The 66,993-nt window shown below is 41.7% G+C and overlaps 2 protein-coding genes across 3 annotated transcripts; both read left to right on the top strand.

The window, feature by feature from the left end:
• Positions 1 to 16,361: 16,361 nt before the first annotated feature.
• nipal3 (NIPA like domain containing 3) lies at positions 16,362 to 23,059 on the top strand. The gene is made up of 11 exons (XM_071528102.1): positions 16,362 to 16,737; positions 17,163 to 17,231; positions 17,591 to 17,762; positions 17,949 to 18,008; positions 18,339 to 18,484; positions 19,222 to 19,318; positions 19,600 to 19,735; positions 20,019 to 20,107; positions 20,378 to 20,441; positions 20,603 to 20,697; positions 21,268 to 23,059. Exons 1-11 carry the CDS (start codon positions 16,696 to 16,698, stop codon positions 21,456 to 21,458), a joined length of 1,161 nt encoding a protein of 386 aa, XP_071384203.1. The 5' UTR covers positions 16,362 to 16,695; the 3' UTR covers positions 21,459 to 23,059.
• Positions 23,060 to 26,402: 3,343 nt separating this feature from the next.
• rcan3 (regulator of calcineurin 3) lies at positions 26,403 to 60,328 on the top strand. 2 transcript variants are annotated; one of them, XM_071528119.1, is made up of 4 exons: positions 26,403 to 26,612; positions 56,519 to 56,692; positions 58,070 to 58,241; positions 60,174 to 60,328. In XM_071528119.1, exons 1-4 carry the CDS (start codon positions 26,403 to 26,405, stop codon positions 60,326 to 60,328), a joined length of 711 nt encoding a protein of 236 aa, XP_071384220.1. The 2 variants fall into 2 exon arrangements, with proteins under 2 accessions (XP_071384220.1, XP_071384221.1); XM_071528120.1 differs by lacking the exon at positions 26,403 to 26,612 and adding an exon at positions 39,237 to 39,323.
• Positions 60,329 to 66,993: the final 6,665 nt, after the last annotated feature.

Below are 66,993 nucleotides of genomic sequence, written 5' to 3'. Positions count from 1 at the left end.
ACCCAAGGTGAATTTCTGTCCTTGCCCTCCTTGTATTTTGGGGCAGAGTGTGACAGAGAGAAGCCAAGTGGGCTTGTCCACGATGCCTCTCATCCACTTTCAGCACTTCTTTGAGGGTGTGAACGACCTCCCTCTCCCTCTAGTCTCTTTCTCTCTCTCGCTCGTTCTTATACTCTCTCTCTGGCTTCCTATCTGTCACTCATTGGTGTTGTGAAATTAACACATCAAAATATTAGCTCTTCTATCCTGCCTTCAGTCTCTCTCTCTCTCTCTGTCACTCTCTCTCTGTCTCTCTTTCACTGCACTTCAAAAACATGAACAATATTGAAAGCAGTGATGCACACATAAAGTCCAACCTTTGTCCTTCAAGCTACACTAGATGCAGGTGTTGAAAATGATATTTTTCAACACCTGAACTGAGAGACATTTTGCCATATTGTTCTGAGCGAAGGGACATTACCGGTGGATTAAATTAAACTTGTCTGCCATCAAAGGAGGAAAACATTTCTGGGGCTTTTGTGGTACCTTTGAGTACTTTGGGCTGAGATACCAGTCGATAAAACACTAGAAGAGGCAGGAAGATGTGTTGCTAAGAGTGCACACTGCTCACATATATAACCCATATATATATACATATATATATATATATATATATATATGTATATATGTATATATGTATATTATCAAATGGCGTAATATAGCTGTAATCAGCAGAGTAGCAACTAAAACTATGGGGAAAGAGGCAGAAATTTGGTACCAAGAGATTTTGATACACACACTTGGTCACATATGACCAAGAAAATGGATATACATGAATTGCTCACCATTTTTGAATAGCATTTTATAAAAATAAAACACTCCAAAATGTTCCATGAAGTGTGAGCATCAACTGATAAATGTTGTACTGATGTGTTCAAAAATTTCTAAATGTATAGGTTTAGCCTGATCAAGACCCTGCAAGGCCTTGGACAATGTTTAGCAACTATAGTAAAATGTCTGCACTTGTAGTGTGTATTTAATTATTGTATAAATATGTACAATGTTTCTATTCTCTCTACTTCATAATGTTCAACAAATCAATATGAGAGTGCTAATATGAATCATTCTAGTTGTGTTTTGAACACATCTGTAGTATGACTTCATGGTCTTCCTGTACCTCCTTTACCTAAAGTTGTGGTTGTGGTTCACCATGATTTCTAAGTGTTACTGTAAACCCACACTGGTTCAGCAGGAATCCCCTTTACTGATTTAAAACAAAAAAACAAAAAAAAACCACCTACAATCACCTTAAGATTTAAAATATTTCCAAAAATACCATGAGCTCATTCAAAGTAAAAGCCTGCTGTGTTGTACTTGGTTGTCTGTCTCTATGTGCCCCATAGAGACCTCTGCCTCTCTCTGACAGGGGGCGAATGACGGGAAAATGAAAGATGGATGGATGGATGTCATGAGATGCTCAAACGATTGCCTTTTCATGCCTTGAAACTCACCTGTGGAGTCAGAAACCAAGACCAAGTGTCCCGGTGCTTTGGTCTGTTGTGTGGGTGTTTGTGTGTGTGTGTGTGTGTGTGTGTGTGTGTGTGTGCGTGCGTGCGTGCGTGTGTGCGTGCGTGCGTGCGTGTGTGTGTGCAGCCACGCATAATAGCGTACAAACAGACGTCAGAGCTAGCTCTATGCACGACTGCTGCTGAGAAGGGCCTCTCTCATCACCTCTCTCCTCCCACTATATCTTTCTTTCTCCTTTTCCACTCTCACAGTTACTCTTCCTTTCTCCTTCCTTTCCCCGCTCCTCCCATTCCTTAAGACTGTTTGACCACCAAATCTGACTCGGGAAGCAGAGATCAACTCAAAAGTTTTCCTAGTCTGCACTCATTACTTGAACACCACTAGTTTCACATTATCAAGGTGTGACTTTAATTCAAACTCATAAATAAAACTGAATGTAATATGTCATCTGAGGTGAAGAAAAAAGAAACGCATCTGTTGTACGTTTTCCTTTTCACCAACTCTTACACAGTGTACATATCTCTCGATCTCTTTCTCTCTCTATCTCTCCATCTTCTCTAATGCCTGGTTTGTCAAGGAGGAATGTGTGCTGAGGGTTGACAGAGATATAAGCAGCCTGGGGCGTGTTACTATCTATCTGCTCTGCTCACTGGGAAAGTAAAGCAGTGTGTGTGCACCTGTTACCGTAAAGAACTGACTTGAATGCCTAAGCTGCTCCCCCTCCCTTTATTTCTTGTCAACCACCTCTTCTTTCGTTATTACTAGTATTATTAGTCTCATTTCCAGCCACACTTACTCATTCGGTTCTGCTATACAGAATCGCGATGAACTTAAATCTGTTTGAGTGTGACCATAGATATTTGTGAAATAGATTGTAGATTGTCAGATTGTAAATAGATTGTTCATGATTCTATTTCTCAAAAATATTGACTATCCACCTTGTCCAAGGATCATCACCGCGTCAACTTTAGTTATCAACTGCCCTTTTAAAAGTACCATTATGTGCTATCAATCATTTTGTGAGTAGATGTCACTTTTTTTTCAAATGGTAGATATTTCATTTTGGAATGAAACCCTTCATATGTTTAATTTTTTTTCTTTACAGTTATTGTTCTCCTTTTTTGCACCTGCCATTCTCTCCTCTTTGTCCCTTCCTCGCCTGCTCTGTCTTTTTTGTCTTCCTCCCTTTCTCTTTTTTTGGGGGTTATCAGTGTGTGTATCTGCTGTGGTCAGGCTCACGGGACAGCGCTAATCCAAACGTGGCTGTCCTGCAGGGACACTATCCCCACCCCACCCCACGTCAAGCCCCAAGCCCACCCATGAGGTTTACTGAACCACACAAAGATTAGTCTATTGCTGGGTGGAAAATGTACTAAAGAGTGTGTGTGTATGTGTTTGATCCCCAAATCGGCACCCTTTTTGGAACACTGTGTTGTCCTCTAGGCTCTGGCTGTGCATATGTGTGTACCTATGTGTGTTTGCACGTTTTGTTGACCTCTGACCTCCTCAGACCAGGTGAATGTTGTGATAATGTGGTGAATGGGGAGATTTCTTTAGAAGAACGCTGCTGTCACTTTGTTTGGCTTGGACTAGAGAGGCTCCAAGAGTCTGAGAAGACCTTCTACCCCCCCCCCCCCCTTCTCTCCTTCTCTCTTCCCCTCCACCTACTAGCCAGCAGCAGCCACTCCCAGAAACTCCACATGGCCCCGAGTGAGGGAACAGGGGTGGGGGAGGAGTAGGAGGGGGGGTATGGGTGAAAAACAGGGGAAAGCAAGGGTGAGATAGAGGGCCTTGCAAGTGGTGAGGAGAGAGAGAGAGAGCAACATTATGGAGCAGTGGGTGATAAAGTGGGGGGGGATTCTGGGGTTGAAGAAAGGGGAGGAAATGAGGAACGAGAGAAGGAGAGAACATAGGAATTCTACAGCCACTTCAAAGATTACGCAATTTTGCCATTTGCATGTTGGCTATTGGGAGCCAGGGGGCCAAGACTAGATGCCTGAGGCTGGGGGAGAATATTATGGTTGCATTGCTCAATACTAAGCTTCCTACAGAATGCATGTCTATGAGTCCTGCTAAAAGGCGACTGGTGTTGAGTAAGTAACCAAATGGGAATGTTACCTGCAGCAAGATAGGAGTTATGCATCGTAAGGAATCGTTACGGCATTACAGACAGCCTCAGCCTTCTTTATGCATGCAGTTATCTCAGTGGCAGAGGAGTTTCACTTCATAGTCCTGGCCCACTCAATAACAAATGATTTGTATTCTGACCAAGGACACTGTACAGTTCAATAGAGTGGCTTAAGTGGAATTTGAGTACGCGGAAAGTCTTTTCAAGAGTACTTCTTTGACAATGGAAAAAAGCAATGAATGTAAAGTCAGAACACGGTGGATATTTCACAGGCTGTGTACTTCCTCATTGATTTTCAATCATTCCTGCATCAATTCCCCCGAATCCTTTTTTAAATACAGTAAGGGATCATCAGACACGTAGGCTCATTCTCATAGCAGAAAGTGTGTTGGTATTTGCAGTCTGTCTGTGATGTTTGTTTGTATTCATTCCTTTGAGATTCCATCACTCCATTTCTGTCTCTCTCTCTCTAGCAGACTACAGTTTTGTTTTTGACCTCTGGTATGAAAAGCACTGAAAGTTAGATAACAAAAACTGAGGAACGAGAGATGTACAGTGCATGTGGGAGCGTGCACACAGACACACACACATACACACAATTAGGCACATAATGCACGTTCAGCCTCTCTCTCTTACACACAGACAAACATGTTGTCTCTATTGCATAGACACACACACAGACACACACACACAAACACAAAGGTGAGAGATACAGACAAGTGATAATCCTCTGTCTGTCACACAAGATACACCTTACACCCGGTGCTCTCAAATATCTCCCAGTTCGCTTCGTTCTGCCATATCAACTAACAGACAATTTAATGAAGTCATGCCAATCAGAGGAAAACGTCAGCCAAGAAACTCAAGGAGTGCCAAGATTTGAAGAAACACTATATATTCAATACAATATTGATTAAGTGATCAAAATTGGTGCCATTTTCTGTTTGAAGATAGATTATAGCTCCATGGAAATGACTGAGCTAATGCATCAAATGTAAACTTTTATTAATAATTTGTATATTTGTTGTATACTTGTCATGTATAAGTAGATTGAGGTCATAATGGGGATTAGAGTAAGTTGACATGTGGGATGCGACTTGTAAATTATGCTTAATGACAAAGTGCACAGACTGCACTAGATTCACCAGAGGGGAGCCACACACCTACATACCTGATCATCAGGATTTAGAGCTAAAACCTCTAATACCAGTGAAGAAGTGAGGGAGGAGGGCAAGCTTGCATTACAAACACACACACTTGTGCACATGTGCACCAGACTGGAGAGGGAGAGAAAGACTTAAGGGATTTAACAACACCTATAAGATTATACAAATTGGGTTCAGGACACAATAAAGTTACAATATCAGGATAAAAGGTGAAATTAATTCAAAGTTGCAGTTATGGCATGATGAAACATTTCATCATGGTTGCCAGATTGGCATGATATTGTAATACCTATTTGTAAACTTTGTTATTTGTTGTCCATTTGAAACATTTTTGAGATGATTTGTAATGTGATTTTGTTTGTATTACACACACACACACACACCACACACACACACACACACACACACACACACTCAGACACTTTATGGTGTTGGGGCCGTTGTGGACCCACCCAAACAGAGAGCAGATATTGGGCTCATCTCCATATCAGGTTTCATTCTGGGTGCCTCAGGCAGGAGCAAGTTAACACTTTATATTTTGCCCCTGGAAGACGCTCTGATCTGCAATTACAATGGACTACTACTTAAAAATGTACATAATTGCATTTTGACCAGAGCTGACACTACATTCCCAGGTCACTGCAAGCAAGAGACTGCTTTACACAAGACAGATTTGACATCAAATTTCAACTGACAAAAAATATCTAGCATCTGAAAACAACTGGCCTAGGGGTTACAGACGCCATACTTCAAACATTTCTGTCCGACCATACTTCAAACTTGCTGTCACTGAATCCTTTCCAGCTCGAGGGACTGAGCTGATCCTTTGCTCTGGAGATTTCCCTACAGGATTCAATAAAGTCTCACACATCACATCATTAGTAATTTTTTATGTAAAGTGAGCATCTGCCAGGTGAGCTAAGCTTATCCCTGCAGCCTCAGGCTCTCAGCACCCTGCGGGGGAAACGCTGCCCAAATACATTATTGCTAAAATTTCCTGCAGCTAGTAATACTACACGTAAGCGGTGTGGGTTCACAGCAGATACACTGCAGCTCATATTCTCCACAAAGAGACCTGATATTGGCGGCTGGTGTTGCGACATTCTGTTCATTCTGTTCAACAGAATGGGACACTGTTGCAATAAAAAAAAAGAAGAAAATGTTCCTCGCCATGTTGATTCCTTGTATGAGTCAAGTGTGGGTACATGATTGTGTGTGTGTGTGTGTGTGTGTGTGTGTGTGCATATCCGTTTTGTTACATGACTATGTGTATTTATGCGTGCAGTATGGCTCAGTGTGTATACAGGCATAGATATTCACATGAATCTGAGGGTGCGGGTGAAAGTCAAGAGGAAACTGAGGGAGGTGAGGGCAGAAGTGAGAATGTGTTTCTGGGAAATGACACTCAATCAGGCATGTGTGCGGGTTTGATCAATTTTCTATCATCACTCTTCTAAATGAACCAGGAACTGCTTCTTCACACATCGCATGCAGCTCCATCCCCTTTCCTTTCCCTTATGTGATAACCATCTCTCTTTCCTACCCTCTCATCGCCCTTTCCCTCCCTCCTTCCCTCCTCCTCCTCCTTTTCCTCATCTTCCCATCTTTCTCTTTCTCCCTCTCCCTCTATGGATGACTGGTGATATTCCCGTGGGATAGTGGAGGAGGAGAGCTTTCCAGGGCCTGTTGCTTCATCATCCCAAATACAGCTGGGAACAGGGAACATGTTCAGACCACCTCGCTCAGCGCTCAGTATCGAAACCCTCACACAGAAACCATTTTTCTGGCAGGCAAGCCCTCTTCGCACACACACTACTCATTCCCTCTTCCTCTTGCTGGCTTACTCTTTCTCAGAAAGTGCTTGGCTGTCTTGCTCTCTATCTCTCTTCTTGCATCATTTCCTTCTTGCACTCTGCCTCTCCCTTTTCTTAAATCTTTCATTTTTATTTTCCTCTTCTGCTTTCTTCCGCTTGCCTAATATCTTCTCTATCTGTTAATGCTGCAGGCATAAATTAAATATTTGGATTGTAAATCAGTTGTGATATTTTTGCTTACATTGCTTCTATAATTTCTATTATTTCATTTATTATTATATTATTATTATTATTATTATTATTATTTGACCAGAAAATGACAAAAATACCAAAAGATATCATCATTGAATAACGTTTGCATTTACTTTCATCTAGAAAAGTTTTATTCTGATCGGAGGAAAGGGAAAATTTTCCATATTCACCTGTGGTACCGGCCCTTAATCTATTTCTCTTTCTCTCCCTCCCCTTTCCTTTCTCCCTCTCGCACCCAGTTTCAGTCTACATGTCTCAGCTCGTCTGAGTCAATGGAACCACGCACTCCTCTTCTCCTCAACCCTCTGGAACAATCACAGCGTGCCGTGCTCAAGGGCCACAGCGGGGCGCGTCCACATCACTGAGGCTGAGGAACAAGGAGATTGACATATTGACTCACAATCACTGTGACCTCCATGCTTGAGCCACTGCCAGAGTCTATAATCACAGTGACATTGTTTTTCTCTCTCTAGTAATAGTAGCCATTTATTGATCCCACACTGGGAAATGACTTTGCCATTGTTACACTTGAGTATTCCAAGAAACACTGTTGTACATAAAACAGAATAAACAATACAAAGACAGACAACACACCTGAATACGTTACAGGGAAGCCAGCTCAAAGAAGGATTCCACCAGGCTTTTATTCTAGTAAGGTATTCATCTGCTGTCTAATTTCCTTTTCACCTTTGACCTTGAGTAGTTAGAAACAAAATACTAAAGAAGAGATTCATATGCAAAATAGAAAGCTCTGAGGAAGGCTTTCTCTGAAAGTGCCTTCCATCTGCAAATTAATGATCTAGTGTTGGGTACTTTGGCCCTTGGAGACTATATTAGGATATTTCATCTGACTTAAAGCGTTTCTAATTGGTGGAACATTTTTAACAACCATACGTCAAAAATTCACCATTTCCCCTGACCCCAGAGTCAACGATAACTGCAAACAGACAAAATTATTATTATTAAAAATTGTCAAAAATGCCATACTTCAAACACAAATGCTAATAATGGCAGTGCGTACATTAGATGATATGATTTACTTTTGTGTTTTGTGCTTCATTTGTATTTTCTAGAAAGTTCTCAAAATGGAAATGAGTGAAATGGAGCAGCAAATAGTGAGGAATGTGTGAAAAATAAATCACTAAATCAATAAATAAAGGTAACATATTCCACTAAAGTATTTCATCTTTTGATGATTTTGAACTGAATGAATGAACTGAGTTACGGCACCAACCAATAGCTGACTAACTGCAGGTCCACAACAGCAGGAAGCATCGTTTCTAAGAGTTAGCGCACAATCAGCCGATATCAGGCGGACATGCACCTGCTATTGTATGACTCAAGGCCCTCCTGAAAGAATTCACCTGCCAGTGAAAGGGAGGGAGGAAAGGAGGAAAGGAGGGAAGGACACACTGAATAGAAGCGACAGGGAGAGACGGCCGTGCCTTGAAGACAAATGCGGCTTGTCACCGGGTTAAAAGAAACGCAAATCAAGACAAGAGTGTGAATGGAGGACTGGAGGAGATGGGAGGAGGAGAGGGAGAGGGTGGGCGGAAGGAGAAGAGGGAACGAGGAGGAGGAGGAGGGGAGTTGTCGTCTCCTGCAACAAGTTTAACCTGAATCCAAAGCTAACAACATGCCATGATTGCAGGGTGCTGAAAATATGAAGGAACAACCAAAGACAACAGAAAAAAAGAAAATTAAACACAGTCTTTTGTTCCTCCTGCTCTCCTCTTTCTCCTCAGGTTTCAAACGAGGGGTGTCTCTCTTTCTCTCTCTCTCTCTCTCTCTCTCTCTCTCTCTCTCTCCCTCCAAAAAAAAGCAGGTTTTCAGGCCCAGAAGAAGCCCTTGCAGACAGGATAAAGTTGTCTGCAGTCGCCCATGACTGAGGTCACGCTGCACTGCCTGCCAGACAGCCAGGAAGCATGCAGGCAGCATCCATAAGATCACGCTTCATATGCACCCCAACACACACACACACACACACACGCACACAGAGACACACGCACACGCACACGCACACACACACGCACACACACTCCTGCACTTGCTCACACAGACTTACACACAGACAAACTCTCATGCACCCACAAAATACTCACTCATTAACAGTCAACACACACACACACACACACACACCTCAACCAAACACCTTTCCAGACACCTTCGGTATACACACAGTGCACCCACTCACTCAAGCATATAATTACACACTGACACAGTATACTAAAATCGTGTATCAACTGACACAAAAAAAACACCTTTGCAACAGAATTGCATTCATTTCTTATTTTCTCATAGTACTTGGTCAATGTGTCCAGTGCGGAAAAAAGGAAATAATCAGCTCCACACACTCACATATCACACACACACACACACACACACACACACACACACACACACACACACACACACACACACACAGTATTTCATTGTGACACATTGAGATGTGTAATGTATACAGTAAGTCGGGGTCAACAGTTGAGACAAAGTGTTACCTTTCTGTTCTCATGACTGGGGGTGAGAGAAGGAAAAGGCCATGATGGTCACGATCCATGCACTGTGTTGAATGCGGGCTCTCACAACACTGTCTCTATGTTTCTGTAGGACAGGCTTGTATCCAGGGTTGGTGTCAGTTATATTTGAGTTCACTGCATTCACTTGACTGTAAATCTGCAAGTAACTTTCTTTTTCTTTTTTTCTTTTTTTTTGTATTTTATTTTATTTTTTAAAATATAAATAAAAAATCATTTTTTTTTTATTAGCACACAAAGAAAGAAAATAAAAATCTATTGTATATACAGTAAATAAATAAATAAATACAATAGGTAAGGTAAAGTAATGACAGAACAAAGTTACAAATATACATGACAGCAATAGACTCTACAAGATAGAGTGAGCAGAGTTAGACTGTCATACACATAATGCCTCTTAGCATTTATCTAGTTTTAACAAGCTCTAAGAAAGGACATGTTTTCAAGAAAAGATCATGACGCCCTGAAACTATGAACGCTACCTGCTCATAGCTAACAATGTTAGACATAAGCTCTAGCAAGTTCTCCAAAAGGCAAAATTGAATTTGCAATTGTTGTATTGAAATTAATTTTTTTTTGTTTGTTTTTAATGTTCTAAAATGGAACATGAATGGTAATGCTTTCCTGTTGATATTATTAGTGAGATGATATCAATGTAAGGTGCTTAAACTTGAGAAAAACATGACCAATGCACCCAAATGTGCAAACCCTTTCTATGGTGTATCTTTGTGAGTGAATCAAGCGTTCTTTGAATAGAACAGTCAGTTTAAATGTCAGTCATATGGCATTGCATGGCCCTCATAAGCATATTGTAATCACATCGGAAAATGTCCTAAGGCATCATAAAGGTATTGTGAATCTGGTATGACACTGCTATGAGTTTGTTTAAAGTAATTTATTCACCACTGGAGCCCCTGGTCATTATGTGTCATGACACATCAAATGTGTTGTGAGTTTTTCATATTGTGTCATAATGACTTATAACTAATTCACAATTCATTGTTTAAGTGGAAAGTGACATAGAACAATCTCATAATTGTGTCATTTCAGATGCATAGTGCTTTATGATGTATTATGACATTTTCCGATGTGATTATTATGTGCTTATAATGGCTTATAATATCGAATGACACAGAAAAGAATATATAGCCCCATTGTAAATACATACATACTTATAACATCCTTATAACATCCTCATAATTGGGTTATTGCATTATGAAATATTACATTTTCTGATGTGATTATAATGTGCTTGTAATGGCTGTATAATGCCTTCTGACCATTATTTAAAGTCCCAAATATGATTTATACTCATATCTATCTTAATCATTCATGCGTTCCACTCTATTAGGCACAGCAGTCCCTGTCTCCAGTCTTTGAATGGAGTCACAGCAGAAACCACATTTAAATCCTTTTAACCTGTCTGTGTTTGCCCAAAAGAAATGCCTAATTATAGAGGTTAGCGCACCGTAATTCCATCTCACACTTAATAGTCAGGTACGACCACATGACCTCACTTCCCTCACTGCAGAAAGACAAACCGGAGCTGGGGATCCACAGGGGTTCAGAGCAGGTAAAATGGCTACAGTTTAGCTGCTTAATAATCTCTATTATTCTCTGTGTGGTCAGTTCCTAGGAACGTGCTGCCTTTAGAAATATGTGTCTGAGTTTACAGGTAATTCAATAGGCTCAATAGGACTGTCTGCGAATTTTAACAAAGCTGGAAATTGATAGTTCACGTATGCTAAAGGCCAAGACCTTAAGGTTGAAATGTTGCATTGCATTGAATAAAGTATAAAGAAAGGAGCTTTAATCCAGTGTGATAATCCCCTTTTTTTAATCAGTATCCTAAAGGACAAATCATGAACAAGTATAGAAACGCTTCAAGATGCTTAAAAAAAAAAATCTGACATCATGAAATGCCTTGCCCTCATGGAATTTATTTTTCACTAACACAATTTGATTTGCCAGTCAAAAAATGTCACACTCCATCAAAATGTTAAATTGATTTAATTCAATTTGTTTCCCTGCCTTCTGCCCAATGTAGGCAAATGTGTGACCCTGACTAAGAATAAGCGGCTAAAGAAAATGAATGAATCAATGTATGAATTAATTAATTTGTTTCAGTGGTGGAAATTTGTGTTCACTTCATTCATTGTTTTGAAAACAGTATCTGCATGTCTTTTTTTCTCATGGATTTCTTAATCCTGTTTGCCTAATGGATCAAATTGCACACAATGTCACCGAAACCAATATTCTGGAGTCTTGCCCAAAAATCACAATAGTGAGTCGATTGTGAGCATAGTGTCACAGTCAAGTCACCGGCATGCATCAAAAATCCAATCCAGCGTTCTTTCTGATATTGTCATTGTCACAGTGATTCAACGCTAGATGTCCCGGTGTGTGCTCGACAAGCCTGGACAGGCAGAGGATTTAGGAAAAGCCTGCTCTTCCACCTCCACTTTATAACGTGTTAACATTCCTTCACAAAATGGAGTATCACCACACAGAGAAATGACTTCCTTTTGTATGTTGCCATATAGTAATGAATACATCCCCTTCATTCCCGGTACCCACCTAACGTACATGCATTCTTCAGTCATTACCAACGGCTGCTGGTTTGTTTGGTTTTTAAAACCGGCCTGTCAGTTATTAAATACACATTGCCACATTTGTCACCAACGTTCATGCATTCCTCTGGAGATGGTGGACAGCGCCCACGCACGACAACGAACTGGCAACTGTAGGGAGAGCCGCAGAACTGAAAGAAAGCTGCAAAGAAGAGTGCGTTTTGATAATAGCAAATACAAAGTCATTGTAAAAGATCTCCTCCTTTGCAGAGACTTTCTTTTCTGTCTCATCAAACGGTCCTGAATGTGTGAAATGCAAACGATGCGATGGCCAAGCTGAAAAAGTTTCTCCTCTCTCGTAAATGAGAAGATACAAACACATTTAAAACAATGCAGATACTTCAGTTTGGCGCCAAAGGTGTAAAAGTTCAAGGTGCAGAAGATCAGCAAGCTCATATAGCTCAAGAGGACTGTCTGTGAATTTTAACAGGCCAATGCTTTCCTTTCAGGGCCTTTTCGCCAAGCCCTGAAACGTCTTTGATACCTGAGGCAAAAAAACAAACAAAATGAAAAACACCCAAAGCCTTCAACCCAGTCTCCCCTGACCTCTAGCCTGCTACAGACAGAAGGAAAGTAGTTTGCATTTGAAGCCATTAAAATTTTACGGGATCTTGTTTGTTGGAGAGGAGGAATGATTCTTCTACTGCTTTATCCATTCGCCCTCCCATCCATCTATCCATTCCTCCTTAGGGCCTCAGAGGCTGTCTTGCAGACACACACACACACACACACATACTCACTTGAGTTACTTTTGGGGTATTTACATAGACTTACATTCATTTCCTGGAGACTTACCCTAACCATAAGCATAACCACTACTTGCCTAAACCTAACCCTTACCCTAACCTTAACCTAACCCTAACCTTAGCCACTGACCCAATTGGGGACACGGCTTTTGTCCCCAATTGCACAAACCGTCCCCAACTGGTCTTAAATCTGGTGTGTGTCCCTGAAAGTGACTTAAGTCATACCACACACACACACACACACACACACACACACACACAGGTATCAGTAAACAGGTCTGTCCACTATGCAGGATGACCTAATGTCCTGCACGGCAGAGGGAGGGACACACCTTTACCTGTCAGGACTTCTGACCCCCCAGATGGACGGTAGAATCCCTTTAGCTTATAGTAATTCAAAATCTGGCAACACTTTACTTGAAGTGGTGTTCATAAAGTACGATAAAGAATCATAAGTGCATTATTGGCACATTGTGAGTGCATGATAATTATCATAATCAGTGTGATACAATAAAGACAATGTGCAAAAAATTTAGTTGCTGTATGGGGCGTCTATGACATGATATCATATTAATGGAATTCCCGGGTGTTTTATGATTGTTTTCTGATGATTTTATTGTAAGAAAAGCTTTCTAAGCTAACACTGTAGTGACATTAAAATGATAAAAGATCAGGAGACATGTCTAAAGCCAGTACGCCCATGCAGCTTTATGTGTTGCGTGTACAGATTTACCCTGACTGCAGTCCCATTATGGGGACGGATCCTCTTATCTCACTGGGGAATGACTGCTGTGCAGTTGCATGAATTTAAAAAAAAAAATTATAATCTTTATTATTTTGATTTATTCTATTTACTTTGTCATTCATTTATCTTGGTGTTCTGTCTTTTATCATGTTGTGTTTTGTGGTAATTTAGTTTTGAGATGTTTTTAAAACTCTTGGGATTTTACATCATCTGTGCAAATTTGTCATTTATCTTAACTTTTTTTTAATATCATCATCACTGTTTTTATTGTTTTTAGCACTTCAATCTCAATGTTTCATAACTGCAGATAAACTAAAAACTAAATTAAACTAAACTAAACTAAACTCACCTCACCTCACCTCAACTCAACTCAACTCAACTCAACCCACCTAAACAATCAAATCTGAACCAAAGGTGGAATTTAAGAAAAACTAATCTGAAAAAATCAATGGTTTAGATGGTTTCTCAAATTTTCTGTGGTAAGTCAAAAGCTAATATTAATTTGTGGCTTGTATTAATGAAGTTTTTCATCTGCTATTATTTTCTTCAAAATTACTCAAAATCAGGCGCCTTATCCCCACACACTGATTGTTTTCAGTGAAGTTATTTGCGAGATGAATTTACACTTTGATTACCATGGATTGCACCTCACAGGAGGGTTTACAGCAGAGGCAGCCATTCACCTGCATACCTCCACACTCCTGTTAACACCCTGGGGAAGAAGCACCTGTTTACTGACTCTATTCACCTCCCTGCTAGCCTGTGAGCTATAATCAGTGTCTGTGTAATAAATATCTATAATCCAGAGCGGTTTGTGTCATTCCAACAACAACTGATGAAGGCCACTATGCTGTGACAGGTGTGGCAGGCAAGAAAGACTTTGAAGTTGGCAGGAATGCACTTCCTCCGATGGTGTTATTAAGTGTCACATGATAATCAGAGCAGTAAATCTACAGAAGAGACTAGAACCTTACAGAACTGAATCAGACTCTTTTATGTATTTATGGGTTATAATTAAACTAGAAAGAGAATATAGGCAAAGGTATTCAATAGACAGGAACATTTTAGTAATAGCAACAGAAGTGGATGTCTGGGCTTTCTGGACTCTGGAGAAATCATGAAAGAAAATACATCCATTTCCAATATAGTCCTTCAGATGTGTCTTTTGTTATTAAAAAAAATGCATCAGCTCACAGCTCCAGACAAGCTCTTACAACATGCCAGTTGGAAATAGAGGGAACATTTCCCAAGAGCCCATATTCAATCTCTGATATCACCTGTTGTGTTGTCTCTACAATGATGCTCCTTCATAGGTCTGTTATTCTGTTAACGGTGTAAAAGCCTCAGTGTCAGGTTTCTTAAAACTTCCATTTTGCGGTTGAAACATGGTACACGGTGTCATATTATTGCATGCAAAGAGCAAAATCAAATGCAGTCAAAGTCAGTAACAGGGAATTTGCATAGGATGTTTTGGCCTTGATTTGAGTCAAATCTGGCAAATTGTTCTCTCATGCGTGGTGTTTCACTCCCTCTACTGGTTGGCAAATGAAATGAGGATAGTGAATGTAATCTACTGATGTTATTCTAGTGTTTGTGTCAAATACGAACACGATCACTTTTATTTAAAAGAAGATGGAATTGATTGATATGAAATATCAGTAAAGACTGGGACCAAGTCTCAGGTTGAGATTCCTCTCTGATGCACAACTAATAGGCTAAACATTAGATTTTATATTTAATTTTCTAGTTGCAAGGTCAAATCTAGCATATTAAAAAGCAGTCCTACAGGAGAAACACCATAAAAAGTAAAAACCTCGGGAAAAAAAACTTCCGCCTTGATACATCTCTAGCCAATATTACATGTGGCAGCTATGACTCAGCAGCTGTTCACATGATTCCTCTCCTCTTTTGAAAGGTGGAAACACAGAAGGACAGTTGCTACTCTGCCCTTAGTCGTCCACGCCCTCCATTGACCTACCTTTGTTTTGTTTTTTTCACAGCTCCACTTATGGAAACACCGTCACTGACGTATTGCGTGTCCCTTACAAAACACCCTGCTGGAGAGCTGTAATGACACATAGCGAAAGCACGCGTGCCATTAGAGCTAGTCAACATATGATTTATGATGCCATGAGGACATTGTCATGATCTCTCCCTCTCTCATTATGTCTTTGGGAGGAGTGGTTGCCCGTGGTAACGTTCAATTTCAATTCAAGAGATTTTAGTCATGCAAAAGCACAAAAGCAGATCAGAGGTGGATGAGTAATTTATGTAATAGCTCTGTGTTGACTAGGCTAAATGAGTACGATCTATCCAAGAGCATCGCACGCACATTTAGACTGGCTGTAATGGACAATGGAAAGACTCAGTTGGCTAATTATGATAAAACTAATACACTTTTATTTAATTGATGACTTTCTCCATACATTTCACACGTCCAGCTGGAGGATTATTCAGCTTGGACTTGGCCTGTAGTGTCATAAAACCATTAGCCTCCAAATCAGACTCCACGAGTTAATGGCATGAGTAGAGTGCTAATGATTAACTCAGAAAAATATCAAGGTCTTCCTCAGCTGACTCAGCTCACTGACACAGCCTATTGCGCTGAAGTGACACTGCAGGATAGGACTGTAAACTAACCTGGTGTGAAACTAGTGTGTTTTACACGTAAGTCGAATGATGGCATAGCAGAAAAGCATCCTGGATATTGTAAAGGATGGGAAACGCGTTGCTATAATTGAGGAATCCGTTTGGAAACTCGATTCCGTTTGGAAATCAATTTGGAGATCTCTGACTGTCTGTGAACAGTCTTTGCCTTATCAGAGGACACCATCGGCACCAGCCTCTTCGTTGTCGTTAGAGTCATCTTCATCACTGAATTCGTAGGCTAAATAAAACAAAAAATACCTCTGCGGTGCCGTCCAAAGGTCACGTGGTTTGCGCGTAACACTCGTGCGTAACGGCGCAGCCTGAAGCAGGTGGAATCAAATCCGGAAGTACGATGCTCATCAGCCCCAAAGATGGCGTTCCCCTTTGAGTAGTGACAGACAGAGACGAAAGTGAACGATAAATACCTGACGTCAAACGAGAGGTTAATGGACAACATGAGAAATCTGGCAATTAAATGTATGTCTGCTATTGGAAACTAGCAAGTTGCCTCTGAAGGCCAGCAGCATGGCGGTGGATTACAGCGGAGCCGACGGCAACTCCTACACGGTGAGACTTATCCTGACACTTTCTGATCGCTCATCAATACTTCTGTCACAATTTCACTTAACATACTGGCTGTTAAAACGTTTCATAGGCTAACTCGGTGTCTTTTCCCGTCATACGAAGTGATCCCTTACAAAACAGAACTATAACCCTGTAATACATTTTTGAAGGATACAACATAATGTCCCAGCAAAACTGTAAATTCCGATAGTAATGATACCTTAGGTGACAAAAAGTACGATATGATCACTGTGAAGTCATTATTGAGTACCACAGACACATAAGGTATAAGGAATATTGTAGGAATATCATTGGGGTTTTTTTCGTTAGAGATGATAATTGTGGTTACAATCAAGATTTAGCCAGTATGGATGAGATTATTTAAAACAATAACAATCAATGAATGTGTCTTTTTTTTCCCTCTGTAGGACAATCTCATTGGGACTTTGCTTGCTATTTTTGGAAATGTGCTGGTCAGCATCTCTTTAAGTGTTCAGGTATGTAGCTGAATCCTGCTCAGTGAATGAATCCTGCCCTGTGTTTTTGCTTCTGTTATGACAACAAATGGCCCTGATGACTTAAGAGATTTGTAGATCAGTTATGAAAAGTCTTCATATTGTTTCTCTAATTTCTGTGTAGCAGGTTCTCATGGGTCTTTGCTCTGAGCCAACATATCAGTGTCAATACGCAGGGCCATCCTCCTCATTTCCACTATCACTTTAACTGCTAAACCACCTTTATGTTTGTTTAAAGCTCATGTGTTTGCTTTCTGTAAGCTTTTTCCTTCTACATTAGCTTTTCTGTTTGCCTTCTGGCCATCACCAGTGTGTTTAACATGCGCGTCTTTCATCTACAGAAATACAGCCATGTGACACTAGCAGGAACCAAGGACCCGCGTGCCTTCTACCGGACTAAAACCTGGTGGTGCGGTTTGGTCCTCACCTGTCTAGGAGAGGGAGCGAACTTCCTCTCATACGCCTTCGCCCCCCTCGCTCTTGTGGCTCCGCTTAATGCCGTGTCCGTCTTAAGTGAGTGTTTGTGCTCTCATGCCGTTCCCTAATATGTTGGCAGTGATGCATATTCAATATAATCATTCATATGTTGCTTGTAAACACTGAAATGCCCTTGAAAATATAGTGATAATTGACTCAAGAACTAGTGTTTAAAATGAAAGTTAGATTTAGTATTAACATATTGTGTTTTCCTCTTTTCAGCAAGCTCAATTCTGGGTCTTATTTTTCTGCGTGAGAAATCTAAGCCAAAGGAGTTTGCAAGTAAGTTTCAGCTTATATTTGTGACTGAAAATTTGCTTGCGGAGGTGCGGATAGTCTATGTAAATAATAGGAAACTGATGCCATCAGATGCAAATACGTAGTCAGCCTCTCTGCACACGGCACACTGCACACTGCCTCACCAGCTGCTGTAAAGGCACACAATCAAAATGTTTGTCTAATATTGCTGAGTACAAGCTATATTTTGCTGGAAATGTAATTCCAAAAGACCTTGCAAGAGTAATCCTGCACTCTAATGTTATATTTAATATCACTTTCCTTAGTGCGGGAACTGAATGTATGTAAGTAAATGGATACTGTGTGTTATTTCAGAGCGCTATGGGCTGTCCTTCCTGGGCTGTGTCCTGACCATAGGGGGAACCTACCTCTTCGTAACATTCGGACCAAACTCTCATGAAAAACTCAACGCAGAGAACATTGTGAGACACATTGTAGGATGGCCTGTTCTCTTGTATCTGGTAAGATATTTTTATATAATGAATAATTGAATAGTTCACCCACGAGGGCCTGTCAGCAGAGTGGAGCACAATGAAGCTTCACTTCCTAAGCACCAGGCTGCACAGTTTCACTCCTTTGTTCCCTTTTCTGAAATCTACTGTTCTTAATTTTCACTCCACATTTCATCAAGGAAATATTGTTTCCTATTTCAGCAGGATATTTGTGCAAAGGCTTTTCTCTAGTCCAATAAGCATGAATTTATTTAGGCTCAGTAAGCGTATAGAAAAGAATTGGACAATTATGTATATGATTTTGCTAAACATATATCCTAAACATAAAAGAATAGACTAACTGCAGCAATCACAGAGACAATAAACAAAAGCACAATAATATGCATGAATTAAGTTATAAAAATCTGTGTTTTAAACCTCTGGGCTTACCAAATGATGCTGGGCCTATCAAGTTCAGAATGAAAAGTGCAAAAATAGTGTCCACATCAGCCGCCAGTCTTATTGCACCCATCATTCATGTGAAGAACATTCATTATCCAGCTGAATTCAACAATACAGGCACAAACCTGCATCCCACAGAGCAAATTTCCCAGCCTTGCCAACCTGTGTTGTTTTCCGCATAAACGTTTGCCTCTGGCTGTGAGGTAATTGCGCTATTATGAAAGATGACAACCGCTGCACTAATACCTGTTTTGTTTATTTGATATTAATGTGTTGTTTATTGTTGTGATGATCCTTATCGACAGCTCCTGGAGATCATCACGTTCTCCCTGCTGTTATACTTCTATAAACAGCGTAGCGCTAACTACCTCGTTGTTATTCTGCTGCTGGTGGCTCTACTAGGTGAGTCTCCGGCATTAAAGCCAATCAATTTCACACCCGCCATAAACTCCAGCAATTACAATGCTTTATTGGAATAGATTAAACAATATGGTAATTACCTCAGTTTGAAGGTTCAACAGGCGCAAAACCTGCTCTGTAATATAGATGTGGATGGAACAGCGGGGGGGTAAAATGTGTCAAAGAGGGTTGAAGGCCTTATGTCACGCTCCCTCCTCATAGATTTCATGTGCATGTGTTTCTGTGTTTAACTGTTACTTTCTCATCTCGCCTTTGGCACACAGGCTCTGTCACAGTCATTACAGTGAAGGCGGTGTCGGGCATGTTGGTCCTCAGCGTCGAGGGCACCATGCAGCTCGACTACCCCATCTTCTACGTCATGTTTGTCTGCATGGTGGCTACTGTGGTCTTCCAAGCCAGGTGAGGGACTGTGAATGCCAAACAGGAAGGGGATGTATGGGCAGTATGGTGGTTGCAATTGGCTGTACCTGTGTTAAGACAGAGTATGGGTTGTGAATATAAAGAATTAAGATGTTCACACACCCAGGGAGTAGCTTTTATATATGGATTACTGAGACAGTGGCTTCATTCAGTAGTTTTTAATGCTGACTCAGACTGAACATGATACAGCAACAGTCTTTCAATCAGTGGATATGTTTTCTTAAATACCAGTTCTCCTTTGTTTCCTTTGTTATCGTCTTAGATTTCTCTCCCAAGCTTGTAAGCTGTATGACTCCTCTCTGATCGCTGGAGTCAACTACATCCTCTCCACCTCTGTCTCTATTGTAGCTGGTGAGTTGTGTTGTCCTGTATCTCAGTGGTCCTCAGATCTGGTCCTTGTGTCCCAGAGTACTGCTGGTTTTCTATTCTGCCAGGTATTTTTCAGTCTAGCTGTCTCATCAGGGACTGTTTAGACGTGGGAGGACAGGTGAATGCAACTGACAGAATAGAAAAGCAGCAGTGCTCTGGACCCTGAGGATCAGAATTTAAAACCGCTGCTTTACTCCTTTTACAAATCTCAACACGAAAGACATGAGAGGTTTCTTTGTTTCCGTTTTTCAGGAGCTATATTTTACTTGGAGTTTAACCATGAAGACGTTCTTCACATCTGCATGTTTCTGTTGGGGTGAGTGATCATCCAGCTTTCCATCATTTATCATGCTACAGCCGAAACACTAATAAACACAAATACAACATTACGTGAGCATCTGCTTTGAAATATTGTAAATACTGGACTATCCAAACATTTCTCCTGACTAACAGCTGACTGTTGTGTGCTTTGTGTAGAACTGCAGCCTGTTTCCTCGGCGTGTTCCTCATCACCAAAAACAGGAAAAGGACCAAGACCTTTGAGCCCTATGTCACTATGGACATGGCGAATGGTTTGTACAAACTATACAAGTATAGACAAAAAGAGTATGCATTTAGGCTTAAAGGTACACTAGACAGTATTTTTACGTAAAAACACACCCGTTTTATGAATCTAAATTACAAAGTGGGGTTTCTGAGAGGTTCTAGTTTCATCCTATTTTCCCAAATGAAATTCTGGTGTCTGGTATCGACACTTCTCTGCCCACAGGGAGTGAGGAATTGGAACGAAAGAGAAAGCTGGACTTGCCAGTCTTAATACAATATTTTGCCTCTCTGGTCCCTTTAGTATCCTTTGATATAAAGCGATCACAGACAGGCTGGGTCGTTAAACATTAGTGTGTGGTGTGCAGTTTCCTCATGTCATGTTACATCATTTCTGGGTGTTGAAGGTCAAATTTTTCAAACAGTTACCTCTTGCTGCCATTTGGAGACGCCAAATATTCCTACTGTAGCTTTAAAGACTAAATACAATGACTATTAGACAAGGATCGTTCTGCATTGTGATTTGAGGTCAACAGCCGCTAATGTGAAGTTGTTGTAAGACGGTCACACCACACAGCCCCTGTCCCTTCTCTACCCAGGTGTCCCCACCATTCACGACAAGGGCCTGGTTGTTCAGCCGGAATACAACGGCTCTTTCTCCTACGGTGCTCTGGTCAACAACGATGGGGTGGCGCCCGCCACTCTGCCCGTCAACCAGAAACAAGCAGCAGTCACAGCCAGATCCGCTGCCGCCTCTCATAGGCCGGCTGACCAGAAGAAGGAGGATTAGGACCGAGTACTATTTTCCTCCTCCCTTCCATTCCACTGTCAACATTCAAAGAACTAGCAAGGCAAAGATGGAGGTGTTCAGTCCTTTTTTTTTTTTTTTTTAGTATGAACACCAATATGACACGGCCATAAAAGTGGGGAAAATGGCCTTTGTGTCCTCAACCACCTTCCAGCCCAGTCGGGATGTTTTTGATGTTCTCTTACTCTGCCTAGCACTCCTCTCCACACGCTCGCTTTTTTTTAATCTCCAAACCAAAACTTGACAGTAAAAAGCTTCCATTTTTTGAGACATTAGTTGTAACCATGCAAATAACTGTAGCTGTAGCTATTCATTCCAAAAAAAAAGTACAGGGGAAACTTGAATCTTTTGGACATTATAGCAGTACGGGCCACCTGGATTCACACAACCTCATAAATATAACGACACACTGTGTGATGTGCCTTGAAGCTTACTGCCTTTTCCCTTGTATTCGCTGTGAGATGTAAGGACCAATTCCCATGACTCTCCAGTTATTTCGCTCCCATTCCCCCATTAATGGGAATACAGAATTCATACAGCCGTGTGCTGTTTCATTAGTAAAGGGGAATGTGAAAACTCTTGCCAATGAACACTTTCACTTTTCAGCAGTTTCAAATGTCTGCCTCCAACTCTGCTTCCCGGGAGCAGTTGTCACTCCACAATGTTCTGCCTCTTGTTCATAGGACTGTATTACTGCTTTGTCTGATGTGACCAAAAATGGGTGCAATTATTTTATTTTATTTTATGTTATTGTAATTTATTTATTGATTTTAAAGTTTGCTTTTAATGTGCCTTGAAATATAGCTTTACACTGGAGGAAATACTGTAAGGCTGAAGCATAACCCAGGTTGGTGAGTAATGCATTACATAGCAGGACTACAGCCATTTGATTATGGGAAATGGCAACTGTAATCTGTGATTAATAAATTAGAGAGGAAGGTGATAACTTCTTGGATTACTCAAACAGAAGGGAGTCAGAAGACATTTGGATCGTAAAATCATAATTTCATTTCATGATGATGCAACACAAATTGCTTTACAGACATGATTCTAAATCATCAAAAAAGAGACAATATATTAGAAACATCAAATATTAACTATGATCAACAGAACTTACTCAAATACTACTCAAATATATTGTCATTAACTGTATGCTTGGGAGTTTCTGAGGACCAAATAATCCGGAAGTATAACTGAAAATAATCAGATAATGTTGCTAAATTGGGGTAATCCAATGGATTATGTTCTTTCGTTAAGTTTTTAGGATGTAATTTGTACTTCAATGCATTTTAAATGTAACCTTCCCACCCCTGGGTCAAACTTAAAGGTGTTAGTAGTATAAGCTTAAAATACCCCATTTATTTTAATGTGTAAGTATTGTGCATGCTGGATGACAATAATGAAAGTTGTAAAATATCTTTGTATTTATTTATTATGTATCTAAACAATCCATAATGAATGAATGAATGGCAATATATTGGATACTTAGATATTGTGTTCTTCACCTCTAATTGTGGCACTGCATTTCTAGTCTTTTAATAAAATGGTAGGGAGCTACTCATGGGCTGGATGCCTGCACAGTATTCAGTATGTGGTTATTTTGTTTGTTTGGCCTCTGGTTGTGTGTAAATGCACTGGATGAAGTGTATTGCGCACAAGCTCAACAGTTGTATCACAGTGTAAAGCCACTGAATCCAGCTTTGTTAATAATAGTGGCTTCTAATCAAACCACTACAGCTTTTACCACATTTTGCTGATCTTATAAATTAAAAGTAGTCTCAAGATAGTTCCATATAAATCAGATTTAGTCTTGTAAATGAAATGTACTCCAATTGTAGCCCAAAGTCTCCTCAAATGGGTCAGGCACTATGCTGACCAAGATGCAGTGGTGCTTGCACAAGGTCATATGTTCAAGCTGTTGCCTTTCAGTTAATAATAATCCTTTGTTGGTCGCTGATTTTCCCTGCTTTACCAGTTTTGAAAACCCTTTTATTTAGGTCTATGTAGTCTAATACTCAAGTTTGTCTGACTGTATGATAAGCCAAAAGCTGGTGCCGAAGGCCTATTTTCTCCACTGATGCCATTCTCTGGACAGGGCCTGCTCATATACTTGCACAATAAATAAAAGGTATTTCTTGTGGTAAAAAGTTCAAACATAAAAACGTGCCATCCTGTTTATTTTTGGGTGAAGATGAGTAGACTGTTAGCTTTGGAAAGACATTCATTCATCAATAACAGAACTACAGGGGATGACAAAATAACAGAAACACCTGATGATATACAGTAAGTACCTAAGGAGTAGGGCTTCAGTCAGCTTCAATCTCCCTTAAAATGGTGTCATACAAGTCCTGAACTGTGTGTGGTGGGATACTGGATCATTCTTCATGAAGAACAGCCTCTAGTTTTTTGAGGGATGAAGGAAGTGGGAATCTACACTCTCTGTGGTCCAGCATGAGGTTGGGAAGGCCATGGAAGGAGTTTGACTTCATCCTGGTGGTCATGAAACCACTGTTGAATTTGTTTAGCAGTGTATATGGGGGCATTATCATCTTGGATGGGAATGGAGTCGGCACCCTAGGGAGCATCAGAGTCCTGTAAAATGGCTTAATATTCTTTGGCTGTTATAAGGCCATGCAGAATCAGACCTAATGATTCATTTGGCCTCTTTGCCTCATGCTGCTTTGAAAACCAATAAAGTGGATGTCAGGCTTCTTTTAAAACTAACACATCGCCTGTAGTCGTTTTTGTAAAAGTAACGACGAAGTTCAAGTCATTTTTCATGTGGTGTTTGTTTCCGTTATTTTGTCCACCACCTGTAACTCTGTGGCGTGCAACAGGTGGATTCAGAACATTGCACCGTGAACCGGCTGGAATGATTAAAAGGCCTGCAGAACTGTAACCAACCCGTTATTTTTACACAGCTTTTGTTGGATTTTATTCAATGATCCCCGGCGGCTGATCGGTCACTATGTCTGATCGCACCCAAAGCGCATTTTGCTGCAGAGCCTCCTCGGCCACTCCGTGTTTACTGAGCTCTCGCCACCAATCTTGAAGCGCAGCATCCTCCCCTTGCTGAAGCCCCATTGGTAGATGACAGCATCAGCTGGCATCTCATTGGTCTCACCTTGCTGGGACTGGCGCTGGAGTAGGCTGCGTCAGATAGTGTACAATAATCTAATAATAACAAACGCCGTCGCATCTGACAGCAGCGTCAAAAACACAAAGCGCACCTTCATTCTATATAAATGGTCTGAATCACCTGAAAATCCCGCCTGCGCTGAGACAAAGTCCACTTGCAATGGTTTGTTGTGGCCGCTTGCACTAACAGTGGTGAGTAATATAGGTAACAGTATTTGCATTTGGACTGATTAGAGTGGAAAAAATCACTCCCGAGCCAAATGATGTGATGTATGTGTTAGTTTCAATCGGTGAGATTTCACTGTCATTTTGACAGCAAGTTTATTACCAGAGTTTTCCATCCGTGTGCGCGCGGCTAGGCCTCTGATGCAACTTTCTTATGAATTCCCATTTTATTAAAGGTGGAGAAAAAATAGGTTAGGCCCATTTGGCATTGGATCAAAGTCACTCTTTCCGATAGAATTGATCACCGTTATACCACGTGCCACAATTATGAAGGGTGTTTTACATAATATGTTGGGACAAATTTCCTTTAAGTAAACCTAATGCAAATTTTGATATCACGGTCTGCCGTGTAGCCCTATACTGTGGACCCGGTGATGTTATTGGTGTCTTTGCCTTTGCGGCGTTCAGCCTGATAGAATATCATGGCATGCTGCATTTACATGTTATTCTACCGAGATTACATGACAGTAGGTTACAGCTTTTGACCTTAAATCAACATCCACACCGTGGACTCTACTGCATATGATGAAGAACCGCGTGTTTTTGTTTTTTTTGTTTTTTTTAGATTTACATCCTCATACTATTATGACAATATTGATGATAACCTACATCTGGTCAAATGTCCCACCAGATGTCACTCTATCCCAGTACAACACTGGAAATGTTTGTGTTGAGACCTACTCTTAACAGTAGAGGTCTCACATATTAGACAGGGCCAGAAGAACACAAACTAAATGGATTTAATGAATATAACCAGTTACTTCATGGAGATATTATCATAACCCTTTTCTTTCTTATGATCAATGTCTTAATGTTTCCCCATGTGTTGTTTCCTTTTTATGTAACAAAATAATATGCTTCTTATGACTGAATCTACAAGTCTGTTGCACAAATATTTATTTGTGATTTGAAACTGATGCTATACCGAACGCATAAAATCAGTGTTGTTTGGGTCAAAGCAAGCATTTATCCATCCTTCCTGTCATGCCCCATCAAGGCATCAATGCAATGTTTCACCAAATATTTCTAAGGAATCTGGCGTGGGAGCTGGCAGTAGATTTTCTCAAGTGCTGTGACAGACCAATGTCCAAACAGATTAAACCATGAATAAAGATTGAAAATGAAATTGTTTCATCAGTAAAATGGACTAAAAGGCAAGATTTGAAAATGAAACATCCAGCTTTTTTTTCTTTATGTTCCATTTCTTTCTTTCTCACTTGCCTCACCTTTGCTTCTGTTGATCTTCCTCCCTTCTTGCATCCTGTAACTCTCATTCTCTCCTATCCTTCATCACCCTGCTAACCCCTTTCTTTCACTCACTTTCTCTCTTTTATCTATCCTACAGCCTGTGTAGCATTGTCCCTAACACCTTGCTGCCGTTCTGTAATCGGCACTCACCAGAGTCTCACTATTCCATCTCTTCACGTTTTCCCCCAAACATCCAACCTGTACATTCACCTTATCTCCTCACTTCCAATCTCTTAACCTCCACTCTCTTAGTTGGACCTCACCCAGCCTCTGTGATCCCCACCCGCCGACCAGTCAGCCTCCGAAAGGCTCAAGATGCTGCGAGAGAGCTCCAAGGCCTGGAGCAACGGCTCCGAGGCCTACAGCAGCGATCCGGAGGAGGACGAGGAGGAGGAGGAGGACATGGTGTTCGGGGAGAATGACGAGGAAGGCATGGCGGAGGAAATGATGGATCTGAGCGACCTTCCCACGGCGCTCTTCGCATGCAGCGTCCACGAAGCCGTGTTCGAGGAGGACATGCACCGGGTGAGATGGAATAAACTTGCATACTGAGTCAATTAGGGTGGTGTATTTGTGTGTGTGTGTGTGTGTGTGTGTGTGTGTGTGTGTGTGTGTGTGTGTGTGTGTGTGTGTGTGTGTGTGTGTGTGTGTGTGTGTGTGTGTGTGTGTTCGCGCGCGTGCATTTGAGTCACCCTACTGAATGTGTCAGTGCTTCCAAGTTTCAAGGGCCCGCTAACAGTAGCATGATGTCATCCACAGCCTTGCTCTTGTCTGTCAAAGTCCAGTCATGGTCTCAAGCTGCGCTGTTAATTCCTTAGCCGCAAACACACACACACGGACACACACAGACACACACACGCACACATATACACACCTGATGCTTGGATGTTTATGCGCGACTGTCATGCCAGGAAGCGTCCCATGCAGGGAAGGGATTACAATATGACTCACACTGACTCATGAGCCATATTCAGTCACCTCCAGCCTTGCTCCATGTGCCAATGCATATCATTCGATCATCACCACAATGCAGTGTGTTATTTCTGCCCGCTGATGCTCACAGACGTGGAAACAGGCCTCATGCATGCGGGGAAGTGCACCTGAAAAGCACATACAAACATGCAGATGCACAAACGCTGCAGACGTCAAATACGCTCACATGCACGCTCATGCACACACACACACACACACACACACACACACACACACACACACACATCTAAGCTGGTCACTTGTGTTTCCTGACTGTTTGATCTGTCAAGGCCGCTCTAAGATGTGCTGAGTCCTTCTGTTACAGCTTTATCTGACTCCCCAGAGCAGCAATACTTGGATCACTTGGATCCTGTTTGCTGGAGGAGGGAACAAAGAAAATACTTTTAATTTTCTGCCCCTCTAATCCAATTATGCTGTCCTACCATCCTTCCATCCCTCCAGCTGGCATGCTTCACATCTCTCTCTCTCTCTGTTTATATCTCTTGGTCTCTCTCTCTCTTCTCCTCTCTCTCTCTCTCTGTCTCAACTCTATCCATCTCTCTACTGTACCCATCTCTCTCTCTCAACTGTATCTATCTCTCAAAGCTACCCACCTCCCTCTTCTGCATTGCAGTTTTCTCTCCTCTTTCTTATCACAGTAAAGGCACTTGCTTGCTCTTACTCTAAGCTTTCTTCTCCTTTTCGCAATTCTTAACCGTCGTTCTCCTAACCTTTCTTTATTTATCCCCTCTATGTATATAAATGCAAAGCAGAGAGGCTAAAATTGGCACACAAAATCCCTTTAAATGAATCACTCCTGCTTTGTGAGTTTGCTGTTTGTACACCCGTTGCTCCTAGCAGTGGAGTCCGCCCCCTTCCCTCCCTTTCGTTTTGCTTCCTCACTTCATTACGATTCACACTCTGGCTTTTAAGTGGAAATGCCACCCACTCACCCTTCAGTCAGAGCATGTCAATAGATTGTTCTCCATATGGTTCAATTAAATGAGCTGCTCTAAAAATAGAACTTTTGACATTTATTTAAACTTTCAAAATGAGGACAGGAAGGGAAGGGATGGGAAATGAAAAGGAGGTTACTTGCGATACTTTCAAAGCACGCACAGGGGCTTTATTAGGTTGTTTTTAGCTTATAGCAGTGCTGTTTTGATTCTGTACACACACACGCACACATGCACGCGCACACACACACACACACACGCACACACAGACAGAGTCTCTGTTCTTTACTCTAAAATAGCAAAATCTCAGCATTTTCCTCACTGTTAAAAACTGTCATCTGTAAACTCAGTGTCTCCATCCTTAATGAAGAACAGGGACATGGCAACCTACATTTTTGTGTCTTTGGGCTCTTGGCTCTCTCCCAACACCGGCATTACCTTCCGTTTCTGTTCTAAAAGGCCTGCATGCAAGAGGATGGGCTTTTTCTGTAATCACACAGTGCTTTTTCAGAGAGGGAGAGAGAGAGAGAGAGAGAGAGAGAGAGAGAGAGAGAGAAATGTGCCCTCATCGTTACCAGAAGCTCTTAACAGCAGGCTGTAAAAGCCTTTTCCTTTCTTCTGCATTAGTGAAAAGAAACTAAAACCTAGTGACACACTTTTTCGTTTATCCGCAGTATTTTGTTCCTCTGACCAGCTTTTAGCTAAAATGGAGAGAAACTGCTTTCTAATTCTCTTGGAAGTTCAGCCCACCTCTACACTGAAATGATTGGATTTCTTTTTCATGTACTAATGCTCTCATGATTTGCTAGTCTAGTTATGATTTGTTCCATGTGAAGGCCTACCTATAGTGAAGAAGGCATGGCAATAGAATTAGAAGTATTGTACAGAGCGAACAGAGCTGCAGCCAATGTAGCTAGTAAATGTAATGTAATTCATTATCTATAGTTCCTACAGGCAAGAAGCGTGTATGAGAGTTGGAGACAGTTGGGGGAGGAGGGAGGGTGGGGAGGGGGGCAAAGTGCCAGGGTAAAGTGGTATCTGTGCTTGTCAAGGGAAAGGTCAGTGAAGCCATTAGGACCAAGTCATCCCTCATAGTGCCCAGTGCATGATAGCAAGCCTAATCAGCACAGAGCGAGGCTTTCATGGCGAGCTCTCCCCACTTCCTAAAACAGTACAATCAAGCAAGTTTCAGCTGCAACCTTCATAGAAAACCAAACAAAATATTTTTAAGCGCTGGCCTGTATCATTATAGGAGTGAAGATGCTGCAAATAATATCAGCTTAATAATAAATCCAGTGGCCCTCCAATCACCATACACTCACCATACACACATCAACAACAGCAATATAAATTTCTTATCTGGCACTTTTGCTGCAGAAACACTGCAAGATTTTCCAAACAGTTATTAACAGTGCAGCAGCAATGGAGTAAGCCCGTAAAAAGTTGGACTGCTCTAATGGCTACATCTGTCCCACTTCTGGCTAATGTGTTTGATATTGTGACTCATATATATCGGGCAGATAAAGTAAGACACCCCCGAGGAGAGTGGAGCAACAAAACACATCAGGGACTAAAGATAGCGTGATAGAGGATGTGAAAAGTGAGATGTGAAGTGAGTGTGTGTGTGTGTGTGTGTGTGTGTGTGTGTGTGAATGTGTGCGTTTGTGCATGCACACACACAATGCGTTTGCATATGTGTACATGCTTGCGCGTGGCAATGTATGTTTGCATGTGTCAGACTATAGTCTATTTTTGGGTGTGGGTCCCGCGGGGTGAACGTGAGGGAGAGGGTGCTGAAGGTCAGACATGATGCAGTGCAGAGTGAGCGTGTGCCTCTGGCCTCCTGCTCCCGCTGCCGCCTGGATATTATTCTGCTACACTGACTGGGGTTGTCTCGCCAACCTGCTTTGCCCAATTTGCTTGTTTCCCCTTTATTTATCAAACAGAAGAAAGCAGAGAGCAATTTAAGACGAGCAGCCGAAAATAGAAAGCAGAGTTTGGGTAAATGGAGCTGTTTTGGCACTCAGGGTAGTGTTAAGTATTCCTCACATTTGACAAGATGACAGTGTGTTTCTTGTATAATGACATCGTTTCCACCTTTGTTTGTTACACTGTATCACTCCCAGCACTTAGATAACAGGCTCTCTACTGAGGGCACAGATATAATAGGGCAAGCTAATACTGTGTAGTAAATAATACTGTATAGTAGGGGAGAACAGGATAAGATGAACCTTTTCTTGCATTTTGTGCTACTACTGCAAAATAAACGTGTATTTATTTCAAACAATAATTGCTATGTATACTTAAGAGTGTTGGGTATCCATGGAAATGAAAACATTTTCTGCATCTAATACAGTTGTAGAAGTACAAGACGTTAAGAAATGGTCCATTAAAGACCAAAAGACCATTAAAAAATGGTCTTTTGGTCTGGGTAGAGATAAGCTGAGCATAGGGACGGGGCAAGTTGAGACATATGGGGGTAAAATGTTCCACAACTTACAACATTTATTTTTGTCCTGTTCAGTACTTCCACTCTGGTCTTTCCAGCATGCAGGAGTAGACAAACTGTCTCCCCATCCTGTCTCTTCTGAGAATCACATTCTAACAACATAACTGATGTTTACTTCAAGGTACCATGGTGATAATTTCTCTCATTTTCAAAAGGACAAAAAAGCACAGCTTAGCTCAACTGCCAACTCAATGATTGCGCAGTGTGTGTGTGTCTGTGTGTGTGTGTGTATGTCTGTCTGGCTGGCTGGTTGGCTGTCATAACCTGCTCTTGCTACTTCTCCTTTGTTGATTTTTTCAGTATATCTCTTCAGTGTCATTCTGTCTGTCCTCTGTTCCCTTGCCACTGATCAAATTGACTTTCCTTCTCACACTTCATTGGCTGCCCTTTGTAGATCCTCCAAGGAGGCTGAACCCGTTTGTTTTGTGTTTGCCATCTCATGGCGTAATGAAATCTGCTCTATGATATTATTATATATATTATTATTATTATTATTATTATTATTATTATTGAGCACATATATGTGTTTAAATTAACTACATTTAATAGAATGTAATGTTTAGATTGGGGTAAGCCACTATTTTGGCAAAACTACCTCAAACAGCAAATCAGGCCCACAGTTATTCTAGGTTTATGATCTCATATTGTACCTTATAAAACCTTAAACTATATAACAAAGCCTCAAACATATCTACTTCTATTATAAACAAGAATCGTGAATGAATGACATCTTTACCATGATGAAATCACTTGACATAGCAAAAATGTGATTTTGTTTGACCTGGTTCTCTTACCTCTTTATCCATATGCTCTCCTCCATCACAGATTCAGGGAAATGAATTGTTCCTCTTTAATCTGTGATCACATGATTAATTTTGTGTATGGTTGCCAAGATAAAAGGGCTGGCTCATCCTACCCACAGACTCATCTTACACTGCCCTCCCCTACTGCACAGAAACTGGTAATGAAAGTGTAAAATTTGGGATGCGATGTAAGCCGACGTGTTATTTGTTGTTAGTCGTGTTCCTGCAGTTCTGTTTAAAATTGTGTTCAGAATCTGGTTCAAGCGGTCTAAAAAAAGAAATCTTAAGTGTGCGTATTCAACAATAGCAGTTCACAATACAATATCACAGTACAAGAAAGTATGATCAGTTTTCACTATATTGTGATACGACCTGAACCGGTGTAAATGGACTCCCATGAGTTAAAGTGTAACCAATACATGAGAACTGCATGTCTGTCTGTCTATTCGTCCTGTATCATCAGTAGAATTGTGAGTAGAATGGGTGCTGTGGGTGCCTGCCGTCCATGGCCAACAATGTAGAGAATCCCTTGGAATGTAGTAATATTGGTAAAAATTACTAATATGGTAAATAAGCATATTATGAACAATCAAAATATTTTCGATTGCTAATTCACTCTCATAAACTTTATCAACATAGACGTTGACAAATTTGCAAAGATGAAATCTAGAAAAATTAATTTGTCGGGTTGGTGCAATATGGCAGATCTTCTTACTGTGATATTGAGGCACCTCCATGACTTAATGTGAATTGCTAAATAAATACCCAATTTAGGCTAATTGCTCGTGTTGTTTTGACAAATCACTGGGAATTAGCACTGCATTTTCTGTAACATAATAGTTGTGAATTTTAACAAGTTAGTTTTGCCCTCGCACCCATATGCATGAAAGGAAAGCTCCACCCCTGTCCTGTATGCTAAAAATATATTCTGAAAATTGGACGGTTTTATCTTCATGTTGAGTCTGTTGGACTGTGTTCATCTAAAAGTTGTTGTTGTTAGTTGTTAATCTATGAATAGAGACATTGTACTACATTATACTACATACAGTTTGGTTCAGATCCTGAGTCCTGTCCAGGCTTTGTTTGTTTTCCTTTTGTTTATTTACAGCCCTTTGTTAATGTCTTGATGTTGTTTGACTCTGGAAAGCCTGCTGCCCTGTGAAGTCGTGTCTGGGAGTTATTTATTAGAACAGAGGAGGAAGACTGACATTCAAATCAATTTGTGCCGGTTGTCCTTTACAGAAAAGTACTATTGACAGTCTTTGTTTTTTTTCCTCTCTCTTGGCTGATGTTTTTTTTAGTATTAGTTACCTTGCTAGAAAAGGGAAAATCAATAATGTATGTGACTCTCCCCAATTCAGTTTGGTTTATTTTTGTTCTTGGATGTTTATTTTCCATTTTTCTTTATATCTTTCATTTGTTCATTTCTCTCATGAGTGCTTTTCTTCCCTCTCACTTGTCTTTGTCTCTATGTCTGTATCATTCTCTCTCTCTCTCTCTCTGTCTCCATCATGTTGCTTTTTTATGGTCTGGATTCATCGCTTTGACTGTTAGTGTGGGGGCTTTATGTATTAGATTAATGGCATTTTATGGGCTTTATTATGGCGTTCTATATATCTGTGTTATTATGTATCATTTGAATGACTGCAGGGATTTGTGGAACAGATCTGGAAGCTATAGCATGAGGACTGGAGGAGAGGAGGAGAGGAGGAGAGGGGCAGGCCTCGCCTCCCCCCCTCTTCCTTTTCATTTACTCTGCTGATGCGCCAGCCTCACTCTTTAAAGTTTGGGGTCTCGTCACAGCAGTTCACCACTTCTGCTCGTCGTAACTGCCATGAAGATCCCAAGGCTTCATATTAGATATATTTGATGGCTCTGTGAAAGAATAGAGAGCTCTTTCTATCCTCTGGTGAAGTTTCTTCCCTGCAAAGAGTCTGTCATTCATAAACAGAGATCTTTCTTTCTCCCTCTTTGTTTGCTTGCCTCTGAAAATGGCACACACTTCTCCGAACACTGTGTTGTCTTCGAAGCTGTTGTGTGTGTGTGCGCGTGCGTGCGTGCGCGTGTATCTGAGATTGCCTGAGGTCCTTCCCTGCCCATTTTTCATTTTGTTGTGTCTGGTATTCCAGCAGTGGTGATGGCTGCATGCGGGTGGTAGAGTCCGCCTGGCCCATCCAAAGATTTGACCTGGATTCAAGGCAAAGCAATCAGTGGAACCATCGGCACGTGTTGCTCTCCGCTTCCTCTGTTCCCCTCCTCTCCCGGTGTCTCTGTCCCACTCACACAGCCACAGCAGCTCATCTCTCCTGCTCCTAAGCCGCTGGACTGGGTTAAAACGCTCAACAGCTGCTGGTGGCCGACCAGATGTGGGCCGTGAACCAAAAACCTATACTGCATGTCTGCCGCCATGTTTGGAAAGCACTTTGTAACACTTTGTTTCCAAAAGCGCTCTATACACTACAAGTCAAAAGTTTGGACACACGCATATTACTATTTTTCCACATTTTAGAATAACAGTAAATGGAATTATGCAGTGACCAAAAAAGTGTTTAAGAAATCAAAACTATCTTATATTTTAGATTATTTAAAGTGGCCGCCCTTTGCCTTGATGGAAAGGCAAAGGCTTTGGAAAGAAATTCATACATAGGCATCAACTTCACTATTTATATTTGTCTAAAAAAAATAATTTCAAGCGTTTAAGCATAAGCCTTTAGATCAAAATGGCTTTAAGATAATGAAAACATAGTACATTCAATTTGGTGTGTCCAAACTTTTGACTGGAATAAAACGTATTATTATTATTGTTATTATTATTATTATTATTATTATTATTCTCAGGAGTCGATAGTCAGAATCGGCCCTATGGAGCTGTGCACTGCTAATGACTAATGTTTGATAGGCTGAAGGCATGAAAATCCATGTCTATCAAAGCTTTCCGCATCCAGATGAATAAATGCTGCAGTGGCTACATTCCTCCGCTGCCTCTCATCATGTCAGCTCATCTGCAGACTTTAAGCCCCTGGAGGAAACATGTTTCAGTCTCTGCAGGAGTGTGGAGAGAGGCTGCGTGTGTGTCTTGTGTTTGTCATTAACAGTTGATGGCTGGTATCTGTCTGACCTCAGGTATTCATGCTGTCCTCTGCACCTGACAAGACCTCTTTCTCTCTCTCTCTCCCTCTCTTTCTATTTTCACTCCCTCTCTCTCTCTTTCTCTATTTTTATTCCCTCTCTGCCATTGTATCCCTCTCTGTTTCTCTCCCACTCTCTCTTTCTCTCTGTCATCTCCAATCTCTCCCTCTCTTTCTCACCTACACTCTGTAGATCTCTCTCTCTCTCTCTCCATCTCTCTCTCTCTCTGCCCTGTAGACACTCTTTTATCCTCCATCCCTCTGTCTCCCCCTGGCTCACTGTGTCTGTACTTGGCTGCTTGCTTTATAAATAGCTTGGCCTAGATTACAGCAGCTGCATTGGCGCTGGCACCAGGGGTTGGTTTGGCAGGGCCAGCCAAGGTAGCCTGGTGTAACAAGAGGTTGGCAGTGAAGGGATGGAGAGAGGGAGAGAGAGAGAGAGAGAGAGAGTGAGAGTGAGTGTGTGTGTGTGCGTGCGTGTGTGTGTGTGTGTGCAGGCGTGTGAAGATTATGAGGATAGTGCAGCCTATCTGCTTGTCTGCAGTGGCCATGCTCAGGAGTGTGTGTGTTTACACTGTCAATCTTTCCATTCTTCTGCTGTCACATCATACACACACACACACACACGCACGCAAATGCAGACAAAGCACATCCGTGCTTCTGTGAGAATTGTTGTCACATTTGACATGTTTTTCAAGCATTTTATATTTTGGATGCATTCTGGTAGTGAATGTGTTGTGTGTGTGTGTGTGCATGCATGCATGTGTATGTGTTTTTATTTGCATACACAGTAAATATACCACAAATACAGTATATCTTTGCAGGAAAATGTTACTTGTGATCGTGCTTATATAATGTTTTTTTTGGTTCTGCGTGTGTGTGTGTGTGTGTGTGTGTGTGTGTGTGTGTGTGTTTTGAGCATGCGTACACCGGCCCACCGTGATGATCTGCCCTGATTTCCTCCCTCCTGCTCCTCTGCAGAGCCTCAGTTCGGAATACAAATGCCGGTCATCAGTGAGTCTGAGACGCAGTGTCTCACCCTCTGAGCATCTCTACCGCTGCTCTGCTCCTCTTCTCATTTCTCAGAAAGCACACAATGAATGTTAGAGAGTCAGCAAGATCCCCCCCACCCCCCCATTACCTGTGTGCCTTATCTATCAATGTGCGTAGTATGAATATTCATTTATTTATACATACACATGGCGAGGCGGGGTTAAGTGGAAAAAACACACTAGCAGAGCAGGGACTCATCCTGCCAATCCACATAGTTTTAGATTAGTGTTGAACTAAATATAAACAACTATTCAGTGTTTTTGTTGGCCTGATGTTTGCCATGTTGGCTTTTATATATTTGACTGTCAACAACAGACTGTAAACCTCTACAAATTAACAACTTTGTTATGCTTGCAGGCATAGAGAAAGACTGCTGTCACTGCCAAATTAGCTGTAGTCGAAGTACCTTGATGATCCTTGTGATATCTGTTTATACACATACAGTACATATACTGCACTGCATATAGTAAGTATAGAGATTTGGTCCAAAAAATTATACATCCAGCATTTAAAAGATTTAGCACCCTCCCATGAAAAAGAATCCCTGGCAATAAAGTAAAACACCCCATGGAACATTACTGAAGTTATTAACAGGTGTTTACAAGGGAGTAAGATTTTAAATGGTATAATTATCAGTATTTATTTTAAGAATTAAGCAATGATCTTCAGGTATCAATTCTATCTCAAATGGATAAAGAATGTGTTGGGAATGTGTTGCAGTGAAACTCTCTATATGCATTCATGGACTCTTGAAATGAGCTTTGCTGCCTGTGAGCGCTAACAGAGGGAATTGTGAATGAGGAGAAGAGAAGTGAGAATGAGCAGGAGGAGAGCTGCAGAACAGGGCCAGAGAGGAGGAGAAAGTGCTTCATCATCCACAGCAATCCATCCTACTTATCAGCAGTGACAAAGGGATCAGAGGAGTGCATCAACATAGTGCTTTGATAATCAAAAACACTTAAATCTACATGCCATGTACGTTGACAGTTAATACTATAGAGTAGAAATGCTAGATTAGAATAGACTATACTAAACTAGACTACATTAGACTAGACAAGTGTAAACTAGTCTATACTGGACTTCAGCTGCAGTAGGAGCGGCAGGATGGCCCAGTGGTCAGAGAGGCTTCCCTTCAACTGGAGAATCCAGTTTCAAGCTCCTGTGTGTCAACCACTGATCACTCTGTGAAGAGAATTTTCCTACTGGCACAAGTCAAAATGTTGTCCCCCACTAATGATGCAGGCACCCCTTGGGCCAATCACTAATAAGTAAACAAACATTGTAGCACCCCCCATTAAGGCCAATCAGTGTAATTTTGAAAATACTGGACACGCATCATTCCCCAAAGTTGTGTTAAAATCCAATCAGTGACGTACAGACGGTTAAACAAACACTGTAGCGCCCCACCAAGGCCAATTAGTGTAATTTTGAAAACGCTGGAACGAAGCAATGACACGCATCTATCCCCAACGCTTCGTCAAAATCCAGTCAGTGGCATCTGAGATAGTGTGCTTGACGACAACAGTGATTTCATCGTGGGGGGCAATGATCACAAAACTAAGACTACATTAGACTCTAGAAAACAGAGTAGGCTATTCATGCATTGTTTGAGTCTTGAAAGTATTAGGATGGGGGTAAAGGCGTGCTACTTTAGGACTTTTAGGCTTGTGATAAATGAGTTGTGGCGATAATTTTGAAATAATATCCAAACCTGTCAAGTTACATCCTCTCACAGTCTGCACTCTCACTATAGTGGCGACGACGAATAAAATGGATTCACTCCAGTCAAATCAACCAGTTGACAGCATTGCAGCTGACAATGCTGTTCTGGCTTATGTGCTACAGTGTCTGATATGTGGTGTTCATGGCCTTTAGAACCGGATTGTTCCAGATGGAACGACTGTCTGGCTGACTGATTGGCTGTCTGGCTACGGAATGTCACAATCATCCTCATATCCTCATATCTCACTCATGTTCTCCGTCTGCCCAGCGTGTCCCATGGACAATGCCTGACACAGACAGACATAAATAGACCTCACCGCCTCCAGCCTTAATATTAATGGCTTATAGGGGACTTAAATGTCTCAGCTGGCCTGGCAATTATTATTATGAAACTGAGAGAGAGACAGAAAGAGAAAGAGAGGGGGAAGAGAGAGAGAGAGAGAGAGAGAGAGAGAAAGGGAAGATCTGAATGAAGGAAAGAACACATGGTCCGTTATGATATTATGCAATAACATAAAGTCAGTGGGAAGTTTTTAAATGATGGGTCTCGAGCTCGGGTGGAAATTCTCACGGTATCATCGTAATTAAAAGGAGGGGAGCTGCGGCAGCTGCGGTACAGTCAGCTTCATCAGCCGCTTTACTGCCAGCGGTAACAAGTAGCTGCAGCACAGGTAGTCTCCAATCAACAAGTCAGCATAAGAACTACAGCACAGTTCACATGGAAGTTCATACCTTCATATCGTAGGTTTTTCCAGGGCCAGATTCAACAAAACCTGGAAGACATAATTGCTCTCACCCACGCCCTCTTTCCTCTAGCTAGGTTTCTATGTAGGCGTTCACCTGAAATAGCACAAGGGATAGTTAGATAGGATCCTGTCTATTTATAGATGCCAGTGGTATATCTATAGACAGCGTGCAGGAAGATAACAGCCATGAACAATTTATGACTGCATGACAGTCACTTCACAGTACTGACATACTGTTTGTCTGTTGCAGATGCTGAAGCACATACTATGTCAACTCAAGGCAACTCTAACTCCTGAACATGTTGCTGATAGGCATTGTTATGCAATTATGCCTTGATGGAAAAAGGATTGTACAATATGCCTTCAGTATGGTTTCATATTTTTGAATGCACACTGTTGTGGATATTTCTGTCAGTAATCTCTGTGAGCTCATGATCTATTCAAAATAATATCTTATAATGTATAATGAAAAACCCTTCTGTCTCTCTCTCTCTCCTTAGGTCTTATTTCTTTTCCTACTTGGCTCTTGCCTGATCATTCTTTGATCACAGGAATATTGTCAGTGCGCTGTGGCTCTGACTCTTGCACTCCCTGCTATTGGTTGCATAATGCTGAGCTACTGTTGTGCGCATTGTAAATCGCTTTGTACAAGAGCATCACCCAAACGCCTTAACTGTAAATAATAGGCTTTCTGTCAGGGTGACACTGATACTATTACCTGACTTACCATATTGCAGGCTGAATGAATTATTTCAATATTATTGTAATATTATATTATATTATTATTATTGTGAGGTTGCTGTTTTTGCTGCGGCTCGGTGGACAAAAGATTTAAAAAAAAAAAAACATAGGAAAAGCAGAATAAACCGGACTGTGAAATCTGCAGTGCCCCCTGCACGGTTCGTCAAGCACTGTAGTGGCGTAAAAAACGACGAACGTGAGGATGGTAATGACGTCAATGTGGAGCCGGTGGGGAGGGGGGTGGAGAGAGAGAGGGAGAGAGAGAGAGAGAGAGAGAGAGAGAGAGAGAGAGAGACGTAGAGTTTGTGCCGCCGCTGCAGCAGCATCACTTTCAACAGCGCGCCAGTGCAGTGAGGAACCCATCAGCAACTCACAAAGCAAATAAAACCAACAAAACAGTCTATTGGACTTACGTTAAGTTTCGGGCACAAAAACTAGCTGACTCTTTCTCTGTGACCAGCCGGCGAGGGAGAGAACGATTTTTATTCCATTTTATTTTTTTCCCAGCCACGAAAGGGAATGCCATCGATAAATATGAAACTGGAGATGGTGACCATCATCGCCTGCGAGGTAGACACCGAGGTGTTTACATCAGACAAACTGCAGGTACGGTTTTCCCCCCCAGAAAAAACGCACGTTGCAAGTCATGGTTATGCTGTATCCCTTCTTGTATGGTTGTGAAGCAGTTTGCTGAGGACCGACTGCATGTTCTCCTGTATAGAAGTGCATGCATGTCTTGGTGACGTTGAATGCAGCCCTCTCAGACGAGGATTTTTATCAATGGGAGCCGCAGCTCACCAAGACGCACGTCCCCGACGCGCACAGCACTGATGCCCTCGGTGCTTTCAGTGATTGACGTTGGATGAATTGCAGAAATGGGTGGACAAGGCAAGAGGGGGAGATACCAAAAAACACCCTCAATGCAGCAGTGTTGTGATATGCATTCTTGTGTTTTTGTGTGTCAAGTTTATATGGAGATGATCTGCGCAAGTTGAATGGGAGGGTCTGATGGATTGAATTGCCCATGCAAGGCACATGCGGGCAAAGAAGTGAGAGGCAATTTTAGACGCAGTGGCGGGCAGACCCTCTTCTCCCCCTCTTCTCTCCCCTTTATCTCTGTTCTCTCCTCATCCCATCAGCATTGCAGGTGCGCCAGGTTAGGTAAGATACCCGTACAAAAAGAACTAATCCAATGAGAAGAGGAATAATATATGAATATCACATCAAAGCGATGAACTATATAATATCCTATAGGGATATTATGGGAATTTTACACTGATAGGAGATAGGAGATTACAAATAAGGTCACCATAAACTTACTATTGTGTGCCTGAGACACTCCCTGTAGGAATATTATGCTGATTTTTCATTAGGGTAGGTGCAAATAATTGGTAGGCTACCTTTCAGTCATGGGGCAGCAGATAAACAGTTGCATGTAAATGTCCAAAGTGAGCCTCAAGACCCCGCCTTTGGCATTGCAACATGCCAGTTTGGGGGCTTAAAAGGCCACACAGATGGTCTGCCAAAGTCTGGCTCACCCACTGAACCCTTTAGAAATTCCATGTCAGAATATATTCCCTCACCTGCTGGCTGCTTGTCTGCTTGTCTGATTTGACTCATCATCAGAGAGAAACAGAAAGAGAGAGAGCGAGGAAGGGAGAGACACAGAGAGAGAGAGAGAGAGAGAGAGAGAGAGAGAGAATAAGCCCGAACTACACTGCAGCTCAGCAGTCTGACACCAGCCAGACCACTTATGACCACGATCACAGCAGTCAGTCTCATGCTTACCCATGTGCGCGCGCACACACACACACACACACACACACACACACACACACACATTGGTACTCACCAGTAGCCAGTAGGTGAGGAAAAATATTCTGGTGTGGACACAAACGCACACTCACAAAAACACAGAATCACATTTTTTCTTGCTCCGTGCCACTCGCTCTTCCACGCTGATATGCTCTGCTGTGGGTGAGGCTGAATTCAGCTATTTCTTGTAACCAACAGCAGCAATTGCAGAGCCTAAGCCCCCTCTCACCCCACCCTTACCCCCACCTCCCCACAGCACCTTGGTTCCTAACTAACTTTAAACTAGCCAGCAAGGGGGAATGTACGTATGAGATGCAAACGTCCTGTTTCTTGTCAAGATGTGTTTATGCTTGCGATGGCATGATTTGCTTGCATGTAAGAACTCATGTGCTCGTAATTTGATGTTATTGGAAAACCTGCAGTATGCTGTATACACACACACCAAACAAACATAGAAATGCATGTGGACCACTGACCCACCCTGTAGTCTGCATTCCCCCAGTCAGCTCCTCTGCTGTGTTTGCATCCAACTCTCATTACACTTTCTAAACCACTGCAGACCAGCCAAGGTGAGAGACACTAATCTGTCACCGTGCAATTCTCCTGTAATTATGGGATGGTTGTCATCTTCTTTAAGGCTGCCGAGGGACTGTGGGTGAAAAAAAAAAAAAAAGTAGCTGTCAAGGTACTGTAAGTCTGACATGAAACCTCTGAGGTGTGCTGATTGAGCAGAGTTCCTGCTGAATAGATTGTCATACAGCTGGTAATACTCAGAGTCCTGAACATGAAATATTGTGGATGTGTCATTGTTTACAACCCAGGACTGGTGTTCATATTATGTATCAGACGTGTCATTCGGGTCATCATGATTTAGCTTGTCAGTCAGACCTGGTTAATGATCTTATATCAACACAAACACAGGCAGGTCGTTCTTTAACTAAAAGCGTCTGTCCAGGTGCTGCTATTATCAGCCACCTCTCCACGATTCACCAAAGGAAAAGGGGTTTGTGCACAATTAAGAGAGCAGACAGAGGGCTGACTTTCGAATGGCACAAAGAACACCACTAATCCTGGTTTCTGGCACACAGAGAACGATGGAGAGCGATGGGGGAGAGGGCAGATTAAAGCGGAGCACGTGGGGAGCGGCCTCTGATTGAGCTCACCTCCCCGCCAGCCTGCTCTTGTTTTTATTATCATTCAACAAGGCCTGAGCCCATCTGAGGCCCCTGTTTTTATTAATATCTCTGGATCTGGGGATGGCCGACAATAATCGTATTCCCCTTTGATGCAAAGCACTTTGGGTGGACTAATATGTGATGCGCACCGTTGCTATTTATAAGCATTACATGGAAAGATTAGGCAATGGCAGGGGTGCTTGAATGGACAATATAAAAAAGATGACCGAATGGTAGATTTTTAATTGGAGGAGATGCTTTGTGACTGTTTTGGAACCGTTGTGTTGACACAGCTCAACTTTAAACCCTGAAGCCCAGATATCATGACTATGAGAATGTCCTGTATGTATGACAGTAGAGGTTTGGACCAATAAGACAGAGGCCTTGGCTCAGTCCCTGCTGGTTACATCACTATGAGCCAAGCACACTGGTTATGGACAGGACAGGTTGTTGTTATAATGATGGTAGAGTTGGTGGTAGGCTTTCATTCCAAAATGCTATATATCCATTTTGGCAAAAAAAAAAAAAAAGAAATCTGAAAATCAGATTAATATCAGAACAAAACATAGACAATTCTATCCTAGCATAACACTTTACCCTAATAGTAATTAATGATGTGCTTTACTTTCAGGCCACCAGTCATTTTGAGTATGTGTCATCTAACGATAGATATCTTGTTTTGGAATAAAACTCTTCAGTTGCACTGACCCGTGTTGTTGTCAAGGGTGTGATTGATGCAACACTGTCCATTTGATGATTGTTTTTGTCCACCATCATTGATCCAGAGCACCAATCACTCAGCTCACCCACAGCACATTGGACTGTTATGCTACACAGAATGGGATATTGAATTTCCAGGGTTTTATGTCCAATCTGCTCTCTTCTATATATATCTTCTTTATCTAATGATCATTTAGCTCCATTTTCTACACCTCCGCTACAATGATACTATTTGATCATGGAGTAGTTGAAGAACTAATTAATCTTCTTTAATCTTTTTCTAAGTGAGTATTTTGCATTCTTTTGAAGTTCACTGAAACAAAGTACCTGTTTGTATCAAATCTATCTGACTCTGGCAATTGTCTTGTGCTTCCTCTGAGATTATGAAGGGAACTTTAATCTATGGACGACATGTTTGTTGTATGGCTTACTGAGGCCAGAGCTGTGGGTTGTTGGTGGACGCTGTCGTATATGAGTGTTAGTCACAACACTGTCATTACCTGGAAAATCTTCTAGCATCAGCAGATAATAGCACAGGACACATGGTGAAGGTCACAGCACATTGGCAGGCACTCTGTTACAGAACATGGAGTGTGACGCATGCATATACGATGCTTTGCATGTGTGATGCTGGCATTAACAACAAACAGTTTCGTTTTTTTGCTCCTTTATATGCACATGAATAATTAAAATCAAACTTATATGCTTGTGCTTGCTCTTGCTGTTGATTAATGCCTCTGTGGCGTCAAAGTCTGTTACTGATTGAAATGTGTTTATTTCACTGGGAAAAGCTTGGCACATAAAAGCTTTGGGGAAAAACAGCACAGGGACATTGTGACCTATTCACACTTGATAATGGAGACTTATTTAAGAAAAATCACACGACAGAAACTGTATTGTAAGCCATAAAGGACAGCTATTTTCTGCTTTAGTCTGCTCTCCCACACACAGAAAATCGTAGTAACACTGACACAGTCACACACTCTAACCACAACAGTGAGTCAGCGGACTCACAGACCGACAGACAGACACCTCTGTCAGCAAACACACACCTCCTCGCTGAGGACGCCTGGAGAAGTTTCCATCAGCCTGGGTCACTCTCCATCTGTCCCTCTGTCTGTCTGCCTGTCTGTCTGCCTGTCTGTCTGTCAGTGGTGTCACGGTGTCTGTTCTCAGGCCCGTCGTCACATAACGATACTGGTTTTAAAGAAGGAAGAGGGATTTGATGAGTAATCTGCTATTTGCAGCTCAGCAAAAGCAGAGTGATTTTGCTGAGGTCTGTGATGTTTTCTGTCTTTCCTACTGCCGTTTGTACAGGTTTACATAACATGTTTTTCCCTTGAAGGTGTGACTGTTAACTTGTACATTTAAGCAATGGAGGAAGGTACAAAACATCTATTTTTACAGTATTGAGTGTATTGTATTAATCATTTTATATGACTTGGTGTCACTTTTTTCAAATGTCTCACTTTGGAATAAAACTTTGTTAACCTTTAAAAGCCATCTTTTCTGGTTTAGCTGAATTACAGGTTGTAGAGTAGTACAGTAGAAAGATTCAGGGTACGAGTTAGATGATGAAAATTGCTTGTAGGACACTTATGGATACATTAATCACCTGTGTCATTTTAATAAAGACTATCTGCTGTTATCAATCAGTGGCCAATCGATTAGATCATCCTTAAATGGAACTTTTACCCTTTTCTCCTCGTTGCTTCATTATTCAGAGAAAGGACACTGACCAACCTCTCAGACCATGCTCACAAAAACATAAATCAGGTCTGAGTTTTAATATGTGTACAAACTCTCACCAGTTGTTGGGGTGAAGGAAAGAGGTGGAGGAGCAGAGGCAGGACAGAGAGGATGAAGATAGACGGTGACAGTATCATGTTCTGTGCTGGTAGGAAACCAGATCTGCATCCTGGCAGGGTTGAGCGATCCTGGGCCAGAGCAGTGGGCTCAGGTGTGCCTGCTCCCCCAGTCTGGGCACAAGGCAGGTGGGGATGGGCAGCTCACATTGGCCTGAAACCTTAGAGAGGTGCCGGGGCTCAGGTGTCACCTAAAGGTTAGCGCTGCGTCCGTTAGGGTGACGTAGAACAAAGGACAGTCTCCTGGGTGGGGTGTCTGGTTACGTTGTGGCCATGGCAACAGGACTATGAAGTGATAAGATTAGAAGCAAAGAAAAGGCCTCACAATGGAATGCAGAGGCCCTCAATTCACTCACCAAGGAACGAGGAGGGGACCAAGTCGCATAATGACAGGCCTATGTTATTGAGATTACTGGTTGTTCATATTGTTCCTAACAGAATGTCCTATAAGATACTGTTATCTTGCAACACCAAATGGTTCCCGAAGAAGGAAATTGACTCCTTAATGCCAAAACTCAATGCACTGCAAGAGTAGCGTTTTGAAACATTTTCAGAAAGGTCGGCGGTAACTACAATGGAGCGCACCGCAAGCTCATGGTGAACTTTTTATTTTCATGTAGTCTAAAGCAGCGTTTCTATTTCTGAGATGTATAGTATGAGAAAAAATATGATGTCAACAGTTACCTTGTTTCTAGCAAGCTCATATTGTTAGCTGTCATAATGTGTCTGTCAAGCATCTATGCTACATTACTGCAGCAGCCACTGCAGCCTATTGTTTTTGTCAAGCAGTGAAGTAGAACTGAATAGGTATATTGAGACACAAAACTATCAAAATTCATATTTTCCAACAATTCCTCTTGGGAGCGGAGTATCAATGCAGTAGCAGTGCGCTGTTGTTCGCAGTAAACATTGGGACTTTAACAATGGCTTCATCTATATCCATATATCTACTTTGATTCTGCCAATTTATTCCCCCAAGGTATCCGCGTCTTTGTATTCAAAACACATGGGGTTCCTAACTGGTAATGCGAGATGACATGTATTACACTTCGCAAGCTCTACAGCCACGTATTGCTGGGTCTAGTTCAAATCCCACTCCTGCCTTCACTGAATAAATCCTATAATGCTTGATCATCACTAGAGCTGGGTGCTGCATAACCACCAAGGTGACGCACCGATTGCCACGAGAGAGAGAGAGAGAGAGAGAGAGAGAGAAAGAGAGATGGGGGAGAGAGCATTAGAGAGAGATAGAGTGGTGGTTAGAGAGAGAGAGAGCACATGTCTCCATATGTTGTGGTGGCGTAAGGTGAGAGTTGCCGGTGCAGCGCCTCTCAGCCACTTTATGTAACGTTGTGTGACTCTTTGGATTACGGTTGCCTCTCAAGTGTGAGGATCTGCATGGGAGACTGTGGATACGCTAGCATGATGTCAGGATGACATGTTGTGTGTGTGTGTGTGTGTGTGTGTTTGTGTGTGTGTGTGTGTGTGTGTGCGCGTTCGCACTCGCCTTAGTGGTCCTGACGAGGAAAAGCGCCTGCCTCAATAAAAACCATAACGACCAGATTGGTGGTAATAGGATTAATGTGTCCCCGCATGCTATAAACTGATTTCAATCTCCCAGCCGTAGACAGACTGTCCCCGAGGGAGCGCCGGTCGAGCGCCGCAGCGTCGCCCTGTCGATACCGCTCCCCACTCTACCTATTGATTGCACTGTTATAACACTTGCCCCACTCACATGCCGCTCCAGTGCTCATGCAGCCCTGGCAATGCAGACGGAGCTATTAATCACACGTTGTTTTTGTTGTTTTGTAATGCCGAGGGCCTGCCTAAGGATTTGCTGCTAGGCTAATATTAATGGCTGCTGGAAGAGAATAGACCATACACACACACACACACACACACAACCTTAGATTTTACCTGGTGATATGGAGTCAGTGTTTTCACGTTACCCCATATTACCTCATGCCACATGACCTAAATAATCACCAAACTGACTGTAAACAATAGTTTTCTCTAGTGCTAACCACTGGCCACTGACTCATAGTGCTCACTCCCAGGCCAAGGGAGAGCCAACATTGGGGTAACGTCACTGAGCAGAGTATGTATTTAGAGTCCAGCCAAAAGCATGGTTGTGTTGCTCATTATGGCTTAAGAAAGTCAAAGGCTCTTGTTAATCCAAACCCCTTTGGAATGGACATGGTTTGAAGCAATGAAATGTTCAGGCAACTTCAATACTTTGAAATAGCTTATTCAAAGCAGATTCAAAATGTGAAACTTGGATGGACATTCATTCCCAAACATCCAGTGTGGCTTATTTGAAGTTGAAATGCTTTAACACTAGAAAGGCCAATTTTGAGTGGTCTGAGGGAAGGAACATGCAATCAGTTGAGGGAGGGTACATCAAATTATAACTATTATTTACTTACATGAATTTGAAATTCTAACAACACTAGTTTGGCCAGAAAGTGGATCTAGGAAAAGTCATAGATATTTTAATGCTAAAATTCAAAACAGCAGTCCATTGATGGCAGCTTGGCTTTGTAGTGTTACTGTAGATTGTGTCCACCAACAAGGACTTTCAAAAGACAAAACAATTAATACAGTACACACAATCAACATAATATTCCATATTGGCCACTCTGTAAACAAGTCAGTTCAGATGCATGTGGTTCAGGTTCTGTGCTGTAGGACAGGGTTCCCACAGGGTCATGGAAAACCTGGGAAATTCATGGAATTTGAAAATTGTGTTTCCCAGACCTGGAAAAATTATGGAAAATAATACATATCCATAAAGATTTGGAAATGACATGGAAATGTCTTCATATGTACAGTATTTGGTTTTACTCCAGGCAAGTGTTTTATGTTTGGCTGCTGGTAGATCTATAGTTACCTTTTTACAAAATATTAACAAATTTCCTGTCCCAAGTGATAAGCAGACGTTAGTAATGGAAATTGGTCCATTTTTCATTGAATAGTCATGGAAAAGATATGGAATTTGACAGGCAAAAATGTTGGAACAGGCGTTTAACGCTCTTCATCCAGCTTTGCCTGTTATCATCATAATCTGCCTTTCTTGTTTGACCTCGTTAGACTGGTTCCAGTTTGGTCCTTGAGGGAGGATGGTAATTAAAAATGATGGTCCACACACTTAAGAAATGAATTTTCTTAATTATTCCTACGTGATCTATTTTTAGTGTAGAACTGTCCCTGACTCACCCTGAGGCTCCGTGGCCTAGTTTGTTGGTTTTCACCCAAATCCCGTTCAAGCACGAGGGTCTGGATTAGACTGAGTTAAAACCAGGCACGTGTCACAGAGAAATCTGTGATTCAGTGATTCACCAAAAAAAAAAAAACATTGAATAGCCCTTCTTTCCTTCTCAATTAGGCTTGGTTAATCTTTCCATTTTGATCCAAAATGCCAAATGCTGTAATTCAACATAAAAATTATCCAGCTTGAGGATTATGGTCATGGATGTTTGCATAGAAGTACGAATGTGATTTAAATACTATCTTAAATTAGAAGCTGGATCAAAATAGAGCAACTTTCTGATTCAGGTTTCTGAATCAGAACTCAAATTCACTGACTGGAGCCTCTTCCAGTCAGTGAATTTGAATAATATGGCTGCAAATTTCTAAACAGTGAAGGCATGCTTGCTGATTTGACTCTATTATGCAACAGTCTATATTAACAGTCTGCCTCACATGCTGTTGTCCCAGTCTGCCCATTTAGCTGTGTTAAATCCCATTCTCACTACTAATATACAGGCTTTTATTTTGAAATTTAATTTGGGGAAATTTGTGTCCCTGTCTGTGTGTGCTTGGTGCATTTATGAGGCATATGGCTGATCAAAGGGATGTTAGGAGATGTCGCTGTGTTTCAGCTGATGTGGCTTGTTCGCTCTCACTGTTGACAGAAAACAAACAGGGGAATATGTGTGTGCCTCATTTAACTCCCTAAACTGCAAAATGAGTTGACAATGAGATAAATGAGAGTAGACAGTATGTAGGTGTTGCTGTGCAACATCCCAGTTTAATCAGAATAGATTTTGCTGATAATACTTTTTTTTTTATCACACTCAGAATCTAGCAATTATTTGGAATCTTCTGTGCTGCTGAAGCTGGCCTCCGCTTCAGGAAAACGGACGTATGTGTGTGTGTGTGCATGTGTGTGTGTGTGTGTGTGTGTGTGTACGTCCATCTTTGTCTTTGTGTTTACCCGGACAGCAGAGCAGGATGGACCTGCAGCTCTGCTGATCGTCACGGAGCCTTACACTTTAAAGTAAACAAACACAATCCTGTCTTTACATAAGATAGGAAGACACTTAAGTCACATGATGTAATGTTTTACAGTGCAGCATGATGGACTCAGCCATGGAGCAATGCTTCTGTCACAGAGTTACAACTCAGGCAGAGGCTCGACAGTTTAGGCTTGACACTGGCTCAGTACATGAAAGATGTGGGGTAGATATATACTGTATATATGGATACTAGTATCTATCACAGTCCCTGCTTTATCACTCTTGCTGTCTCCTGCTCACCTCTCTACTGTTCTGTCAATCACTGCCGTTTATTGTTCTACCATCAGACCTCGACCTAGATGAAAGCTTGTTGACATCGCACAATAAACCTGTGCTTGAACCCTAAGCCAACTAATCTTTCGTTCAGATGATTTTGTCCAGACCGCTATCTCTTCTGGTTCTTTGGCTGTTGCCTCCCTGTGTTGCTGAATGTGAGTCATGCCGACAGCGATGTCCTGTCGCCACAGTGATGACAGCCTTTCCATTACCGTCAGGAAAATAACTGCCTCATTACCCAAGAGGCAATCTGCTGAAAGATGACCGCGCAGCCACCACCAGAGTGGCTTCAGCTCACTAGCTAGCTTTGCATCTCACCACATTGTATTTTATTGTGCCGTGTCACTTTCTGCCTCTCATTCGGCCCCCAGCTACCTGCCTCTCTCTTTGTGTGTTATCTTTCTCTCTCTCTCTCGTTCTCCATCGCTCTCCTTTTCGTTCCCTCCGGGGCCTATGGGATCTGCACAGTCAACTGAGGCAAATCCTAGCACTCCAAAGTAGATTCATTTCAATTTCCCCTATATATACAGTTTATATTTCTCTACTGATGCAACATGACATCATCTCCTCTTTTTTTAATTTCTAATTTTCCAGGCTAGCTCAGTTGTGCTACAGCAGGACCAAGGGAAAGAGATAATCTAGGACAGGAGAGGGAGGGATTTCAGACTGTTGGGATGCACACTGGGTGTTACATAAAGGTGACATGGAGAAACACAGGGTCAGCAGTAATGACAGCACTTGCCTTTTCAATCAAGCCAAGTTGTAGTTGCTATTTGAGAACCGTGGAGCCTCTGACTTCATACCAGCTCCACCCTGTGCATTTAAACAAATTAGATAGGTTTCTCTTTTGAGCTTAAACTGAACCTGAAACTGAAGCTCAGGCTTTTACGTGCAGCGTTTTAGTGTTTGTGTAACCCGACGAAGAAGGAAACATAACAGTGACGAAGACTGTATTAGCCGCAACACATGCATGCATACATTTGTTCGCCAAATGTAGCTGTTTTTTTCTCTCTTTGGTGTATAACCCAGCCAAGTGAGCTAAATAGTATTTTGATCCTGGTCTGTCAATATATATTATCTGCCTTGTAGAGAATCAAAAACAAGAAGACGCTGTTCTCTTCCCCTCACTCACCTGCTGTCCAGCAGCACTCACTCACTCACTGCTCACTGCACATAGAAGCAGGTGTTGGATGTAGCTCAGTGTGTGTGTGTGTGTGTGTGTGTGTGTGTGTGTGTGTGTGTGTGTATGTGTGTGTGTGCCCACGTGTGTGTGCGGTTAAAACCAGTCTATCTCTGCTGACAGGCGGGCGTCCTTCAGTTCAGCTTGGATTCTAATGGTGTTACCTGTCACATTACTTTACTATGCAGACATGCCCTCATATGTGTGTGTGTGTGTGTGTGTGTGTGTGAGTATGTGTGTGTGTGTGTGTGTGTGTGTGTGTGTGTGTACCTACAGAAATACCTTCCAACTAATTGTGGAAACACAGGGAGGAACCTTGCACACAGTGTTCACATCACACACATACTCACTCACTTGCTCAGTTACTCGCTCTCTGTCTTACACACACACACACACACACACACACAGCAGAGAACAAAGCGAGTGGGTCACAGCAGGGAAGATGGTGATGGCAGATGAGCAGGCCATTTTTCAGCGTCTGTAACTCAACACCCCTCTCCTCTTCCTCTTTTCCCCTCCTCTTCCTCCTCCTCTTCCCTCAGGATGTCCGCTCATAGAGGACCACATAAATTAGTGATCAGCACGCTCACTTATGTTACACACCAATCTAGCGTGCGCGTGTTAGTGTGTGTGTGCATATTTGTGTGTGTGTGTGTGTACAGGTTAAAAACAAACAGTTCATGCCATTATGGGACATTATGTAGGAGCTTTCCCCATGCCAAAACATCAATTTGAGTGAATGACGTGCACACAGTGTGTCAGTGTGTGTGTTTGTGTGTGTGTGTGTGTGTGTGTGTGTGTGTGTGTGCGTGTATGTATTTCACAGTCGACCTTATCAGTTATCACACATGGAGTTTGATGACATGCGGGTTGTAGTAGCTGGCTGCGGCTCATGGAAAATTCACGGTTTGAATAAGGGCTTAAGTGGGCTCAGCATATAGGTCAAACAAGGGCTTTGTTGTCATTCTCAAACTAATTACCCATTAAACCCATATCAGGAGAGTTTGCAAACAAAATAAAAGGATGAAGCCTGGTTTGATTGTTATGCTGTTACTGTATGTCTAAGTTTTCATTTTTACATTTGAAGTAGATATTGAGGGATTGTTGTGAACCGCAGAGCTGCAGTTCCATTACTGAGACGTAATCATGATCTAAAACAGTGCCACACAGTTACCTCATTTCCTCGTCAGGAACGTTCGCACGTGCGTTGGCCGGTCAAGTCATGATAGGACATCAACATTTTTTCCATTACCCTTTGATATATCAGTGTTGCTTTTGCATGTGCTCCCTTTTTTCTTTTTTTTCACTATAGTGAACAAACAGGTCCATCATTTAGTGAATGAGAAGCACTTTTCCCTCCCTGAGCAATTACCATCAAGGTGCTCTTGAGCAAAGCACTTAACCCCCAGCTGCTGCAGTGGAGCTTCCCACTGGTCAACAGCAGCAAACTCCCAGGTGTGAATGTGTTAGTTAAAGAGACCATGCATGAACAGTCAACCTTTCCTGGATAAACAGCATGTTAAAAAAAACACTATATTCACCTACGTATCGTGTGTTGTATTGTTGCACAAATGCTTTTACTGGTGTACAAGTGTTTGATTGGTTTAATTTGATGTTACAGATGTATAACAACACACACTTATATGCTCTTATGCAGAGACCTGACATTTTTTTCAATCTTGTGTCAATTACTTACCTTACACAGCAGAATTGTCAGTGTTAATCTTACTCTGAGAGTGTAAAAATCAGCACTGCCAGTGTTTATATAAGTCAGCACCCATCAGAGTTAATGAAATGCTTTTTGATTGTTTTGAACAGTCGCCCCGGAGCCATATCAGTTCTACGAGTGGACAAACAACCTCCAATCAACACTTGTCAACTCCAAATAATTGTCACTGAAAAATCAACACTTACTAACACTGGGAAATTTGCTGTGTCGCCACCTCAAAACCTTTTATACACAGTTATGTGAGAACCCCTCCTGCTCAATCAATGCATGCATGTATGTACATATGCAGACACAGACACTATTCCACATACATAGCATCAACAGCAGCACTACACACCAATATTAGTCAGTCAGTCCGATATTTGATGGGCTCACTGCACACAGGCTGGGATACAAAGAGGCAGTAATCAAGACAAAAATTATATTTAAGACAAAATTCTGGCATGTTGCTGCTTCCACCTTTCACTCACCATTAAAGTAAGGAAGCTATATCTAACTATTAGATAACTACTGCTTTAATATTTTGCTACTGACTCCATTACGTAGCATGTGGCAGGATAGCAGGTTTAGGCCAGTCGTTTAAGTGTACAGGAGTACACTTAATACCTGGCAGTCCCTGTATTTTGCTGTGTCACATGTTTCCTTTTCCTTGGGCCTTTTGAGATTGTAATGTCAGAAAATTAATTGGTAAGCTAGTTGGTAATCCTATCCACATGCAGAAAGGAGTCAAGATATTCGCACATTCTTGATTTGACCTCTTTTCCTCGCTTCTCCTTAGAAATGCACCTTGTATGGTGAACTAGAAACTAGACTAAAAATGGTATCGTGGAGCCTGGAGGTGAAGTGAGCTCTGAAGTTTAGCCAGCTATCCGGGGGCAGATAGGAAGGGAAGACCAGATGCACTTCCATGGCAAGGAGAACAGGGGAAACGAAGAGGAGAATGAGAGGGGGGGGGGGGGTAAAAGTGTTAATCTGCTTACTCTTAAGATGCTTATTCTTTCACCACAGTAGACACCACACTCTGCAGCAATTTCACAAACCGTGGCTCACACCTTGCTGCATCATTAACAACTCTGCGTGTATGAGCCGGGATAATGATGTGACTTCTCTACAGGGATGCAGAGTGCATGTTTTGCAGCATGTCCAACATCTTATATTAATAACTAATAATATGAAAGTCATATGTGTATGCCACGAAGAAAGCGACTACTGTAAGTGCTGTTAAAGAGGAATGATGCAATTATATTAACAAACCCATCAGATGTAGTAAAAGAAAGTCTTGCAATACCGATTCATTCAGACCGCCTCAAGATAAAAGAAATAGCAGAAGACTAGGTAGCAGTAATATTATCATCATAATATAATTTTTTATACAAATAATACTATAGGCTTTAAAAACCACTAAACAGTTAAGTTACCACTGAGTTCAAACTATATTGTATCTGTGCAGATTTTGTTTCTTTGTCAGTTGGAACAATTAATTTTTTAACACTAGAACCAGCAGATATATTTACTTAAATCTCTTCCTCAAAGGTGCTTGAAACTAGTGTGACTGGTTCTAGTTGATAAACCATCGAATGTGTAAATTACAGACGATTACTTTTTTGTTTTATTCTGGTCTCTCGTGAACTAATGTGTAATATCATCCTATAATCTGCATATGATACAATATGTCATGAAGAGCTATGTTCTCACATTGTATCTCAGTTATAAAGATCTTTGACATTTCAGGCTCACTGTGCAGTGGTGCTGAAGTCATTTTTTTTACGTGTGCACCCCACTGCACTGATTCTGGCCCTGGAGTTACATGCAAGGATGCACGACCTCCTGCAAAATGTGCACTTTAGGTGATGAATGTGGAAAGCGAGTCCCCCTTTCACATTACGACATGACTCGGAATGAAGTCCAGTTGAAGAAAAGTACTATATAAGTAACATTATTTGTATTATTATTAGTAGTATTTGTTCATCACACCCAAAGCCTTGCAATATGTCTAGTGCTTCCATCAGTTTCATGATGTACAACAAGAAATCTGCATACTAACAAACACCAAAGACATCAAATAGGGTATGAATTGTTGAGTCACAAAAACTTAATTAGACTTAGACTAGATTAATTAGACTGTGCAACGCTGTTGATTGATGTCTGAATAATTGGAATGGTATTTGATGATTCTCCGCAACCAAGCAAACAAGATGTGCTTGAGTTTTTAAGGAGATGGCACTACCGGAGCATTCAGAGAGAGCAAAAACAGACACCTAGTACACCCGTTTGCACATGATAGGGCTTCGGTCTTGAGCTGTGTCACTAATTTGCAGAGGCAGACCGCACAGCCGACATGCCTCCTGTGTTACTGCAGGTAACATGCGCCCTTTCCATCCTGGTGTCAGGTGCTGCGTCAGCTGAACAGGGCATCTGGAGAGCTGTGGGAATATTTCAGTCCTCTGCCTCCCACTGCCTGGAGGAGTTCTTAATGGCAATGAGCAGACCCACCACAGAATATATTGGCCAAACACTGTCGCACAGAAACACGCAATGAGACACATTCTGCTGTGTTGTTTGCCAGTTGTTATTGGTGCCATCGATGGCAAGCTGTGACTGTCAGGGTGCTGAGTGAATGTACTTGTTGAATGATGAGTTGAGTAGACAGCAGTTGCCATTAAGAAACTCATCTTTTTACATCAATTGTTTTTGTTTTTATTTGATTTTTATGTATTATAATATTTACTTTCTTTTTTATATATACAAAAGTATTTTAGTGATTTCTTTGAGACAAAGATGCAGAACAGCTTAAATCATTTCAGATTTTGTAAAGTATATCTTATTATGCTTTGATCCAGTTAGTGGCTTAAAAGGGCATGTTGGCAATTCAATCTTTGTGGATCATCATCCTAACCAAAACTGAATTAAAGGCAGCGCATGGTATTTGAAGGCAATCCCTCAGTAGAAATACATGAATTGGAGAAAAGTCTATTCCCCAAATTTCCACCATACCAATAGGAAGGCCCGGCAGTCTGAATCAGGCCCATACTATTCATGACCATCTTTCACTCATTCCAAAGGCTTTTCCTCTAATCAGAATCGCACATTCAATCCGTCAGCCATCTTGGCTCTTTGAAAGAAGCCTCAGTTTCATACCCACTTATCTGCCTGCGCTGGGGAGATGGTCGGCTGGGAGACGAAGAATAGTCCTACTGATTGCTCTGTCTTTGCTGTGTGCCGGCTGCTGGCGTGTGGCAACCAGCTCTCTTACCGGGCCTTTCCTCCTATAGCCCTCCTACTGAGCTGCTTGATTGACTTCACAGCTGAGAATGCCAATTTGTTGCCCAGGGAGGGGGGTGAGAGAAAGAGAGACGTGGGAATAGATGAGGTATGGTGAAAGACAAAGTGAGGTGCAGGAGGAGTAGGGGAGAGTGATGAGAGAAAGGAGAAAGTTACATAAAGAGAGCAAAAAAAAATAGAAACAGAGAGAGAAAAAAGAAGACAGTGAAGGGACAGATAGCATCAGAAGAGCTTGCAGGAAAAGGACAGAGAGCTGGAAATCTAATTTCCCAATTAAATGAATTGCGAATGATATGGGCTCAGAGGAGTTAGAGGCACATCTGCTGGAGACAGAGGTCTCAGCGAATAACTTAGACCCTACAAGTTTTCTTTTCTCACAACACATTACACTCATGTACAAAATCAGCCCACTGATGTGAATCAAATGGCATCGTTTGTGTCTGTTCGGTTTCATTGCTGATGTGAAGCGAGTTGGATTCTTACACAAATTATATGTACTGCTCCAATAGACACTGAAGTACAAGAGAACCATTCTTCAGTGTTACCTAGTGCTTCCATTCGCCTACTTAACTGTTGTCCCTTTGGCACGGTGCCGCCACAGCAGGGGACAGCTGGCAGCAGAGATGTATGATATCTGATACACCACCGTCGCTACAAGACTAGATTTCGACTGCCTGACTGATTGATACATAGCCACTTTCCCATTATTTTTACCCTGAGGATTGTTTTATACAGAGCAGTTAATAGGAAATCTCTGGGTGTATTTGATGTGCCATCCATCTGTATCAGTGTATATGCAGCACACATACAGCGAGGATACAGCAGGGTGACCAAGTGGTTAGAGAGACTGTTCTGTACTGACAAAGTGACAGATTTGATCTCTGTAACGGGAAACGTATCTATCGAATGAATGAATGAATATTTTATTTTCGTGTCTGGTCATTTACATGACCCATCCCTCACGGAATTATTCAGACACATTAACTAACAACAAACCAAACATTCCGGTATGTTAACCAACCATTATCTAACAGTACAATACATAGATATCCTCCAAACATAAATATAAACATAAACAAAAACATAAACATCATCCAACCATAAACATAAACCTCCCACAAATAACGATCCAGGAGATATCCCACAATGGAAACAGCAAATATACAAACATACAAACACAGCCCCCTAAGCACAAGACACAATACACAAATCCAAACAGGAAAAAAAAAAAATCTATCAGCAGCCATGTGTTCTTCAGCAAGATGCTGAACACTGTTGAGGAAGAAATGTAAAAGTACCTATACTAGGCAACATTCCTATATGCTCACTTAATATGTAACCTTTGACCCATATTTACACCTAGTATAGATGCAACACCAACCCGCTTTTACATTTAAACCTAAATATCTTCAAAAGCATCTCTAACATCTTTGCATGTTTGTATGTTTTTATTCTCTGCAGGAGAGGTTCGAGGCATTGTTTAGGATCTACGACGAACAGACGTCCTTCCAGATGTTCAAAAGCTTCCGGAGAGTCCGGATCAGCTTCACCACCCCAGAGGCTGCTGCCCGCGCTCGCATCGAGCTGCACGAGTCCGAGTTCAACGGCAAGAAGCTCAAGCTCTACTTTGCCCAAGTGAGTGTCCGCTAAAGGGTCCGGGCAGCGCGGGGGCTCCTGTGGGACGAGAGCGGACTGTGGGGGAACATTGCTTATTAATGTGGAACATTATGTTGTATTGTGTCATTCACTCAAACGTGAATGTACACACACACTTGCAAGCTCATACACACACACACACTCTGGGGGAACAAACTGTGAGAAAGAGGGTGACTCCTTCCATTTCCCCTTTTCTCTGATCTTTCTCTACTGATCTCCTCTTCTCTGAGCCAGACCTGACCGCTCCCTCAGCCAACCATCCGTCTCCCCTTCTCTCCCGTCAAACCCCATCAGTCACTCAGTTGATTGGACACCCATAAGCTTGGCCATAAATTCTTGATTTCTCTTCCATCATACGTGTGTGTGTGTGTTTCTATGTGCCTTGCCTGTGGGAAAGAAAGGCAAAGAGAGAGGAGAGAGAGAGGGAAATTGCAGTATGCTCCCAGTGCAAATACTGATATATAAGCAGTGTGTATGTTGTCAGTGCAGTGACGAAACAGCCATTGATATTGCACACATCCACTCATATCCACAGTAACTAGAGAGAGAGTCCACAAGACCAGCATGAATCATGACTCAAGCTCTAACCGATTCCCCCCTTCTTCCCAAATGTATCTCTAGTCACGACCCCTGCCTCCCAGTATTTTGATGTAAGAGGATTAGGATTTTACAGTACAGACAGATGCCACATGTTGGTAACTATGGCAATTGGCAGCTATCATATCATTCAAAACTCATCAATCCCCTTGCAATTTGAGATTAAGGGAAAGATTGAAGCCATGACTACAATCCTAATGTGCTTTTCAGGATAAATCAGAATCACTTTAATTGCCATGTACAATAAATGTACAGGAACTTCTTGGCAGCATTGCAAGGACATGTCAGTAATATAACAGTAATAAGTACATTCTGGCACTTAAACACAGAGAGAGAAAAGACATGGTAGAGATAAAAACAGAAAAAGAAAAGACAAACCCTTAAAAGCTATCTTAAAATAACACAATCATACACATATATGAAGTAAAAAGTAAAAACATCAGGCATTTAGAAACCCCATTATGATAAAAAGGCCAAACTTATATAATACACACAAAAATCATACATAGACACAAATCATAATCAAATAAAAAGAAGAGACCCATACAGCCACTTTTCATCAATATTAGAGTATCTAGCAGTGAAACAGTGTACCATGAGATAGTTATACTGAGTAAGATGAAACACAAATACACAAATACATTATGCGCTTACAAATTATTCCACGGCGATGTAACAGTCTCACCCTCTTCACGTCTCTTTCACCCCCCTTTTAGAGCGACACAGCCCCTCATCATCTTGTCATCTCTTCTCTGATAGGTCCAGAACGCCGGTGAGGACATTGACAAGTCGTACCTGGCCCCTCCCCAGCCTGTCAAACAGTTTCTGATCTCGCCGCCCGCCTCGCCACCTGTGGGCTGGAGCCAGAGCGAAGACGCTACGCCCGTCATCAACTACGACCTGCTGTGTGCAGTAGCAAAGCTGGGACCTGGTCAGTACAACACGCTAATACAGAATGTACACACACATACATAGACACACATGCACACAAACATGCACAGGTATATGCCATGCAACACTGTGGAAAGAAGGTGTTTCTATCAGTATGAAAATATCTCCATCAGATTATTAAGTCTCTATTTGAGTCATTGGTCTTTGAACATCAGTCACCTGGATACAAATTTGCCTACGCAGGCAATCATGTCACGCTTCTCAGAGAGGTGTTACGGTAAGTTTCTGCACTGCTGTTGCCACTAGGAAGCAATTGGAATAAAAGCTTGTGAGGGGCAATGATGAATGATGACTATGGTAAACATCACTGTTTTATCCTTCACTTTAGTCCAGGCCTTTCTGTCATGGCTCTGAGACAGGATTATGGCCAACGTTGCACAATCAGAGATGCAGTTTTTTGTACCTCTATGATGTTATTATGAATTGAGAGGCATTTATAAATTGATCTCCATGTCAAACGTCTCTCGACATAGAACTAGAAGCCCATAAATTAAATTTATAGTGCTGATCACCATCCGTCATTGTCAAAGGAGCTGAACCTCTAGCTGCTCAGAGTGTGTGACCCTGCATTCTGAAATCTCACATGTAAATGCCGATGTGTGTCTGTGTGTGTGTGTGTGTGTGTGTGTGTGTGTGTGTGTGTGTGTGTGTGTTTGCAAAAGGGCAATGAACTGGGCAATACAAAAAATCTCAAATATAAAAAATGGGAAGCATGAAAAAACACTACTAAGTCAAACATTTTGCACCACAGCAAGTATCCATTCTGCTGCCTATCCCCCAGAAATAAGTCATTTTTGCAATTCCCATCCTATCACAATTTCAGCAACTACAGGAAATGTGTAGGCAGCACAGCTCAGCACAGTTAGATTTGGAAGGTTTTCAGATCTTTCCCAGCAGCCTCATGCCCAGGCAGTGTTTCTGCTCAGTACAAGGTTGCCTCAGTTTGCCTTGTTGACGAGACTATATTGCAGATTGCAGCAACCTTTATAAAATGTCACCTACCACACATCACAGACACAGTGTGCTGTGTCGCTCTCTTTGTGTGTGTGTGTGTGTGAGTGTGTGTGTGTGTGTGTGTGTGTGTGTTCATGTTGCTGGAGAGGAAAAGATAGTACCATTTATTTCTAACTTTGACTTGATATGAACATAATTAGCATTTTTATTACAGACAAAAACATGATTTAGGCTACCCACACACACCTACACACCTAGACACACACATACAGACACACACTGTCCAGCCCAAAGAACCACCTTTGTCACATTCTACTGTTACCATAGAAACACGAGGCATCAGGAAATGGGTTTGTCCTTTGCTTCACATCCTGGCATTCACAATCAGATTACAGCTCTGCTGCAGCGCAGCCCACTGACTCCCTCTGCCAACTGCCTGTGGTAACAACAGGACTCTTTTCTTTTCACTGTCCGTCTTTCTGTTTGGCACCAAGCAAGAAGCCTCCAGACCCATTTCCCCCTGCCTGCTAGCCTGTGTTATCTCCATGGCAACTGTGATACAATCTAGCATGTGTATGTTTTCAATCTGAGCGTGAGTGGCATTCGGACAAAGTTTTTTTTTCTTTTTTTTTTCTTTTGAATCCAATCCCTTTCACCCGAGCGCTGAACCGATCTCGTTGTCTGACCAGATTGAACCAGATTATTTTGTTCTGTAATAATGTCCTCACCTCATTTCATAAAAATAGATTTTGCTACATAATTATATCTTTCTCTGCCATGGCTGCTCCTACCTGTTGCACCATTTGAAAGGGTCTGCGTATCAGAGGTTTTGTATAGGATGGGAGTATTTAGAGCAAAAGATTATTCTGCTTTTTCCTTAGTAACTCCTGCTCCCCTCCCTCCATCCCCCTCTCCATCCCCCCCTCCATCCCTCCCCCCCATGCCTCCACCTCCCCAGGCGAGAAGTATGAGCTGCATGCGGGGACAGAGTCCACCCCCAGCGTGGTCGTCCACGTGTGCGAGAGCGAGACGGAGGAGGACGAGGCGGCGCGGCCCAAGCAGAAGATTGTCCAGACCAGACGTCCCGACGGGCCCCCCAAAGTCTTCAACTAGAGAGGCCCCTCCCCCCCGCGCGGCCCCCGACCGCCCCTTTACCCGCAACACACCTGCCCTCTCTCTCTTGTCTCTGCACTCACAGAGAGCGTCGATGCCCCTCATTTCAGTTCAACTACAAGCAAAACAAACCAACAAACATTGCTCGAGACGGTGTTTGTGGGGAGCGTGGCGATGGAATGAGGTGGCTGGAAGGGGATGGATGAGAATCACACACACACTCATCACATTCTGCGGACGGTGTGGGGAGCGGTGGGCGTCCCTACCTACCGCCACCCCACCAACCCCCCTCGTTTTCAGCAAGAGGGGTAGAAATACCTGTCCCAACGCAGGCACCTGTCACTTATCATACACACTCAGCTCTCATTGCTAGTCCTGCTCGGTAGTTAGCTCGCTAGTTCGCTTGTTAGTCTTACCTCTCCTTCCGTCTCACGTTCTTGTGTGTACAATAATCTTTGGTTGAGGACGTACAGTACCTCAAAAGAAAGACACATTTTTTTGTTTTTTTTCCCTTTTTTTAAATGAATTGTGTTTTTCAGGTTATGTATGGCTCTTTTATGATTTTTATTTTTTTTTTTTTTCATCCGTTTTCATATCTGCCGGTTTGTTGCTTCAGCTTGCTCAGCATCAGGATTGACTGTGTGATGTTCCCGCTCTTGTCTGCATGTATATACTGTATTACAAAAAATACTTACAGAAACACAAATACTAACAAGATATATCAAGAAAAAGGAACCTATTTAACATCACACACAGCACGGAGCGCCATATGTAACCAACAAAGTTGTGGTGGTTGTTTGACTTGTTATTTTTTTTTGCTCTTTTTCGCTTTTGTCTTTTTTATTTGGAGAGGTGTTGTTTTTTGCTGAACTACTAGATGTGTATTCTTAATATGTATTTGATACCCCAAACAGTTTTTTGCATGCTTAGTTACTTCCGTAGTTGAGGAGCTGAGGTGTTTTATATTGTTGTTTGTGACGACAGGGAAATGGTATGACGCTTTTGACGCAAATGCATATCCCCACGCAGAGTTTAAAGTGACAGGGAAAGCAGCTGAATGGTTTTTGTAAGATTGACAGTTCAGTCTTTTCAATTTGATGGCAAATTTGCATCAGCAGCTTGTTGGGATTTGAAATATCTGAGACAGTTCATCCCCCCTGATCTTCTTCAAGGGGTTTGGGATGTTGTTCTTTTTCTGATGATGTTTGTTTTCATTCACATCTTTAATGTCTTGGTTCTGTTGTTTTATCAACCCACTTTCTATGTGTCAGGTTTTCTTCTGAAACCTACTACTGCTTGTTTTGCACTGAGTATCTCTTGATATCTCCAAGCAATGGCAGGGCTCTCTGCCGTCTCCTGTTGCGCACTAGAGTAATGCGCTGCTTCTTGGTGTAAATAGCTGAGTAGTACATTAGTGGAAATAGTCCATTGAGATTTTGTAGTTTACCTGAGAGCATTTTGCTGAGAAAAGGGAAAATTAGGTAGCCTCATGAGATATCAACCAAAGCACTCACTCACCTCACATTGTTGTCACTACATAAAAAAAAACAAGAAAAAAAAAAAACAACAGCAAGTGAAATGACATTCATTTTTCTTACTTAAAGACACTGATGTATTTTGTTAAATTGAGCAGAAAGGAATCAAATCTATTTTTCCCTACACAACGCAGTACATATTTTCATTTTTTAAAGTTTTGCAGTATCTGGATATCTTATGAACAAAAATACACTCCTGATTGAACTCCTGAAAAAACCCAGACATTGTATGCTGCTCTACAATGACCCTCACTGTAAAGGTTTTATTTATTTTTTTCATTCTCCCCTCAATCCCATATCAGATCAGTGTATATCATCCGGTCGTTTTTCGGTGAAACAATCCAGTGCTTGAGAAGCAGTGTGGACAAGTGTTGGGAACAGGGCTTTTGGGTCTCAGTGGTGAGTCTAAACCATATTTGTATTAGGCAGCATGAAATCTAAAGACTTTTTTGCTATAACAATATTAGTAAGCAAATGACAAGTCTGTCTGCATGTGAGCACTTTATTGTCAGTGTTTTGTTCATTTCCTCCACATAAAATAGTCTTGCTCGAGATAAAGTAGGAAGCACATTGTATTTCTTTTTCTATTTCTTTCTTTTGTTGTTTCTTTTGTTCTCAAGCTGAACACCTGGTTAGCCTTCTCACCAGCATATTGCAGTGAGTGAAACACTCAAATGTTCTCATGTCCACTTCCTTTTGCTAGTGTGTACCTTGGAGACTTTCAGGCCTTTTGGATCTATGGGGGTGTATTATTAAAAAAGGTGTAGACAGGTTTAAAAAAAGGACACATAGTATTTTAAGATGGGGCAGGATGGGATATGGCAGTTGACACTGCAGAACAAAACCAATGTCTTTGTAACTGTGTTTGTCCTCGAGATGCATTCATGTTATCTTCTGAGAAAGGGAAACAGTTCTTTCAAACGCACCGCATTGGCAGAGTGCAGTTACTGTATTAAAACTGCAGCAGTTCACTGTACTAATAGCAGATTGGTGAAACTATAATGAGGAAGGACGAGGAGAAGATACATTATGTGAAGATTTTTTTACTGTCTGTGGTCATGGTATTTGAAACTGGGTGCATTTTGGTCACAGTTGAAAAGAAAATGTATATTTATGTACATATGCCAAGTGTTTTTTTGTTGCTGAGGCCAGTCCCAGTGTGCAGTTTGTTACGGCTTCTCTTTATGTTGTAAAGAAAAAAAATACAAAAATGTATAACAATAAGTCCTGAAGATGCTCGATCAAAACCAACTCTCATTGTGTCGTGTTGAACATGGACTCTGTTTGAATGTTTTCTTCTTTTTGGGGAAAGTCTACTAAAAGGTCAATAATACCGTTTGTCACTGTTGTACTGTTTCTGTTGAAATATGAATATTGTGTCTTGTACTGTAGAAATCCAGAAAACAAAGTAGCAAAACAAGCAATAATTTACAGTTCTATAATACCAGTATGTGTATTTTCATGTTCTGTACTTATTTCTCAGAGATGGTCTCTGTCTCTTACAGTATCCGCTTCTATTTGTGTAGTATAATAGTCATTTGTTTCACATAGAGAAATACATAAAGAGTTATTCTTAAAAACCATGTTTAGTGTGGTTTATTTTAGGGCATCCATTCTAATTGTGTGAAACAAACTCACTTAGGGTAGAAATGCAGGTATAGAAACAGGATTCGTGGGCAGCAGAATTCCCAGTTAATGAAAAATTCATGTAGAACCTCCTAGATTTATTGCATAAATGTACACATTACATAATATATAGTCACTGGAACGTATCTCACCATTAGCCCATTCAAGCAGATGAAAACATCAAATGCTATAATTGTACCCATGCACGCCTACTCACACACAGGCACACGCAGTACTTTCTTCCACCCTCTCCATCATCCTTCTCTCCTCAAATCCCAACCTTTTTGCTTTGTTTTTTTACTTAGCACGCTTTTACTTGATAATACTTTCCCAGGCATGACAGTGTCTCTCAGAAAGTTTCCCAGTGGGTCTGTAAAGTACATGGAAAAGCCTTTAGCACTGCTGTGACCAACTGGATGAGTCAGTGTATTTAAATCTTGCCTTATAGTCTAGAATGGGGCAGTGGTATTGTCACTTGCACTTTGCACCTCATATTTCCCCCCCAGGACTTCACGACAAACCTCCTAACAGTTTCCGTCTTAGTCCTTTCTAGCCATAACCTCTTTGTCCTACTGCCTGAGTCTCTGGTAAAGAGAATGACAGAAAGGTTGAGTCAATGATTCATTTATAAATATATAAAAATGAACAACATGAACAGGAAGGCAAATCTCTGTGTGGTGGTGCAGGCTGACCTACAGTTCAGCAGCCTGTTGCATTTCAACACCACTATCGTTTCGCTCTGTCAGCCATACAGAAAAGACTGATGACTTCTCAGTGAATTGAGTAAAAATACATTTTTCTCATCCGTTTCCTTTTGACGAATTCCACTTCCTTATTGTAGGAGGAAAAAACAATGAGAAAAACAGTGGCGATGACACACTTGTCAAATCGGACTGATTCATTGCTCATTTGTCAAAAAGATGTTGCACAAGCGCTCCTTTGGCCACAAAGGAGGAAGTGTCATCTGCATGAAAAAACAAACAGGAATTGTGAGAGGAGAGGAGAGGAGAGACTGTATTGTTTGTCTAATGTGCAGTGGACGCCACTGTATATTGATCCAGTGACTCCCTTCCAGTTCTCTCCAGTCTAGGACAGTGTGTACTTTCCCTTCCTCAGCTGCTTACATTAAACAACCGGAACAACAACACTTTTTAAAGAAACAACAATGCAGTCAAAAAATCCCTGTGTGTCCATTGGATACCCATGAAGCCTGATTCCTTTCTCTTTTTTCAGTTATGTCCACCGTTAAGCTCTAATTACCTCCGCCAAGGAGGTTATGTTTTCGGTGCCGTTTGTTTGTTTGTCTGTTAGCAGGATTACGGAAAAACTACTGGCCCGATTTTCATTAAACTTCGTGGAAGGTTGTAGCATGGGACAAGGAAGAACCCATTCAATTTTAGAGCGGATCCGGATCCGACTCACGAACAAGAAACAATAGCATGAACCTTGGCGGAGGTCTGCACTCTCCGAGTGCCCTTCTAGTTATTATTATTATTATTGACAATGAAGTGATTTTAACACTTCACTTTTCCTGTTTTAGAGAGAGGGTTTGAAGGGCTTGTTCGCTCTAACCTGTCCGACCTTTTCACATTTCACATTAACAACCAGGTACGCAGAAGATCCCGGGTCTTAAAGGACCTCTGTGTTATTGCTGACATGCTTGCTTAATGGTCTAGAGGTAAAACAGTGGATGGCTGTTAGTATTTCACAAGTAGAGAGGATTGAGTAACAGCTCAGAGATGAGGCATATTCTGTGCTGCGCTGCCTCTTCTTGTCTGTGACACAAAAAGCCCTCTCTTCATGGTGCGGGGAGCGGGGAATTCCTCTTCACAATGACCCTTACTGTTTTAGTGACCAGGAAGTCGGGCTGAACGTGACTGTGTGTGCGCACCTAAGGGGAACAGATCAGGTTAACGTGGCCCTGATGGGCGCTAATGGGGCCAGTACCTCCAGATTCCTTAAAGGCACTCTCCAAAATTACAGTGCTCACAAAGCTAAGAAATGTTTCAATTGCTCAGGAATCTTAAGTGATGCATTAGTGCTGCGATGACAAGGATATATTCACGTTTTGTAAAATGACTCCTGGATATTGCCCTAAAACATACACATCATAACATTAGTGTATAATAGATTTATTCTGACTCATACACTCATGTACTTCTGCCTTTAAATGCATGTTTCCTAAGGCAATAGTGATAAGGACAGATTAATATGTTTGTTTTTTGTCTAGAAAATATATGAAAATATATTGTCAGGATAAGTCAGGATACGATCTGTTGTACTATCTTTTGAGACAAACCAATCAGGTTGCAATCAATAGCAATTTAGTTCTTAACACATTTCAAGAGCAACTAAACATTTGTAGGTCACACAAAATTATCACATTCTGAGAAATCTTAGATAATAGATCAATCTTTTGAAGACAAGTAATGTTGATTCACTCATTCTCTTAAAAAACAATAAGTGATTAAAGCATTATGAACCACCAGTCCCTTAACAAATTCTACATTGTTTGCACTGTTTGCACAGGAGTGAATCCGACACAATGGCAGATGCCATTTTGAAAGATGCATTCTTCTCATATGTCTGTGAAATCTGATCCAGAGCTTCTGAAGTGTTTTTATGTACTGGTCCAAAAAAGGTCTTCCACGAGTGAAAGTAGGGATATAGGGATACCAGGATTGTGCAGGCAGGCAGGCAGTAAACAGCGCTTTCAGCCCATTGGGAGAAGCAGAACAATGTGTGTCTGCCTAAATGAAGTTGAGTTACACTTTCTCACAAAGGCGCAACACTGACTTGCTTTATAGTCATGGGCACCACCTAGCCCTTGGAGGTAACATGAGGCTCGCTCCTGACGACTTGCTGGCACAGGTTGGGAAAAGACTACTATGGCAGGTGTGTTATAGGAGCTAGCAGAGTGGAGGGAGAGCCAGGCAGAGAGTTAGACAGTTGGACAGACAGGCAGACGGACAGACAAATTATTTAAACATTTTTCCTATTCAGTGGGCAGCTTTCATACAAATCTTGCCAAGTGCTTGAAAGGTGCTATTTGTCTTATAATAGACCATCTCCCTCCAGGTGATGGAAATGGCTATTTCAAAAAAAAAGGAAAGAAAAAGAGGCAATTACATATCTGTTCTGCCAACACACCCTGTGCCCTTTGGACAAGTATAGTAATTCACATAGTTAATTTCCAACTAGACACACAAGAGTTCACACAGAAGATTAATGGAATTGTGATAACATCTTTGAACACCACATATCTACACATGCATGCAAACTTGCGCATGCACACACACACACACACACACACACACACACACACACACACACACACACACACACGCACACAGTGGATTTGCATACATGTAGTGCTGTTGTTCTCTGTCAATGAGAAGTAATGATTTTTTTTTCATCCCCCATGACACACAGACAAAAAGACAGACAGACTGAGACACACACACACACACACACACACATATGCATGCACAGGTGCGCACAGAG

This window comes from Centroberyx affinis, unplaced genomic scaffold (genome assembly GCF_046629955.1).
Source record: "Centroberyx affinis isolate AG114_WGS23_722 - 3 ecotype Tasmania unplaced genomic scaffold, CSIRO-AGI_Caff_v1 ptg001619l_1, whole genome shotgun sequence".
In the NCBI taxonomy this organism is placed as follows: Eukaryota; Metazoa; Chordata; class Actinopteri; order Beryciformes; family Berycidae; genus Centroberyx; species Centroberyx affinis.
The sequence above is the reverse complement of the archived record's forward strand: the minus strand, read 5'-3'. Positions and strand labels throughout refer to the sequence as shown.

Bases quoted from the DNA above. Each gene is read 5' to 3' on its own strand.
- nipal3 (XM_071528102.1), top strand. From the start codon at position 16,696: ATGGCGGTGGATTACAGCGGAGCCGACGGCAACTCCTACACG. The intron at 19,319-19,599 runs GTGAGTCTCCGG...TTTGGCACACAG, and splicing joins GCTGCTGGTGGCTCTACTAG to GCTCTGTCACAGTCATTACA. The intron at 20,108-20,377 runs GTGAGTTGTGTT...TCCGTTTTTCAG, and splicing joins CTCTGTCTCTATTGTAGCTG to GAGCTATATTTTACTTGGAG.
- rcan3 (XM_071528119.1), top strand. From the start codon at position 26,403: ATGCTGCGAGAGAGCTCCAAGGCCTGGAGCAACGGCTCCGAGGCCTAC. The intron at 26,613-56,518 runs GTGAGATGGAAT...TATTCTCTGCAG, and splicing joins TCGAGGAGGACATGCACCGG to GAGAGGTTCGAGGCATTGTT. The intron at 58,242-60,173 runs GTCAGTACAACA...CCACCTCCCCAG, and splicing joins AGTAGCAAAGCTGGGACCTG to GCGAGAAGTATGAGCTGCAT.